Raw genomic sequence first — 62,500 nt, forward strand, 5'->3', positions numbered from 1 at the left:
TCCACCAGCTCTCTCCTTCAGACCAGACGGCATCCTCTGAGGCACCTGTGTGTGGTGTGTTGTGTGTGTGTGTGTGTGTGTGTGTATTGTGTGTGTGTGGTGTGTGGTGTGTGTGTGTGTGGTGTGTGTGTGTGTGTGTGTGTGTGTGTGTGTGTGTGTGTGAATGCAGCCCAGATGGCCATCTTCGAGGGGTTTTCTGGAACATTCAGACACTTGTTGCTTCTCGTCATGTCTCTTTCCTTCACTCTATCTCTCTCTCTCTTTCCCTTACTAACACACACACACACCACACACACAACACACACACCACACACAACACACACACACACACACACACCCACACACACACACACAACACACACACACACACACACAGACAGTGCTTCTTTTGAAGTGTGAAACAGCTTGCGGTCAGCTCTGCTCCTCTTCCATGGTTCCATCAAAAAGCAGCCTTTAGAGCCTTCAGATACATGATGAAACAAAAACAACCATGGCATGTTTAGCAGAGAAGAGAAAAGAGCAGATATCTGGTGGGATATGGCACGGGGGCTTGCTCTTTATGCAGCGATGTGGAGGAGGGGAAACTGTACGCTGACTTTTGCGTAGACCCAAAAGTGTGAGGTCAACTATGGACTTTTGACCTGTTGGATCTTTTCTCACATGCTTCAAAGCCTGTTTTAGAGCCGCTGGTTTTTTAGTGAAGTAATTCAGTGAAGACATACTGCTGGACTTGGTTGGCAACAGCAGTTGAATCCTGTGTGTGTGCTGACATGAGGTCAAGTTGATGTCGGATCAGAACATGGAGTCTTAGACATTTGCCTTATTCATTTGCTTTTAGTCCAGGTGTTGGGAAGTGCAGATGTTGCTCCTGTTTCGCCTTGTTATATAGAGCAGTGCAGTCAGGGAAGATAGTTAGAGTGATTTATTGACTGAGAAGAGGGCATTTGGGCTGTGCTCTCTGGGTTCACCACAGCAGATCATGTGAACATATTTGATTGTGAAGTTTTACACCTGTGTTTCCTGGTCAGGTATTATAAACCAGTAAGCTCTGGGTTATAAAATCGCCCACTTTCCCTCATGGTTTGGAATGAAGTCTAACAATGTTCTGTCTTGTGGCTGCTTTCAGGTTTCTCATCGCGATGCATTTCAACAAAAGGAACGTTTTTGCCAGTGTAAGACTTGAAAGAACCCGATCCTTTAGTTTCACGGTAAGTAATTCTCATACACCTCCCTTACACATCAGGCGCAGGCTTCAATCAATCTGCATAGAAACCCAGCTATGCGTGTAATAGCAGACAAGCTTGTCGATTTCTAGAGAGTTCCTAAATCAACAGGCAGTGAGTCACACTCAGGATTTATGGCCGCTGTGCATTGTGCAGATAAAAATCCATCATCACACTTCGCATGAATGCTGTAGGTGGAGATGTTCAGACAGCTCTAAATTTGGCATAAGAAATACAAAACAAAACAAAAAGAAAAGTCATTAATAAACCATTTCTGGGTGACTCTGCAACTTTATTGCTGAAGGTTTTGGTAAAGACGTGATAGAATTGTAAGAGTTTGCAAGAGTGTTTAAAGAAAAGTAAAGTGTGTGGGTGGGACTGACACTGGCCTATTTGGACGAGTAATTGTGTAAAAGGAAACATTTGTTTGTGCTTTGATGCTTTCCATGCTTGACACAGAAACAAACAACAGCCTTCTCTTCCAAAGTCGAGCTGCAAAATGGGTCTTAATTTATGCCACTTTGTCCACTGTGTAACATGTTGGTGTGCTAAATGATGCCAGCTTCTACGTGAACGGAGCATTACCTCTAATTACTCATCAGCCCTGTCAACTGCACACTAATGCACTTAGTCACCTCAAATGCTACAATTTGAATATATTATCATGGTGATTTGGGTGTCTCTGGCATCGCTCACTTGTTGTAACTAACCTCTGTTTAATCCTCTGATACTTTATTTGCCCTTCAACAGTTTATTTTTTCTTTTTCTTTTTTTGTCTGCTGTTAATATTGCTGCTGGATAAATTTGTCAAGTAGGACTGAGGGGAAAAAAAATCCAACTTCGTTAAGAAATTAAGCACAGAAAATCTGGTTGCATTAAGCAAATTGAAGACATAAATAGAGGATTTCTGATTTGGGATTATACATAAGGGTAGTTGCCTGTTCCGTATGTTAAACTCTGTGCGACGTTCTTCACTTGTCTGTGAGAGAGCTGAAAGCAGGATAGAGTAGTTTATGTCTCCCCCGTGTGGCTGCGCAGCTGTACTACACAGCCTGTCAGAAACTTGTTTTGAAGTTTGTTGACAGTCTGCTATGGGCAGTGATGCGGTGGTTGTAATGGTGGGAAGGTCTCCAGTATGAGTTCTGTGTAATGTCCCTATTTTCTCCCACAGTGTGAAAACGTGCTTGAGGCTTGCTGGTTTCTCTGAATTACCCATAGGTGTGTCATTTCAGTATCTGTTTGCTCTGTCCAGGGTATTTTCACCCAGTCAGGGAAGATCAGCTCTTAAAACAAGCACAGGGGTGCAGTCTTTGTGTTGGTGATCTCACGTGACTGTGGTGTAATAACATTTATCAAATATGAAGTTTTCCTACTTCAGCGATCAGGTGTGAACTTCACGCATCTTACAATTCTGCTTATTGATTAAGAGTCGAGCGCCACAGTCATCTTCTCCCCTTGGTGAAGAGTGAAAAACTGAGTTATATACACCTTCAAGAATTAAAATGTGTGGTTCAGTAAATGACAAGTACAACACAGTAAAATCTAACCACTCTCCAGCTTTCTCACTTCGTACCTTCTCTTTCCAGAGAAAAGTCAGATAATTCAGAGAAATATTTCTACATAAAACACAATACAAATGTCAAACAGGGTGATGCAAAGGGTATGTAAAATACTAAAGACAACTTTAGTTAAACATTTGTATGTTCTTTAATGTCAGAATTGTTATTGTACATGGACATCCCAATGGGTTCGCACTTTTTACAATATGTACCACATATAACAGCACCTACATGTTATTTACACACGTTACACAAGATTGTATCACAAAGCAGTGTGTGAAATTCGCATATAGCTAGTGGCCACCACAGCTGAAAGTTCACGGGTTGGCTCAACAAAACAAAATCTATGAGTTTTTTTTAATTTTATTTTTGTAGGTTTAAAGCTAAAATCTCAAGCATTAAAGTGTCTTTAAATCAAACAGAACAATGGCAATGCAACAGTCTTTTAAAGTTCTTGTTTCTGTGTCAGGCGTAAACATGAAGTAGTTAAAATGCAAGCTGTGAGACACTGGAACTGTACTGCAGAATCCAGTGTGTTTGGATACCGATATGGAAAATGTGCGTATTTGTACTTCTTGTAAACTCGACAACACGTAACAGTGTGGCTATAAAATTACAAATCAGAGTACAGGACAAGGGTACGTGTTCAAATAAAGTGTCTCTCCCCGTTTAGCCCTGTTGCTCGACTTCACTGTGTGAACTGGACTCTCCTGCTTTGTGATAAAACCCTGGTTTTGGCTCTAGAGAGCAACTAAAGAAAATCAAATAGGATGAATTAAGTAAAAGAAATTAATTCTGTCAAGTGAATGCTAGATTTGCCAGAATCCTGCATCCACGAGCTCTCACACACACACGCACGCACGCACACACACAAACACTCACCGTACTCACTGTTGCACAACAACCAGAGATACTGTAGCAGCTTTCTCAAAGGCGAAGACAAGTACAACACAGTAAGTGCCAGATCTGCTGTCAGGTACGCAAACACACGGAGCAGCAGCAGAATGAGATACACGCTGGCGAGAGCTTTCGAGAGGAGCCACGCAGCGGGGGAGGCAGCTGAGCCCCCCCAACAAGCCCAAACTCAAACTCATGAGTTCAGTCTGGTCTGGCCAGCGCTCCACGGAGGAGGAAGTACGCTTGAGGGTGAGAAGGGAAGAGAACTGCAGACAGGAGGCGAAGTCTGCTTCGTCTGATTATCGAACGTGAAGCACGAAGGAGCCCGGCCAAACAAACAATATGTGACATCCTGCAAATAAGGTTTCCTTCAGTTTCATTTTAACCGACGGAAAACCAACAGAAGTGAATAAGCAGAAAAAAAAAGAAAGAAAAAAACTACTTTAGAGAGGACATCTGAGACAAAACTTCCTGTAGGGAAAAACGAGGATGTGGGAGAATAAAATGGCTCTAAATATTGAGGCGATAATATTTACGTTTATTTATTTTGTAGCATTGCAACTTAGAAGGAAGATTTCAAAAGGTTGGCCAAGGCATCAGTCCCCGTCAGCTGTCCGGTCAGCCACCGAGGAGAGGACAGAGGAGGGATCAGTGGTGTCGGAAAAGTTCAGAGCATCCTGTTACGTTTATGAGTGGGTGAGTCTGTGATGACATCACTACAGGGGGCGGGGCCTCGCTTACGATTGGCGGTGGAATCTAAATGGAGCGCCATCTCCTCAGCAATGAAGGTGTTGAGGTCTACATCATGAAGACCATTCCTACGACGACTGAGGGGCTGGGTGGGGTGAGTCGGGGAACCGGGAGGTCCAGAACGCACTGAAATGCTCGCCATGGCACCACTTAGGCCTGGAAGGGAAAGAGAGCATAAAGCTAGTTCAATATGGATTAAATGAACATTGCGACCTCATAACCCAAGTGTCCCACTGATGGTAGTGTCTTGGCTAACCGTGAAGTGCTATGGCCTCTCTGAAGGGCTGCAGGTCGGTCTCCACAGAACTGCCTGTTTCAGGGGGTGTCGGTCGGCTTGCAGACACCATGGACACTCTAGGCGGGGCGCGAGCTGTCCGTGGAGGTGGAACTTTGCCACACAGGAAGCTGATGAGGTCCTCTCGCCTGATGGTTCTTCTACGTTTCTTCACCCATGCAATCACCTCCTTATTCCTGCGCTGGTAGCCTAAGTGGATGCCCAGATCATAGCTCCTCTGGCGGGCCTCAACACTCTCTGATGGCACACAAAGATAGTCGATTTTTTTTTTTTTTTTTATTAAACTTGGAGTCAAAGACATTATATGAATGCCTCAAAACGGCAATGAATCACAGTGTGCTGGAGTTGAAGTGGATCATTACTTGCCTTTATACAGGTTAGTGACGGCTGTGGCTGCGTTCTGGAAGGGAGCCCAGAGAGAGAGGCCCTGCTGCTGCTGACATACTCGATCTGTAGATTACATTCAACAAAACAGTCAGACTGTGAGAACACCTCAAAAGGTACTTTGTTAGTTTCCATGTACTTTTTTGCAAAGCTCATGATGGCTTTTGAACAACTGAACCAAAAATGCTTGTATCTGACCCAGAGGAGAGTTAACAGAACAAATACTGATAGTCTTCACTCAGATAGAACAAAGATTAATAATGTAACAGTTTCATGGGATATATAACAATTTAATGATCAGCAGTCATGCTGAGGCATAAAGACACTAAAAACTGACGAATGAGAGAAAATGCAGGCTGAAATGTGGACAGGTAAAAGACGTTGAGGTTCTATTGACATGTGTATTACAGTTTCTTCAACCACTTCAGTTTTGACTGGAATGACTCTAGTTCAATATGTCGGCAATAATACACACATTTATTAAAAAGTTGGATGTGAGAGCAACATTTGGTAACACTATCACAATGAAGGAAAGGTTGAGGAACACCATGGCCAAATAAGATAACAGTGAGTATGTTTGAGGGGGAGCACAATGCAATCCAAAACATCAGGTCACTCAATAAGTACAGGCGTGTATTGGTAACTGAGCACAATGCTCCCTATTAGTTTATTTACAAGGTAAATGAATCATACAACGTTCAAAACACGAGGTTTTGATGAGAAACAATTTACAGTAATCCTTTCGCCATTTTGTTCTACTTATACATACATGTAATATCATCAGGGGCTAACTGATCTTAGCCTTTGTGTGAAATTTATTTGCGTTGCTGACTTATAAACATCCACCTCGAGAGTGGAGACACTGCAGTAGCTACATTTGAGCTTGAACAACAGTGTTTTCAGTCTACAATCTCCTCCCTATGTATCGCCATTTTGACTGGCTGCAAAGCTGTTAAGGATAGACAAAAACATTTTTACTGTGAGCCATGTTGTGACCAGACTGGGGGAACAAACCAGCTCAAAGCTATGACGATACAGTGATCAGTGAGCCCCGTATTTATGGGGGACACTTTGCTCGACCGGCCGCCCTCATGCTCGGTCCGAAGAGCTCTGTGACAGCTCAGGCCGCTGCGAGCCGGAGTCAGCCGGGTGTCCGACACCCTGACACGGTGACCGGCTGCTAGCACGGCGGCTAGCATTAGCTATCGCTGGTAGCATCCGAGTAGGGCGAGGACAACGACAAAGCAAGTATGAACGTAAAGTTGTGTTGGTAAAATCAGCTCAATGTACGATGCTGTAAAGAAGCACCCGTGAGCGGCTAGCGGTTTAGCAGCGGCGGTGCCCTTTGTGTCTCTCTGCCCGGAGATACAGCTAGCCAGGCGGCTAGCTTCACTCTGTGCCCCCGTGCCTACCTTTGTACAGCTGGGCTACGGCCGTGGCCGAGTTCTGGAAGAGGTGCCACAGCTTCTGCTGGCTCTGCTCCGTCTCCTCTTCGTTCGGATCGCTCTGTTCAGCCTCTGCTAAGCACTGTCGCTCCCACTTGGAGAACCAGTGCTCCGGGCCGTGCTCCTGGATCTCCGCTTCCCCCTCCTCTTTCCTCTCCTCCATAGCTAACGAGGCGTTAGCTAGTAGCCGACAAGCTAACCTTCGTCTTAAACGTGAGAGCCGCGGTTTCCTGGTGTACCTGACCAGCTACTCACAGTCACTACACCGGAGTAACACGGTATGCGACCCCGAAAGCCAACAGAAAAGAGGAAAAATTGTTATAAGAGCCGCATTATGGTCGCTTTCTACTCTAAACGCACGCCCAATGTAAAACACCCAGGAACGCGATGACAACACCTTAGAATTTCTGGGTCTAGCCCCTCCCACTTTATCACTGCGATGAAAGATGATTGGCCACAGTAGTTCTTCTGGGCGGGTCTTCATGTTGAACACGACGCCTGATTGGACAATGGTAAAAAAGAGAAAAGGTCAGAGAAAAACAATGTTGATCCCTCCCAACAGAATTCCCTCAGCCTGCTATGTAGCATTCTATACAGCAGGGGGCAGCCTGCGCATGGAAATTTCAGCCCAAAATACGGTTTTTATATTTCCCCCCTAACTTCTGGCTGGCTGGTGATGATGAGGACTGATCCCAGCTGAATATCTGAATATGGACAAATGCAGTGTCCATCACTGGGTACGCACAGAGGGACAGTCTCACAAACTTACATTTACATCTGTGTTCCATGTTGAGTTACAATTTAACCTTTATTATAAGTTTGTCTTGGACACATAAGAAAATCTATGCGTGCACAGGAAGAACATGTAAATTTAACAAAGAAACACAACCCTTCGGGCCTAAACATCAACTTGCTAATTACTACATCAATGTGTGGCCTTTGCAAAGCCATCTTTCTTTCTAGACTTTGTTAACCTTCTGGATGATCGTTTGCAACAGTTTGTTAAGAATTTCAAACAAGGGTAATGACAAGCACATGATTCTGACTGCTCTTTATTTAGTAGTATTCAGGGGTGTGAGCCAGTCATCTTCAGTTATTGTGGTGACACACAATTTAACTGCATACAATTGGACAAAATGTGCTTTTGATCAGCGCAGGAGTCTCTGTTTTTTTGTTCCACTTGTGTTGTAACAGCAGTACCAAGCAAGGCAGTTTCAGTAGTTTTAGATTTTAAAGTGAGGATTCATGTATTTATGTAAGGTCACATTCTGGATCTGGTTTAGACTTTATTCAAGTTTGTCTGAAGGGTTGAGTTGGGGATATATCAAACTGCAGCAGCAGTTGTAAAATTGCATGTGTGTCTGTGCATGCACATGCAAGCACAGACACACATGCAACAAAAAAGTGTGAAATAATTCAAAGCATGTTTTATATTTTAGTTTCTTCAAAGTCACCAGCCTTTGCATTGTTGACCCTTGACCTTCTCTTAATCAACTTCAGGAGGTCGTCACTTGACATTTTTTTACTACATAATTCCATTAGTGTTCATTCATAGTTTCCATCCATTCACCGAGAGTCTGTAATGTAAATAGTCCAGAAAATAAAGGGGAAAAAAAACAAGTTGCGTCTAGAATAGAATTCCAGTCTGGGCTGGAAAAGCAAGGACTCTTATCCAGTGTTCAGAATATTTCAGTAACATGAATGAGGGTCTGTATTAATAAAAAATAAAAATAAAAAATGTGCACAGCTACAATTACACCCCCATTTGCTTCACTCGATTTTCACATATCAGCCATCATAATTAAAGTAATGGAGCCAGAACTCGTAATTTGCTCTTTATCTTATCTTAATTTTTGGCTTGTGAAATAAAAAGTAGAGTTTGCAAGGGGTGTTGTTGACATTTTCAAAATGAAATGAACTATTTTTGTTTTATTTGTTGTTGTTTGTTTGTTGTTGTTGTTTTTAATCTTAAATGAAGCGGGATGGGGACACTAATACAATAAAATCCCTGTATTCATGTAGTGAATGACTGCATCATTTTATAGTTTCCACTATTAATGTGTTGGTCAGCACTTTTGTTGCTGTCACTGTCTTGACTCATCTTGAATTTGACAGGACAGACCATACAAGTATGAGCATGAAGTTGTATAACATTTTTATGTGCAGATGAGCAGCAGATTGCGGGGACTGCGTTTACACTGTTAGCTGCTATCAGTAGCTTTGGGAGTTTTCTCAGTGCAGTTCCCAGTGAAGGTTCAAGGTCACATTATCTTTTAACGCTGCAGGTGTCTGCACCTAGCCTGCGAGATGTTCAAAGGTCACATGAGATAATATCAGTGTACTGATGACGCTCCAGCTCACCTTCATCAGTCAGCCTGTACAGGTCCAGTGTGTCTGACTCCACCGCTGCTCTTTTTTTTGGTTCTTTCGGCGCACTGCAAGAATCTGTCTTATTCGGTCTATGACTGTAACTGCCGCTTCTGAAGATGTCTAAAGCGGACGAGGTCTATTACAATATTGAGAACTTCCATGAACGCGGGCCGACCCTCACGTTCAGCAATGTCATTTACACTGTTGATGAAAGAAAGTTGTGCCGCAAGATCTCCGAAAAACAAATCCTGAGAAATGTAAGGTAAGAGGAAAAACTCGCCAGTGATGATGTAAATGTGCACAGTCATAGTTCTGTCTTTGTATGCAGTTGACATCGGGTGTGTATTGATAACATGAATGAGTTACCTGTTCTATGCAGCAGTTTTATTTCAATCCTGTAATGCTTGATATTTCTTAATTCAACACAGTAAAATACAGTCATGTAAACACAATATGTAGAACATCTTCATGGTTCCCACAGGACCTGTCTTGGTCACCAACCTTTTCGAAGGCGTTTTCAAGAAAACAGATTGATATGAAGGGATAAATGTTACAACATTCTTGAAAAATTTGTGCAGTACCACTATCCATTAATGACAAAATGTTCAGTTGTGTGAAAAAAAGCTCAAGTTATTAAAGTTGATTTACCTTGCTAGGAAATAGATGTAGCCAAATTTATTTCTGTCTACCTTAATATGTTTCAACTTTTGAAATAAATCACATATATATGTAGATTTTTGCACTAAATATCATTTAGTAATACTTTTTAGTTAGGTAATTTTGTGAGGAACTGAGAGGGTATATATCATATTGACTATCATTTTCTTTAAGCCCACACAGGAGTTAAAGCTATACCAACGTTGTTTTTTGTTTCAAATATGAAAGTGCTTGAAAGTTTCATTTCTGTGATATTGCATTTAATTAAACTGAATTGAGTTTTGAACCCACAGCACAAAGCCACACATCCAAAACTTCAAGGCTTTGATACATTGTTTCAGGGCAAAATCTTCATATCTGTTGTCTTATATAATCTGATTTAACTCTTTTGAATTCTAGTAACTGGAGCTAAAAATATTGGTTGTGTTGTTTGCATTTTGTTTTTGTTTTGTTTTTCGGATTTGTTTTTACTTTTGTTCCATGTATTGTCCTATATCAGTGATAACTAGATCATCCCCAAAATAATCTTAAATTGCTACTAATATACAATAACATGAATATTGTTGATCAAACTGTTGACAAATCAGGTCACTGTCGAGTTCTAACTTCCATTTTTGTAATCTAAGTTTAAGCATTCTTGGCTTTGGTAATAGACACACTTGCTTCAACTGTTAAAGAGTGAAAACATGTGATAGTAAGACTTTTTTAAGCAGTCCTTATTTACGCCTCATATAACAGCACTAAAATAATAACAAGGAGAAATGTTGTTGCTGGATGCTCAGACAGTATCTGGTACATAAAGTGTGAAGCTCACTATGTCGAAATTCTTTATTGTTGTTTGCTGTTTGTTTTCTTATCACTGAAGAATGGTTGGATGACATAAATTAGCAGACAAGTTCATTCATCTTTCTGATTTCTTTCATTCAAGCATCAGAATATTTTGTTCTGTATTGTTGAACTGATTTTTTTTTATGAATTAAATAAATTAAATGAAAGTAAATCCAACTCAGTTAGAGAGGAAAACTGTCTAAAATGTGCTTATTTAATGTAAATGATCTCTATTCGAATAATGACATTCAAAGGGCATCTTATGGAAAATGCTTTCATGTTGAATTGCTACTTGCCGATGCTGTTTCACAGCGCGCTGCTGTGGCTGTGCATGGCCATTCCACAGGCTTCTGAGGCTCCTGTTATATTAAATGAAAACATTTTTGAAGTGAAAATATGACTTGTTTCTACTTGAATAATCCAAACTAATAAAAAGGCAGAGAAGATCCAACAATTTTTCCTGGTTTCGAAACACACACTGAATTTTGCTACCGACCCATCAAATGCATCTTCATAAGAAGTTAGAAGCATTTTACAGAAAAAAATAACCTACCAAACTAAAATGTATCTATTTATTGAAATATAGAACTTATAACAATGAAAACATAACCGCTGATGTGTTTTGTTTCTCCAGTGGCATCATGAGACCAGGGATGAACGCCATCATGGGGGCCACAGGAAGTGGCAAAACATCGTGAGAAACATATTCATTTACATGCCGCTTTCATTACATGGCTCGTCTTATGCACGTAAACCAGCCAAGCGGGCATGTAAAGCTGATCTGCTCGCTCTCTTAACAGACTCCTGGATGTAATCGCAGGCAGGAAAAACCCCGCTGGGCTCCGCGGTGGTCTTGTCTTGGTGGATGGGAAGGTTGTCACATCTGAACTGAGAATGAGTTCTGCCTATGTGGTTCAGGTACCCAAATAGTCACATGCACACCCTGTGGGGCTCTGCACATTTGTGAGTAGTTTATCTCACTAAAGCGTCCACCTGTCTCCAGGATGACATCTTGATGGGCACCCTGTCTGTGAGAGAGAACCTGCTGTTCAGTGCCAACCTGCGGCTCAGTCCCAAATATCACTCCAACAGCGACAAGAACGACAAAGTCAATACCATCATCCAGGAGCTGGGCCTCGTTGACTGCGCTGACACGAAGGTACACAGCAGAGCTACAAGTCAAACTCTCTATTTGTGTCAAACAAACCATTTTATACTTGTTTGCTTCTAATCATTAATATTTTCTTTTTTTTAATTCAATACATTTTATGGTTCCAGGGACATGGTGAGGTTTAATTGAGAAAGCAAGATTCAGAATCGCGCAAAGTCTTGCTTATTCATACTTTATGAAGCTGCTGTTTGCTGGAAACTGCACTGCTGTCTTCTGTACAATCCTGAAGGGATTTTATTGCACAATAATGGGATATTTAATCTATATCCTTCAGCCAAAGCTGGAAAAATGTCCATCCACATGAAGCAGTGACTTTTGGATCATAAAACCTTTTCCCTAATAAACCTTGGCTTGGAAGCAGGTTGTGAATAGTGGGTGAGATTTTTTTGATGTGTCAAAAAAATGTAAGTTAATATGAGAATCTGACAGCTGCACTAACAGTAAGTTTATAAACATTTTCAGACATCATTGTATGGTGATTGAAAGGAAACATTTAGGTGTTGTAGGCCTTGCATTAAGAACCAATAACACAAGCTGTTTACAGTCAATTTACTAAGGAAGTATGACATTTACCAACAACTTCTAAAGAATTCAGTGAGACAGTTGACATGTCATATGTGATCTTAGAGGTAATTGTTTCACTTTCACTTATATGATCTATTTGTGTGTGCTGGAGAAGCAGCTTTACTCATTCCCACCAATTTTATTGCTTCTGCAGTTGTAATAATTGTGCAGGAGAGAGGATGCATCGACTCATCACTTCATCTAAGGAGCTTAGTTCAGGATTGCAGCCAGTGATTTCTGTGTGTTTTATGGTTTGGTGTTCAGATTGGCACAGAGTTCCTGCGTGGAGTGTCAGGAGGAGAGAGGAAGAGGTGCTGCATTGGGATGGAGCTCATCACGTCTCCCTCGCTGCTCTTTCTGGATGAGCCCACCACCGGGCTGGATTCAAACACTGCGAACTGCATCATCGATCTACTGCACAAGTAATTACTAATTTACTTCACATCTGACATCCTACACACAAACACAAGATAGCGACTGATGGTTGGATGTTGGTTTGGATAAAACAGTGCTCAGTTCAATCTTCATTGTGGTCATCCTGTATCGGTGCAAGGCAATTCATTTGTCTGCTTACCTTGTAACTGTTTTTTAAAATGTGTTCAGGCTGTCCAGAAGAGGCAAGACTGTGATCTTCTCCATTCACCAGCCGCGCTACTCCATCTTCAAACAGTTTGACCACCTGACCCTGATGCACAAAGGCGAGGTGGTGTATGCAGGAGCAGCAAACCGTGCAATAGAGTACTTCACAGACCTCGGTAAATCATGCGATTGTGTGGGAGAACCATGACAAATGTTCAGTATATATGCAAAACAGCAACACAGAAAGTACTGAAGCAACATTAAGCACTGAAGCGTGGATTATTGTGACATTCCTGAGCTTCAGCACTTCTTCTCAGTTCTCTGTTGAGCCCAGATGATGTTTGCTGTCACACAAACAGTCATCGCAAAGATTCATAAATCTGTTTCTGTCTGTGTGTTTTGGTCAGGTTACCGAATCGAGCCTTTTGACAACCCTGCTGACTTTTTCATGGACATTTCCAATGGAGACATAAAGTCAGTGAAAGATACACAACTCGCAGGTAAACATTGGCAAACCTAAATAGTATTTACCCACAGCAAGTAAAGCTCACTGTTTTTGATCCAGTTATATATCTCTCCTCACTGAAACAAGCAGACTTTTATAGCATCTGCTCTTATCTGTCATTAACTATTTTCTGACTGTTCTCTTCTCCTTTTTTTTAAGAGGAGGGTAACAACGCTTTGGCAATAAAATATCGAAAGTCCCGGCTGTACCAGGATGTGGCCGAGGAGCTGGACCGCATAAGTATCACCGAAGGCGGCAAAAGTGATGAAATGGTTCCGAGCTACGCCACATCTTTCTTTTATCAGGTCAGTGAAGTTGCAGCTGAGTAACACGTTGCAAAACGCTGCGCAAACGAGTTGTTCAGACGGTTTTCTGGTTGATGGAGACAGCAGCATGCTTACCTAATTAGCGTAATGATTAACAGGTGGAGGAGTGAGTTTATGACGTTACATCACACAGTGTAACTGTAACAACCAGATGTTAAACACGTTTCCTTGACTGCTCTCTGATTGACCCCAGTTTATGATTTGTATGAAGAACATAGATAACTTTTTTCTTTTGTGTGTGTGTTTGTGTGTGTGTGTGTGTGTGTGTGTGTGTGTGTGTGTGTGTGTGTGTGTGTGTGTGTGTGTGTGTGTGTGTGTGTGTTTGTGAGGCAGATGCGAGTGGTGTGTGGCAGGACAGTGAAAAACATTCTGAGGAACCCTCAGACGTCTTACGCCCAGCTGGCTCTCAACATCTTTTTCGCCCTTTTGGTGGGGCTCATTTATTACCAGATACCCCTCACACTGCCCGAGGCTTACCAGAACAGGTACGCGGCACCTGCAGCACAGCATCCAAGACCTTTTCCCCTCAATGTGTCTGCTCTACTATCACACACCAACTCTATAAAAAGACACCATCAAGTCAAATGTTTCACATAACCGTCATCTGAACACTTGAAAAGTGAGAATTTCCATCTTAGCGTGTGAATAAAAGATATTTTAAGACTTAAAACGTTAATAGTTTAAATAAATGTGCCATTTATATCAAATAAAATCAGTCAAAACATTGCACTGATCATAAGTCACCATTTCTAATCCAGACGTTGGGTGTGATTCTCACTAGATTTCCGTTAAGTACCACTGTTATGTAACTTGTGTTTTGTGTGCTCAAGATGTATCCATAAGCTGGTGTACCAAAGGCAAAGGGGCAGAGCCTCACAGCAGCGCCTGTGTCAATGTTTAGTGTAGCTGTTTAATCATGTTGTCTTTGATTGTCATCAGTTTTCAATCATTAATGTGGAACTAAGAAAAGTCCAGCAAGAGTTAGCTAACGTGGTCACATGTTCGATAACGGGTTAATGTGAGCACATTAAAATTGTGGTGCAACAGCTAATTTGAATATCGTTAAGAAGCTGGCTGGATCAAAGTCTCTCAAACACAACAACAGATATTACTGAAATGGATTAAAGTTTGCAGTCGTTACTCTATAAATCAGGCATCGTCAAAAGGAAACAGTAAAATCAAGATGAAAAGACAAATTGTATGATGTTGTAATCTACCTAAGTTTATGTGTCAACCTGACCTTCCTCTCTTCCTCTCTCTCTCTCTCTCTCTCTCTCTCTCTCTCTCTCTCTCTCTCTCTCTCTCCCTCCCTCCCTCTCAGGACTGGAGCGTTCTTCTTTCTGATCATCAACATGGTGTTTGGTAATCTTTCTGCTGTTGAGCTCTTCATCCATGAAAGAGCGATCTTCATGTGAGTGAAACCTTCAGGTTCTGTTGTGTTTTTTTTTTGAAAGACAAACTGTACATATGCAGGACGTTTCCCCAAATGTGAGCCACCAGCAGCTGCAAAAAACGTTGGTGTTGGGATGACGCTCTTTGTTTCCAGCAGGATTTCTATTCCCTTTATGAGAAGAATTTGTAGAACTGTATTTAGTTTGAATGTAGAGAGGAATTTAAAATGATTTTTTTAAAAAAACACACTTTCCATGCAGAACTGTGAGAATAGAAGTTATAACAGTCACAGACTGTATAGGAAAAAAACTTGTCAGCTACATTTTAATACTTTAAATTGAAATCTTATTTCTTGATATATCTTAAGCAAATACAGTTATGTCTGTGGATCCAAACTGCCATAAAGAAGAAAACTGTTTATTACTAAACATACTTGAATAAATGAATGAATAAATACATTTAGGAATAAATAACTGCGGCTTTGGAAAAATGCACACATTCCAACCACATTGCTGTGCTGACTATGATGATATGAAGAAAAACGAGAGGAAGAAGCTTTACTGCCATTGTATATATGGGAATACAACGAAATTTCGTTTGGCAGCTGTGGAAAAATGATCACAGTCACAGAATAAATACTGCAGCGGAGTTCCAGGAAATCATGATTCCTGCAGCAATCTTCCATCGGAGACGACGTGTGGGATAGATCCCCTCTTGGCGTGGGAGTGGGGGGCCGGTGACCCGTCTCGATAACCCACAGCATTTGTTTTTTTCTGGGACGCAGTGCAACTCGCATACCAAACCGTATATCCATAAGTCAGGACATTCTCTATTCTGCAGGTGTACAGTAGTCTGTGCTGTTATACCTTCCAGTGTAAATTTACATGCAGTATACAACTGTGATTATACAACAGTCATCAGTGACTGCAGTCGTGTCTGTGTATGAAGTGAGGAAACCAAAGAGAATCATTCAGTCAGAAGGTTGTTAACATCCTCCTCCATTTTTAGAGAAAAATTCCCAGGAGCTAACTACGAGAGCTGATGTCAATATCTGATACACTGAAATATAAATATTTTGGTATCTTTAATATACAGTGGCCAAAGTGGTATGAAATCATTTCTTCCCCGTATTCACTGTTTGTACAGGTTGAGGCGTGTCTTTGAGTGAGGATGGCTTGAGCTTGAATCCCGGCAGCAGCAGCAGTGGCTTACAGCAAATGTACTGATTGTTTTTGTTTTTCTTTGTTGTAGTCATGAGAACTCCAGTGGCTACTACCGAACTTCTGTCTACTTCTTGTCCAAGATCTTCGCTGACCTTGTCCCGAACCGCATCATTCCCATCCTGGTCTTTGCAGCCATCTCCTACTGGATGATGGGTAATAACCCTGCATGTATACACGTATTCTCATGATTTACTGTGTGTTTTTAAAGATATTGAAATTCTCATGTTATGTCACATGTACAGAGAGGAGCTGCTTTGTCCATAGTTGCTATTTTGGACTAATGTTGAGATTTCTCAATCCATAAAGCGCTTTTCTAATGTATTCATCTGACTGTGAAAGCAGTAAATTATTTAGTGAAGAAGGAATCAACCCATTTGCTTCCGTGCTGATGTCTCTTCTTCTCAAGTCTGTTCTAGTTTTGATGAATGAAATGCTAATAGAAGAGAGTTATAAGATTCCAACTCTCTTCATTCAAGTCATTCAAATTCATGAAACCACTTCTCATCACTTTTTTTCTAAACCCACTGCTGTGAAGGTTCTTGGTTTGTCTGTCGCATTTTATAGTCAGCCTCCTTGTTTATGTGCGTTTGTTTTCTTTCAGGGTTGAAACCCACCGCTGCAGCCTTCTTCTTATTTGCTCTGGCTCTGTCTCTGGTCAGTCTGGCGGGAGTAAGTTTAGCCTTCCTCGCCTCAGCGAGTGCATCCTCATTTGCGATGGCGAATATCCTCGTCGCTCTGCCCTTTGTCGTCATGATGGTGAGACTCTCGGGCCAAACACACAGGAGATAGATCGAAATGTGCCCTTATCAGCATATTCATTTATTTTTTTTCCCCTCTTCTCCGCTACAGGTCTTTGGTGGTTTTCTTGTCAAACTCAACTCCATGCTGAGCTGGCTGTCCTGGCTGGAGTGGTTCAGTATATTCAAATATGGATTGAATGTAAGATATGAAAAACACACAGAGCCAGATAAGGAGAGAGTGTGTTTGTGTCAGATTCAGATACAAAGGATTGAAAGTAATCTGCCCTCTTGTGAAGTGAAAAAGTAGTTCAGGATGATGCTTTTTTTTTCCCCTCCAGGCTGCATACATCAATGAGTTTCAAGGACAGACGTTCTACCTCAACTTTACAGCGTGAGTATGACAGCAGGCATTTTTTTTTTCATTTAACCTTTATTTAACCAGGAGAATCCCGTTGAGATTAAGAACCTCTTTTTCAAGGGAGTCCTGGCCAAGAGGCAGCAAAGTTACAACTGTTACAATAAAAATATACAAACAATATCCATATCAAATTACATAAAACAATTACAATTTGGACGCCTCCCTGGGGAGGTTTTCCGGGCATGTCCCACCGGGAGGAGACCCCGGGGAAGACCCAGGACACGCTGGAGAGACTATGTCTCTCGGCTGGCCTGGGAACGCCTTGGGATCCTCCTGGAAGAGCTGGAGGAAGTGTCTGGGGACAGGGAAGTCTGGGCATCCCTGCTGAGACTGCTGCCCCCGCGACCTGGCCCCGGATAAGCGGCTAAAGATGGATGGATGGATGGAATTACAATTTAAAGAGACACAAATCACATTCACAAATCTTAGCATTTCTTGTTTTGTCCAGGTGTAGAACTTTTGTGTGCCTCAGATGTTTATTCTAACCTTAACCATCGCCTACCTGAGCCAAATCCTGACCCTACCCTACGGTGGTTACAACCTCAGCATTGAGAGCTCTGATTCCTGTCTTATTGCTGCTCACAGGATGCATGCATTTTTCTCATAACCATGAGTCCAACACTGTTCATGAAATTTAAGAAACTCAACAACCACCATAAAGCAGGGAAATAGACCATTGTGCATATTTACTAGTCATTTGGGCCACAGCACATTCTCGGTATGTTTTATCCAATCACAGAAAACATTCACTGATGTGTCACACACTGGATATTGAAAGGCTGACATATGTTAAATGTTATGTGCCAGAAATGTGAGAAGACCTCAATCGTAGCATATTTTGGGGAAACTCAAAAGCCGAAAAAAATATAAATAAATCCAACCATCTTTGTCATGTGTTAACCTTCATCTTCTAATCTAATAACATTCTAATTGGGTGTAAGGTATAAGATGTTATGGACTCTTCTCTGGATGCAGTTCAGGACACTTTACGTTAGCGTCCATTCATTTCAGGCAGACTCACTCTAAACTCCTCCTATTTACTACTTGCCTAACCTGAACCGAATCCTAGCCTTTGTGTGTCTAAGCAAATACAAGCACCTACAGTGTAGGCATAAAACACACACACAGTGAAATAGAAATACTTCATTAATCCCTGGGGGGAATTCTTGAAACCAATGAACATGGCTGTCACGTATCAGATGCTTAATCCATCCTCTGGGAGTAGTTTGTCTATCAGTGATTTGCTCACTTCGACATATGGACACTTCCTATCAAAGTGCGACCAATCTATAGTCACTGCAATGTGTTTTCATCCCTTTCAGGGACATAGCATCAAGTTACATTCCCTGTAGACTTCCTTTAAAGCCAAATAAAGCTGCCATAGCCTAACTCTAAAAAGCTGAAAAAAAATGTTTTCCCAAAAAGGACGGCAGTTCTCCAAACTGTGAGTAACGTCCCACGGCCTTCATAAATGCATGTGTCCACTGTCTCTGCTGCAGTGTGCCTGGGGAGGCGTTCCTGGAAGACCTGGACTCCTCGACGTGGGGCTTCTGGCAGAACCACGTGGCTCTGCTGGGAATCATCCTGATCTGCATGACGCTGGCCTACGTGCAGCTGCGTCGAATCAACCGCTGGAAGTGATCTCCCTCTGCCCGACTGTTTATTCAGCCCGTCAGCAACTGTGTCCTTATTTATTTAACAAAGAGGGAAAAAAAAATTCAAAAATATCTATTTTTTTATTTTGTTGACTGAAAATCCTAATTTTTCTTATGTAATTTAAAAAAAATGAGTCAGTAGTATTTAAGGTTTTCTTTTCTAAACATCACATGGAATCTGTCCTGCAGATGCTCACATGTATAAACAAATGCACGTGTCGTCACAGTTGACTTCCAGGTGGATAAGCTGCTGCTAAGCACACTCGGTGTGCGCACGAGGGAGCATTGAACACCCGAGCCAACGTCTAAGTCCACACAAAGCTGATTAGTGTGAGTGACACAGTATTAGCTACAATGGGGGGGAAAACATGTACATTTTACAAATACTGTATATATGTTTTTTTTTTTTTTTGTTTTTTTGCATTTAAAAAACAACACCTAGTAATGAAGCTGCTTTTAAAACCTCCATCAGGACAAACTGAAGGAACTATCATTAAATTTCAAGGCATTTTTTTGTGTTATAAGTTTGTAAATCTTCTATAAAATAAACTCATGAACATAAAGTATGACGTAAACTAGAGCAGTAAACCACAAATGACCAGTTCTTCATTTTTTTTTTACTTCAAATTGCTTTAATATTGGATAATTAGCACATTTTACCATAACATTGATGCATATCAACCTTAATTTCAGTCAGCTCTTCAGGAGCATTTCAGAAAATTTCTTTTAGAATTTGTTTCTATGAATTACATCAGACTCCCACGGTTGAAGATTGTGTAGTTTCACTCTTTATTTTTTCAGCTTTTGAGCCATGAAGTTAAAAAATACAGTATCTCAAAACTATAGACTATTTCATCAGATCAAACAGACATTCACAAGCAATTCTTAAAAAAAAAAAAAAAACCTTCATACTTTACTTTTAGACTATATGTGTCATAATTATACCTTCTAATTTATATTCTCATTTTTTGAGATGCACTTGCATGGGTTTTGGTATCAAATACATATACTGCTGTTCAGCTGAACACATCTGCATAACTGTAAGAAATCCCAATACTTTGCATGTGTTATATATTATTTCATCATCTCCGAGTCACAACCTGCACTTTGACCTCTTTACTTACTGCACCAGCAGTATGCTTAACTGCTTTGCAACATGTTGAAAAGAGTGAACTATTTTTTTGTTTTATTCAAGAAATCATATGTAAGACATTTTGGTTTTTGTGTGCGCATTGAAGCTGTGGAGTGAAATACTCCAGGTGTAATTTAAAATAGCTCAATAGGCTGTGGATGTGTTTACATGTAACAGGAGAAGAAGACACACCTCGTCAAACCAGAAAGTCTCCTTATCCTCAATGCTTTTACTAAGAAATCAGGTTTCAAGTAACATGAGAACATTTAACAGGAACAAGCAAAAAAAAAAACTGGATAGTTTTCAGATTTGCTGAATAAAATTCACCACTAGAAAGACTTCACGCTGCCTGCACTCTTATTGAGGCTGTTTCCCACGGTCACTGGTGTGTTTTCTAAGCCACGGAGCCACTCGGTACATTTCAGCACCACGCGCTCATCCACACCGTAGTCTTCCTCTTCGTACTCCACGTCGTCGTACCTGTGCTGCTCATTTAACAGCGATATCTTCATGATTGAGTGAATGTCTGCCACTTCAGTCTCGCCTGTGTTTTTAGCAGCGATCCTGCTGTTCAGAGTGCTGTTCCTCTGTGCTGCCGGCTGATGTCTTTTGGTGATGTTTTCCCTCCGACGCCTGGAGTCTGTGGCACTTCCTGGACCACTGCCTCCACTCACCCCATTTCTGTTGGCTGATCGCTGATGCCTCTCGCTGTTCCTCCTTTGCAGCAGCACAACAGCCTCGGGGGTCAGGGTCAATGTGAAGCGGGCCTCGTCCTGATCCCCGATCCTCGTTTTCAGCTCCGTTTCACTCTTTATAGAGCTGTGGTTCACAGCTTTGTGCTGCTGCGTCTTGGATACTGCCGTCCTCCCCGAGCTGGAGGCAGGCGAGCTGTCCGTGTGTGAGGAGGTCAGCGGGCGGTCCTTTTTATTTGTGTGCAGCTCTGGTCCGGATACTCCTTTAGCTGTGGGTAGATGACTCCTGGGTGGGCTCCTCTTCCCCAGCTGCTTGAGGTTTAAAGTCAGTCGCTCCTTCACTGAGCTGCTCTTGTCTTCTCTTGGAGGTGTAGCTTTGGCCTCGGCGGTAGAAAAAGTACTGCTAATAGGCCTCTCCTTCCCGGTCAATCCTGAGAACCCCGACCGAGCAATCGACACCGGAGGTATGAAGGGCATTTTGGCAACACACAGGATCAAGTAGGAGAAAAGCTCAGTTTTGCTGAAGCTGTGGAACAAAGACGAGGGGGCTAAGGAGGAAAACGATTTGAGGGTGGCGAGATCCTCCGATGCATCCTCAGCCATGCAGTGGTCAGCAGAACGCCTCCGATTTTCTGCCCGTTTCCATCAGCGCTCACCTAGTTTGAAGCAGCTCACGTCCCGTTTTAACTGCCCAGCAGTCTGGCGGGATGGGAGGGTGCACTCGCATTGCACCTTTAACCACGTATGACCTCTGAGTGGGTATAAAGAGTCTGGCAGTCTCTCAAATACTCATTACTCCAAGGCTCAAAGATCTAAAATAGACCAAGACTTGTAATCCAAGGGTCTGATCAGGGAGGACACGTTTACTACACACAGCACACGCAGGTCTAATCCACACCGGCTGTGAGTGACCAGAAGTGTCTGCACTTAACAGAGTGATGGACGTTAAAACAAGGCCAATGATGCATATAATGTCTTTATAGCATTTTCTACCCGCCCGTAGCGAGATCATGTTTTAAAAGAACTAAAAACACGTTGGCATGGCAAACATTTATTTAATCCGATTTTTTTTCACACATCAATAAAATGTGGTTAAAACGTGTAACTTCTGGAAAACAACGCACATCAAAACACATCTGACTTCATAACATGTTGGTGTTTAAGTAGAAGTATATTTAACTGCAGCAGCTCCTCTTCTGCACGTGGAGGACCCGGTGACAGCGTGGACAGGTGTGATAGGCGTCCTTAAAGTGATTGACGAAGAACGGAATCAGGCAGCAGCCGAGCACCAACCTTTCAGACAGAGATGACTCATTAGTTCCCATCTTTGAGCTAGCGTGAGTCAGTGCGATTGATGCCCGAGCGATTAGATAACAGGATTTAGGCCTTCGAAGGCATCTCGTCTCACCCGCACAACACAAACACAAGGCACATGAGCCATGCGTAAGCCCCGACCCGGAAGGTGACCTCCGTGGTAACCCCGGTCTCACAGTAGGGGCATGCTGCCTGCTCGGGGGTGCGATACAGCGGGACCTCGAAGTTCACAAACTTTACCCTGGGAACGTATGAGGGAGTAGCCAACACTGCAGAGAAGACAGCACAACATTAATGAATGCTTCGTATTGATTAGTCTGATTAAATTATCATTTTAAGTTGGTGAAGGTTTATATAACTTGTTTTAGTTTGCTCATAAAATTGTTAACATTTTTTTCCAATAAGTAGCCATATCCGGTAGCTCCCTTTTTTCTGTAAAGTGCAAGTCAGAATAGAAAACACTTTAAATATCCCGGATGAAATTTTTTAAAAAGGGTTTTCAAGCCAGCCGAGTTGATGGCACCTTTTTGCTTTTTTTCTTTAAATGTGTCAAACACATGCCTGGTAAGTTATATTTCAGATGTTTTGTAGTTCAATACTCTGTACATAGCCACATTCATCCCATTTAATGGTTTTCTTCGAAGCAATATGGCACTTTTGCAGCTCCCTATAGATTTTTAAATATGACTTAAAAAAAAGGCATTCAGTGGTTGAAATGCCTGTATATATTCAATGAGTGGATTAAAGCTCTGACAAAGGTAAAGTCATTAAAATGAAGCAATGAACTTTCAGTATCAGCCAAGCTTTTGATGATAATTTAAGCTACAATTAGACTTTCAACACTATAAACTTGCACTTTATATCTGTAAACTCTATTAACTTGCAAATCACTTTAAATGTCGCTTTTACACCTTCAATGCAAAAAGAGATATTTAAACCTCCATCTTGCGTCACATACCTGGCTGAGGTGTGTGCATTTGGGTTGAGCATTCAGGTCCTGGAGAAAAGGTGAGGGAAGGCAGCGGTAAAGCACTGGAAGGTGTGTGAGTTTGGTAAGCCTCCACATCAAGCACAGTTTTACTTCCATCTGAGGAAAAAAGAAAAGATTAACAAAAGCTCAAACAGTATCACCTTAAAAGTCACAGATCCAGCAAACCAAATGCTCACCTCTAATGCCAGTTTCACCTGATAAAACATGTGGTGGAGGTGTAGGAAATGACTGGTCTGCTTTTGATGCCATCTGACCGTGTTGAAACACCACAGACATAGCAGGTAATAGTCTGAGTGTTTTCAGCTTGCAGTGCTTCAGCTTCACTTACCACCTGCATTTAATTGAAGTCTCCTCTGATTGGATGGAAAACTGCCTCTTTCTTTGAAGCTTTTTAAAATGCTGGTTTCTAAATTTCACCAGAAAATCTTTTGAGTGAGTTTTACTCCAGAAAATGTTTTGACTGAATGTGATGGAAGTTCTTCGCCATTCATATTGTTGATGCTGTGATTTTAATATTTGTTGTAGAAAAAGAAAGAAAAGATGTAACAAAAAAAAAACCCATACACACATTCATACACACATTACAGAGAGGAGACTGTGAAGTAGACACACTTAGATTCTTGTGATAAATAAAAATAGCTGCTGAAAGTAACACAATGTATATATGAATGTTACAAATAGAGACAATTTGTTGTTGCTTAGTTTAGTTACATGTAGCCAGATAAATTATGAATTTTCCAGTACAAATTAAGATAAATACCATAAATGAGAAAATTGTGGGTCTTGCATGGTGGTCTTGTGGTGGTTACTATTTGTCTTTCATAATGATGGATCTGGCTCAAATCTCCACTGGGAGGCCTTTATGTGTGGAGTTTGCACATTTTCCTTTGTGCATGCATGGATTTTCTCCAGTATCCTCAGCAAAAAACATGCAAATAAGATTAATTAGTGAAAATATGAAAATATATTTATTGCAAGAATTAATGTAAAACGTTGAATTTGATGGAGAATGGACACCAAGAACACTAGGGATCCTTAAATAAATAAATATGTGCAGTAACCAGTTAGATTAAGCTGTGTGAAAGATGAATGAATGAATGAATACTTCATGAATATTACATAATTTCCTTAGGCGTCTTAAAAAGCCTAATTTCCATACAGCCAACTTTGTGTCCCAATGTGTGTCGCTGCTATGGCTGTTCCTCCACGAGCCACAGGGGGCGCTCTTCCTCCTGATCGCAGTTTGTGAGCCAGCCCCTCTTCGCTCGGATCGTCTCACAGCCAGCGTGATGATGCTAAGCTAGCTGTCAGCCAGGCATCATCCACGGGTTTTGCTGCCGAGTTAGTAGCCGGATGCCCCCGGTCGTATCCTGCTGGCCGTCTTGACATTCCCTCCACATTCCTGGACGAATTCGTGTCGACTGACCAGAGTCCGCGAATTCAGGTCCACTCCTGATCTAACCTCTCCCCGTTCGCGTCGTTTAGCTCGCCGGCTAGCTCGGGCTCCTACTCGAAGAACCGGACTGACGGGGTGAGTTAGCATCGGGCTAGCGGAATGCACGGCCGGTCGGTGCGGCTGTAAGTCGGGAGGAGAAGCGTCTCCATCGGGGGAAAAAAACCGTGGTCGGACTGAAGAGGGAGGCCTGCTCGTAGACCTGTGGATAGCAGCTCGTCAGTAAATCAGAAATGTGGCAACATTAGCTGTCAGGCCTGTGGAACACCGGTGAAATTCCAGCTAACGCCGAGTAGTAATGTTTCACCGACTTAACCAACTACCTTAGCGACGGTAATGCTGCTACAGCTAGCTGATAACTCGGGGATAAAGTGTATGTATTTTGCTTTTCGTGAAATGTATGTTTTGGCTCGAGTTAGCGGGTTGTCGTTACCGTGACAGTATCATTTTGAGAGAAGTGAGGGTCAAGCTAATCCATGCTAACTAGTCCGAGTTGAATTAAAGTTGTCGAGGTTATTTGCCATGGTGGAAGTGGTCACGGCGGTTACCGGTGTTTGTTCACACTCAGTGATCTGAAGGGGTTTCGGCCGACACGGGCGGAGCTGTGGCCGGCTGCTGCCTGCCGGGTTTGTTTGTGGCTACTTGCTAAACTAAGTTTTTTTTCCTGCCGTGTGGCTTCGCAGAGCTCCCGTGAAGGACCACACCCAGACAAGATGTCCCTCCATCAGTTTCTGCTGGAACCCATCACCTGCCACGCGTGGAACTGCGACAGGACACGTAAGATCACGAGACTCACACCTGTGTCTGCCTCTGCTAACACACAGATTCATACACAAGCCCGCCATCGACACCACTGATAAGATCTGGATATTGTCCATATTTAAGCACATATTGCTTTTAGTCACACTGACCTGCTGTTTTTTTATGGTCAGGTCAATATAAGGAGTCCAAAGTGTGCGAACATTTCCTGGAGCATTGTTAGAACTGGTTTAGCTTGTCTGTTATCTGTATGACCATCTTGTGGCCCTGCTTATTTCACTGTCTCCTTATTCAGAAATTGCAATCAGTCCCAATAACCATGAAGTTCATATCTACAAGAAGAGTGGGAACCAGTGGGTGAAAACTCATGAGCTGAAGGAGCACAATGGACACATAACAGGTACTGAATCCAGCCTTTGTGGGACGTTGATGGTGACTAATAGTCATCCAGTGTAATCACTAGTAACGTTTGTGAAACTGTCATTAGAGCAAGTCTGCATGTACATGACTCATGTATTATCCATAAGTATTCATCTTTACTCAGACTCATTCGAAACACATCAGTTGTTGGATTTGTCTGCCTGTTGTCAGTGTCTTCTTATGCATTTCCCCTTTGTTCTTTTATATTTGTAGGTATTGACTGGGCTCCTAAAAGCGACCGCATCGTGACATGCGGAGCAGACCGAAATGCCTACGTGTGGTCCCAAAAGGAGGGTGTATGGAAGCCCACGCTGGTCATCCTCAGGATCAACCGGGCGGCCACCTTCGTCAAGTGGTCTCCATTGGAGAACAAGTTCGCGGTCGGCAGCGGAGCTAGACTCATCTCTGTCTGCTACTTCGAGTCTGAGAATGACTGGTGAGAATTCACATGGTGACACTTCGGAAATGCATCTGATTGTGTTTGTTTGTAGGATCGGAGTATTAACCATTTATCAGAAAAGTGATCATATTTGATAACTCACACATTTGATCACATTTATGTCAGTGACAGTCACACATGACATAAAACTAGTTAGTGACAGCTCCTTGAGGTTTAATTGTACCCACAAGATGTTATGGTTTTGTTTTTTAATTAAAAATTGGAAGACAGTTGCTGTCAGAACTTTATAGAATGCAAAAGATTATCAGATCTTTTACAAAACTCTCACTGGATTCATCTTCAGTGGAGAAATGCGCCTGAATTCATGATACAATTTTTTAGTTTAAGAAGTGTTTTTTTTTTATGTAGGATGTTTTTTTTTAACTAACTTGCAAATGTTAGAGGAAAAAAAATCTAAAACCTTATCTATGGTTGAATAATTTTTACCGTGTATGTTTTTTAAGGCTATTTTTCATTTGATTCGGCTCCTTTTTGCACTGGTTAAGATTTTTTTTGGTAGCATTCATGTTGCGTCTAGTTGTGATTCGTTGTGCACACCCCTTCATAAACGGTCATTGTATGGAGCCTGTACCTGTTTGTCTTCTTCTGGCTTAAAGACCAAAGTGCTGCATTCCTTCTGGCTGAGCAGGATCCACTCCCAGACACAAAACAACCTTTCTTTTTTTTCCCCAACCTGTTTTGTATCAATGTCGTCTGCCTTACAAACAGTGTACCAGTTATACGCCGCTGTTTTATCAGTCTGCTGTATGTGGTCTGGTTTTATTATGTTCTTCAAGAAAAAAAAAATAAAGAAGACTGTTGCATTCTGTGTTTAAGGTGGGTGAGCAAGCACATCAAAAAGCCAATCCGCTCCACCATCCTCAGTCTGGACTGGCATCCCAACAACATCCTGCTGGCTGCCGGCTCCTGTGACTTCAAGTGCAGGTGAAACTTGTTGGTGTTTGGATTAGAAACAACACAACGGGAGGGGGGAACGAGTGAAACGCGGTCAGCCTCTTTGCCTCGCTCGCTGTCCGCATTTCCTTCCCTTCAACTGCGCTCGCCCCTCCCTCTCTGTCCTCCAGGGTGTTCTCAGCCTACATTAAAGAGGTGGAGGAGAAACCAGGCCCCACACCCTGGGGCAGCAAGATGCCATTTGGGGCAGTGCTAGCAGAGTTTGGAGGAGCTGGTCTGTATTATTTCTCTTTAAGTTACTTTCAGGCCACTTCTGTCTCTTTAGTGAACTGAACAAGCTGCGTTTCGTTTGCGCTCTCAGGTGGAGGGGGTTGGGTTCACTCAGTCTCTTTCTCCGCCTCTGGTAACCGTCTGGCCTGGGTCAGCCATGACAGCACTGTCACTGTGGTGGACAGCTCCAAGACTGCCAGGTACGCTCCTCTCTCACTGCAACAGATGCTGCTTACAGCTGCTCCCGAGCTTCAAAACAAACTGTACAGAGGGAAAACTGTCCAATAAATATAAAAGATGTTGAAAGTAAAATCAATTGATATTTTAAAGATTTGCAACATTACTGCTATTTAAAAAATGGAACTCATTACTTGGTTTCGTGTAACAGAAGTTTTTGTCCGTCCTTTTTTTAACAGTCATAATACATCTAGTGAAAACAAGCGAACACATTAAAAAAGGTGTGTCTTCATTCAGCACTGAATAGAAACAAACAAGTTCTTTATTGCTACAATACATTGTATTGTCTTTGTTGAGCTTAAAAGGAAAAAAATGTATAATATGTAGGGAGAGAGCGCTGCAGAATTCTTTAAAAAAAGAAAAATGTTTTTGTTGTGGTTTCATTATTTGAATAATAATGTCCTCATCATCAAGGTAAAAAAAAAGCTTCAAATGGAGTTACAGTATTGAAATGATACTTTTTCAGATATCATGGTCTGGCCATGATTAAATGCTGGATGATGATTTTGGAAATTAGTTGCATTTCAACAATGTCAGTCTGCAAAAATCTTCAGATTTGTTTGAATTTAGATTTAAAAACTGATTGAAGCTGCAGCTTTGTTACAAGCTTTTTAAATCATGACTTCAGCTCTGGCTCTCTGTTCGAGAACAAGGCTGCACGTGTGCAGGAGTTTTCTCTTTTGTTTGTGTTTTTTGAAAATGTGCACCAACTGCACAAAGCAGCACTTTCCGTGTCAGTATTCTGCTCACCGTATCACTTCTGTTCAGTTTACTGTGCTCAACAGCAGTGAAAGTCCCACAGCTCCTCAGTAGCAGTCCACTGACGGCAGCTCATGTTGATTTTTAGACACGGTGTGTAAGGAGATTTCTGTGAAGTTACAGAGGGAAAAAAAAAACATCTTTGACTGAACCAGATATTCCACATTGGTCCGATTAAAAGACAGGATTTTTTTTTTTTTCCTTTCTTGCTTGTTTCCTCTTCTTTTTTTTTATTCCTAGAAATAGGTCTGTAGAAGTAAAGCTGTCCTATATTCAGCTCCCGGTGTTATGCCGAGTTCTCCATTTAAAAACGGAAACATGTGATCTTCATTTGGCTGCACAGCCTTCTACACATGTATTGTTGTGGCAGCATCAGCATGTGCAGTTTACACACAAGACAGGCTCAGCTGCAAAATACTGTATTTCCATGCTCTGCAAAATCAAAATGCAAATATTTTAAATATGAAACAAAAGTGCAATAAGTGGTTGTTAATTCACAATAATGATCTGATTATTGATTGACAGCACTTATTGAGTCATCTCTGGTGGCCACATGGCAGATGTCAAAAGCACAGAACTCAAATGTCAAGATAATTACATGTTTATCGATTGCAAACCCTATAGTTATTGCAGTGCTTCACATGTCTGCCTTATATGCACTAATACTTGGACATGCAAGTGCTTTAGATACACACAGCCAGTGATGACTTAGTGATCATAATGAGGAGAATCTGCACATTATAGGTGCAGAAAACTTGACACCAGCTGCCTTATCCTATGTGCCTTTATAATCTTTATTTTAGAAAATAAAGTATAGGTCCACAAATAGGAGGGGTTTATAATCAGTTGGTTTATTTTTTCATATTCAGGCTAATTCAATGTTTTTGTTTGTAAACCAACCTGATTGATGGGACGGAAATAACTGTTGCCGAGCAACAGATAATGGGATAGATGCTTCCCAAGCAGTCTGATTAAATTGAAACAAGAGAAAAAAAATCATAAACCCTCTCAATGAATTAAAATGATTAACTCCAGCTCATACATAACGTGGAAGAATCAGCTCATCACATTTAAAAATACATTTATGGAATGAATATAACATTGTTTTCAGGTTGTGAGAATAATTTTAATTTCCAGTAATCACGTTGTTGGTCACAGTGAGTAATCCTGATTTATAAGCACCTGCTGGGGTGGAGAAGGCAAACGGAACGTATTAATATATTATCAGCTATTGTTGAATACAAGATGTTAGAGACAGCGAGACATCAGGAAGAAAAATTACACATTTGAATGAACGCAGATCGGTGTGCTTTGAGTGTTTTGACATCTCTTGTGGCATAAAAACCGCCGACTGTCGCAATTGAACTTAATTTGTGTGTTTGTGTGTGTTCAGTCCCTCACAGCTGAAGACGGAGTTTCTTCCTCTGCTCAGTGTCATTTTTATTTCAGAGAACAGTCTAGTAGCTGCGGTAAGAAAAACACAGAAACCTCTCTCTCTTCACACGTGACAGCGGCTGAGGCGTGTCCGCTCACCTCTGCCGTCGGTCTCTGCTTTCAGGGTCATGACTGCTGCCCCATGCTGTTCCGTTGCGATGACGGTGGATCGCTGACATTCGTGTCGAAGCTCGACCTCCCCAAGCAGAGCATCCAGAGGAACATCTCTGCCATGGAGCGTTTCAGGAACATGGACAAGAGAGCCACCACTGAGGACCGCAACACTGCCCTGGACACGCTGCACCAGAACAGCATCACGTGAGTCACACACAGCACTTTAAATTTTCACATTTTCATCTGCGAGTGACGGAGCGTTTCAACTACGAGCTCTTCCCCCCATGCTGCCAACTGAGCGTCCACCACAGGCCAAAGCAGATTCACATCCTCCCACCTGCAACAAACAAGCTGGAGAGCTGCAAGAGCACTAATGACGTCTGCAGATCCCTGTGAATTGATCTCACAGAAACAGCTCATCATTAATCAGGGACTATTTTTGATTTGAGGCGACAGACTCGTTAAAATGATGTGGACCGAGCGTTACATGTCACCATATCGCTTTGATGAACATTAAAGACAAATCAAAGCCGTCAGTTTAACCAACATGCAGGGTTTTGGTGTTTTGGATGCAAAACTGAGCAGTAAAACATAAGCAAGGTCTTTAAGTCACCCTCTTGTTGTGGTGCATGTTCATGTCTTTTGATGTTACTTCTGTTTGCTTCCTGCTCTTCAGCCAAGTGTCTATCTACGAGGGAGACAAAAGGGATTGTCGCAAGTTCTGCACCACAGGCATCGATGGAGCGATGACCATTTGGGACTTTAAGGTAAAATCATCTTCTTCTTTTTTTTCTTTTTTTTTTTACACTTGAGTTCTCCTTCATCCACCATCATTGACTCTTTCTTTCTTTCTTTCTTTCTTTCCTTTGATTCCCCCCCACCTCAGAGTCTAGAAGCTTCTATCCAGGGTCTCCGCATCATGTGAAGAAGTCTTGTGAATGAACGAAGAGACGCTGCGGCCTCACTTCTCCCCTCCCGCCTCGCCTCCTCCCCTCTCCCCTCGCCCGCAACGCAGCCAGTAACATACATAACTGACCACCTAATCGAGTGTCTGCTGAAGCACTGATCAGATCATAACACACTCTTGTGGGTGCTCACTTTCTCTCTCTCTCTCTCACACACGCACACACACACATACACACTAATACACACACTACACACACTGAGCTGACGTGTGAAATCACTGTTGATTTATTTTTCGTTTGTTTTTAAATGAAGGTTAACCAGGTGTCAAAGTGGGAAGGTCCTCTGACACGTATTAAACGTGACGTGAAATGTGTGTTTTTATGTTCTCTAACCTCCTGTACCAAAAGTCGAACACTAAAAGGTGTGTTTTATCCAAAAATCAGACTGTATTTCACCTCAGATGAACCTCAACATGACCTTTGAATACCAGTGTCCAGCAGTGGGGAGGATGGCTCGTTTCACCCCCTGGATGATGGTAGATGTTCTCCGGTTGGGGGGGAAGTCTTTGTTCAGGTTATAACCCGAGGTCTTGGGTATTCTGAGAACATGCTGGGAGTTTGCAGCTGAGAGCTGTACAGGTCTGATGGTGGAAGAGAGAAAGCAGCTGTCTAAACTGTGCGCGGAGTCGCAGCTAGCCAGCACTAGGCTCTGTAGCTACTTCACTAAAACCACACGAGACGGAGGATTTCTATGTAACTGATCATGAGGTAGACATGAAATAAAGATGAAAATACATTTACAGTACACAACTCACTCGACTGCTCTCTTCCTTTATGTGTTTGCTGTCTGACAACGCTTGCTGGTTTTTACGATCTGCGTATCCGCTTGAATGCCTCTGAGGGATTTGTGTGTGTGTGCGCGTGTGCACAGGAAGTACCTTTGCCATCTCCAGATCAATGAAGTCCCAGAAACTATGCCAGCTTGTTTCCTGAAACATGAGGTACAATTAACAATACCCTGAGGAGCTAGCTGGGGAACGTGGGGCTTTCAACGCAGCGCCACTGAAGTAAATCTGCAGCTTGTGATGAATATTTGAAACTGTTGATGCGGTTTATCACCTGCCTTGTCTTTGTTGGGAGCATTGCAGCAGCCATCAAAGGACTATCAATTTGATAAGAAACAACACAGACAAAATTAGATTTGCATAAATAAGCCTTTAGTCCAAATATACAGACCCGGCTTATTGGAAAATGCATTCATTTTGGAAGGGATGAGGTTCATTCCTGAAACACTCAAATGTGAAATGAACATATTCCATTATTTAGGCCCTGAAATGTAAATTTTAAAGCCCAGGAATAGATGGGTAGTCTTCATTGAGCAGCGTGTTGATTTGGTGAATTGTTAATAACCATCGCTGATCACTCTGTTTTGGTGTTTCTATTATTCCTGCTACTTCACTTTTCAATTTAACTCCAGATTACTCTCGTCAGTTCACTGACGTCGATGGAGTTTCACGGGAACAAATGCCTCCTCTGAGAAAATCTCTGTCCTCAGACAGATCATGCAAACTACACAGAAAGACCCCTGACTGTAGGAACTGATCAGTGAAAACGTCACAATGACAAAAGAGCTGAGTGGCTTCTTCTGTGCTAAAAACACTTAAATAACAGATCAGCGCAGCGTCATTGGAACTTGTTTATTAATGTCTTCACAAGCAAAGTTGAAAACATCACACAGCTGATTACCCCGTCAGATTTTAAATCACACTTAGGACATTAACTTATTTTGAAAAGAAATGTCTCTCATGAAACCAACACTGTGCCCTGCCCTCTGCTGGATGTATTGATTAAGCACGACAATGTGAGGGTCACATTACGCTTGAAACACACCTGTCCAGGCACATTTGGGATTTGACAGTGCACTGATCCGAGACATCAGTGATGCATTGAAACCTTTGTCGTTTTAGCATCAAAGTGATGCTGTGGATTTTTTAAAAACATGCATGCAGAGCGCCACAATAAGATATTTCACTGTATTTTGCAATGGCGTAAAAATGGATTTGCAATAACATTGTACTTAGTTCTCTTTAAAATGTTTAAAAACTTGTTCAGGTTTCCTAAAATATTCCATCCATCCATTTTCTAAGCCGCTTCAGCAGGGTCGTGGGGTGCTGGAGCCAATCCCAGCTACTTGGGGCGAGGGCAGGGTACACCCTGGACAGTTGGCCAGTCTGTCGCAGAGCTCCTAAAATATTCCACTTTTTGAAATTGTATTTACAAGTCATTAAACTGCTTAAAACTTGCAGATTTTTATGTGGCTCCTGAAATAAAATGAGTTTTTACTGCTGTGAATGGAGTTCACTTTGAGCGCATTCACACTGCTCTAATGCCACACATGATACCGTTTACACACCACCGCCATCAGAAGCAGCTTGGGGGTTTGAGGGCCTTGCTCAAGGACAGTGTGACACATGGATGAGGCGAGAAGGGAAAAGAATCATCCACCTTGAGGGCAGCCAAGCAAGCCACAGTGAGTAGAAAGTTGCAAATACAACCGTCTCTGCTGCGCGGCAAATAATGCACTTTGTTTTAAAGTAAACTCAAAGAGGATGGCGTTTTAAAACTTGTCACTTTTTTTCCCTGTTTTATTTACGACAGAATATTTCACAAGTGGAATTTTAATGAAGCTGATGCTTCAAATCTTTTAGTTTTTAAGGGGTCACAGAACCTTTTCAGTGATAATCTTTCATTATTAGGTGTAGTGAAAACAACCATTTACAACTTTTACAGAGATGTGCAGTATGAACGGCTCCTCTCAGTCTTATTTACTGATGCTAATGCAGACAACATGCTCATTTTAACCCCAATGGTCTAAAATAGAGTCCAACAGAAAGTAAAGTGCTAATAGTTCACATTTCAAAAGAAAACTAGACAGGTTGGAATTCAGGAAGGAAAAGCCGGAACAAATGTAAAATAGCCGCTTTTTGTTTCCCCTGACGCCACTCTTTCTTCTTTCTTCCCCTTTTTCTTTCCCTCCTCTTTAACTCTGTTCCCTCCCCCTGCTATTTCATGTCATTCAGGCTTTTTTTTTTTTTTTTTTTGCCTCCCCCTCTTCAGCCTCCTTTCTGAATAAGACTGTATTGTACTCATGCTCCTCCCTCTCTTCCTACTTCTACCAGCGGGGAGTTCCTTTTTTTCTCTCTTCTTGTTGTCAAATATAGAACTTTGACTGCATTTTCTCCCCGTTTTACTCTCAAGTTTCCGTGCTTTCCACCCGAGAGCAAACCTGCACAGACTTCCTGTACGCTTCACTGTGCCCTCCTCCACTTCCCCCTCTGACCTCTCCTCCCTCTCGTGAGCTCGGCTGCTCCCTTCCCGAGCTCACTCTGTCGTTGGCGTTCGCGTTGACTGGCCAGAGTCCGCGAGCTGAGCGCCCTCTTCCTTCATTTCATCTGCCTCTCTCTTCCCTTCACCCCCCCTTCCTCTCCCATTTCTGCAGCTCTCTGCAGCCATTCACCCATTCATCTCTGCCCTGCCCCCGGGGGTAAGTAGCCTAGAAAATATTTAACAGTTGACTGAGCTTGTTTGGGCATCCCATTCACACACACACACACACACACACACACACTTGGGAAGTATGATGTGTTTTTTCAGGAGACGAATAGAGAGAGTGCAACAGGCAGCCCAGCTGCCCACATTCACTCTCTCACTCATGTTATGTAACGTTTACTGGAGTGTGGTTGAGCTGTTTGAATTTTACTTAAAGTCTGATTCTGGGGATGTGCGCTGCCCTCGACCTGCTCGCTTCCACTCGTAGCGCAGAACAGTCTGGTTTCCATTATCACAGCCGGGTTCAGAGTGTTTCAGCGGAAATCAGCTGCTGATGTGTCTGACTGTCCAAAACACCTCAAAGAGCCTGAAAAATATCAAGAATTGTGTCTGCAGGTTTATAAAGCATTATTTTCTTTGTTAACTTTGTTGAACAGCTTCTATCCACCCTTTGCCGCTTCCCTTTTGAACATTGTAACTTTTGTCTTTTTTTCTTTTTCTTTTTTTTAGATTTGACTGCTGCCCACTGGCCCCTGGTTCCTCTCCTCACTTCCTGATCCGTCTCTGACATCTGATTGGCTATGGCGTACCACAGCTTCTTGCTGGAACCAATTAGCTGCCACGCCTGGAACAAAGATTGGACCCGTAAGTTGTTCCGCTTTTTATTTTCGTTCCATCATTTAGAACTGCACCGTTTCATACCGTTCACCGAAAAGCCAGTGGTGTAATGAGCGGAGGTCTGTGATTGGCTCCCAGGTGGCGGAAGGTATTTCCTGTTTTCTGCGAACAGCTAGACACCGGAGGCCTCACTCTGTCGACTGGAGGAACTCAAGGCCATATTTGGCTTTTTTTTTTTATCAGCACTTTGGTTTCTGGGTGAAGCGGATGTAACAGATCGAGTCACATGCAGCTTGTTGAGCTGAACACTCAAAGTTTCATCCTCCTGCAAACAGAAATGCAGAGTGAAGCGCCCACACTGCTGCTCTCAGACCAATGCTGCCTCTGACTCATCAGCTGACTACAACATGAAGGCTTCGCTTCACTGTTATGGAAGGAGAATTTGCTGTCCTCGTCTATTTAAAGACACCGTGTGTCTGTGTGCTGCCTGTGGGCAGATGCACGCTGTGTTTCTTCACTTTTTCCTCTGTTCTCCTGCACACAGTCAGCTGTTCTTTTCCACTTCGCTGATCAGCCCGTCAAACTCTCGTCGCTCACTCAGCACGTCGTCAAAAACACAGATGCACTGGTCCCCGTGTCCGTCACAGTGAAATATGTTTCTGTGCTCCAGAGATCGCCCTGTGCCCCAACAACCACGAGGTCCACATCTACAAGAAAGACGGGACCAAGTGGACCAAGATCCATGAGCTGAAGGAGCACAACGGGCAGGTGACAGGTGAGACACAGGAACATGAGCTTTCAGTTTAAACTGCAAGGCCAACATATTCATCCATATTTCATCATATTCAGGTCCTCAGTATGACTGTCCAGTCATTGACAAGAGTTTTCTGTATATCACACATTTATAACATGCACAGCTTAAGAGTTCAAGTTTAACAAAAAAGGGCAGAAGCTCTAATTTGCTCTGATTGTTTTGACAATTCCACAACCGTACATTGTAAGTAACTCTTGGAGGTATGAATGTAACCATGATTTTAATTCTATGTCATAATGGCCAGTCACATAATAATTTAGGCCGTTTTGAATTAAATGAAGTCAATAATGTAATAAAATAGTAAAAGCTTTTTTACAACCATAGAGAGAGAGCGACACTGCTGCAGAGGATGAATCATCACTGAATGAATATGAGAACGATCCAATCCGCTGTACTTATCTGTGATGATCAAAACACAAAGCCTGCAAGAAAAGTTTTTAGTTACACGGAATGCAGCTGTATTTATGTGTCATTACACTATTGGTAAGTAATTACATTATGCACTTTATTATATTAGGGACAAAATATCCAAAATGATTGCATTATTGTCTATTATTAATTCATTCGTTGTTACACTCCACATGAGAAAAGTAACTGAGACTAATAAATATCCAGTAAGCAGTGTGCTTCTCATCCCTTTTTTGTCATATTCTTCATGAAATCAATTACTGTAAGTGTGTAATGTACATAAGATCAACACTTTCTCCTTTAATCATACGTCATGTAAAGAGTAACCAGCCATAATCTGGTTGTAGTGGGAAGTGCAATACAGTAGATCTCCCATAACTCACATGTTGTATCAGTTTCAGGAATACTGGAAAAGGACAAATTATATTTCACCCTCAAAACTCTCACACATACTTTTGGACTTCCTTTTTTTTTTTAACTTTAAATGATATTATATTGGGAGGTTGTTAGGAGCTGTGGACAATAAAAAGCAGAACGTTTTGTGCTAATAAGATGTTTTGAGTTTGAGTCGTTATATATATATACATACACACACACACACACACACACACACACACACACACACACACGCACACACACACACACACACACATATATATATATATATATATATATATATATATATATATATATATATATATATATATATATATATACATATATATATATATATATATCCTACAAGCGGTTTGTTACACTTGCAGCTTTGCACCAAAACGTTTTCTTTTTCTGTAATTTGTCTCTACTCAGTTTTTTAAATGTGTTTTAGTAAAATCTTTTAGTAAAATAATCAATAGTCCTACTCTTCTGATTTCTTCTCAGTAAATAACAGAAAAGTCGAGATTTTTCCTCAGGTGTGTGAAAGATGAGGAAATTGGATTTTCATAGATGTTATATTTTCCCTCACATAAATAGACACGTTATCCTAAATGCAGCGCCATGCTTTCCCCTCAGGCATCGACTGGGCTCCAGACAGTAACCGTATCGTTACCTGTGGAGCCGATCGTAATGCCTACGTGTGGACCCTGAAAGAAGGAGCGTGGAAACCCACCCTGGTCATCCTCAGGATCAACCGCGCCGCCCGCTGCGTGAAATGGTCCCCCAAAGAGAACAAGTTCGCCGTGGGCAGCGGCTCGCGTCTCATCTCCATCTGCTACTTTGAGCAGGAGAACGACTGGTGAGAACGCGAAAAGAAAGAAACGTGTCGCTCATACACATGTAAAGCTGTACTTGATGAGGAGTCACTACAGTTCAGGAAGCTGACTCGCGCTGCTGCTACCTGCAGGTGGGTGTGTAAACACATCAAGAAGCCCATTCGCTCCACCATCCTGAGTCTGGACTGGCATCCCAACAACGTGCTGCTGGCTGCCGGCTCCTGTGACTTCAAATGCAGGTATTTCTCTCTTATTGTTCTTCTGAAATCATACGCAAACAAAGCTGCAGACGGGAAATACACTTCAGGCGTCTGCCCCATCCCACAGGGTGTTTTCAGCCTACATAAAGGAGGTGGAGGAGAAGCCCGGCCCGACTCCCTGGGGCAGCAAGATGCCATTTGGAGAGGTGCTGTTCGAGTCCGGAGGCTCTGGATCCTCGCCTCAGACTTCCGGAGGAGGCGGCGGTTGGGTGCACAGTGTGTGTTTCTCACACTCTGGTAACCGCCTGGCCTGGACCTCCCACGACTCCACCGTGTCTGTGGCGGAGGGCGGAAAGACCAGCACGTAAGAGCTCACCTGAGAGCGTGTGTGTGTGTGTGGGTGTGTGTGTTTCTCTCTGACCTTTTGTTTCCTTCTGCAGAGTGAACAGTCTGAGCTCGGAGACTCTTCCTCTGCTGTGTGTCACCTTCATCACTGAGAACAGCTTAGTAGCAGCCGTGAGTTTTCAGCCACTGTTCATCCTTTATTTATTTTTTTCCTTTTTGTAATTGTGGCAATCACAACCTACTTTATTAAGAAAAGACAGTTTTCATTAACATCGGTGGATGTTGCTGTTGCAACCTTTTCACCTGTGATAACCTTCACAACGGCAACACAAAGTAAATTACTGCCTACAGCTGCCTCCACAGTCATCACTTTACACCGGCTTCAAACACTTCTACAAGTCATTACCCGCTATTTTACTTTTGGTTTAAGAATTAGTAGAGAGCAGAAAATACTGCTGACTTTATGTATTTTTTTTTAAATAATTTTCTAATTATTCAAATTTGGCGAGAACATTATCATCATAATCTTCTTTGTGACAAAAGGAGAACAGATACATTTATACACATTTTATTAGATAAAAAGGTCTACACACTAAGATTTTTCACTTTTATAGAGGATATGGTTTCACAAAAAACTTTTAGTGCATTATTTTATTAATTTAATTTAATTTAATTTAATTTAATTTAATTTAATTTAATTTAATTTAATTTAATTTAATTTAATTTAATTTAATTTGTGGACTTTGAAATTTTGCACAGTGTTCAGTCAAAACCTTTGAATTTAAACCCATTCCCTCTCATGTCTCTCTCCACCCAGGGCCACGACTGTTACCCGGTGTTGTTTGTCTACGACGGGACCAAAGGCAGCTTGGTTTTCGGAGGCAAGCTGGACGTTCCCAAGCAGGCGTCGCAGAAGGGCATCAGTGCCAGGGAGCGCTTTCAGAACCTGGACCGCCGCGCCTCGGAGACGCAGAGCAACGACAAGGACCTGAACACCCTGCACAAGAACAGCATCAGGTCAGGAGAGAACACGTGCTTCAGTCTGGGTGGTGGATAAAGAGCATCACTGATCTGTTGCAATGATAGGAGTAAGGATAACTTCTCACCTTTACTCCCTTCATTTAACAGAAGTTTAAAATTTTAAAAACTGTATTTTTTTTTAAACTTGTTGATCATCTGTGGATTTACGGTTTGTGATGGGATAAAACAAGTATTGATTTAAAATGGGAATCTAAAGGAGGTTTATGCAATTAAAGAGCTGGTTATAAAAATCTTGTTATTAAACTGGTGTTTATTGCCTTACCTGGTTTTAAACTGGGAACTCAGAGGAGAAAGAACTTTTTCTGTAGCTGCCCCGAAGTTATGGAACGATCTGCACATCAGACCAGCCTCGGCTTCAGAGTCTGCTCCTCGTTTTATTGTTGTCATTTTATTGTTTTTATTGTATGTTTGCTTTTTTTAAATCGTTTTATTGTTCACACTTCTTCTTTATATTCACAAGGTAGAATACATGCTGGAAAATGTGAAGTTCAAGTATCTTTCAGATTCTGTATTTTCTTAAGTAAAGGAGCTCAATCAGCATTACGAGTTTTACCTGTATCCTTTTTAATTTTCTTTTCCTTTTTGTACTTGCACTTGATAAAAAAAGCTCAGTACTTTTTCCACTTATGACTTTTATTTTATTTTTTTTATTTAGGATGATACATTCCTATTATCAAATATCACCTTCAATCTGTTTGTCCTTCCTGATTTCTGCAGAGTTCACTAAACCTACAAGTATTTATCTGTGGTATTTATTTAAAAAAAAAAAGTGTTTGTGTAAAACTGAGCCTAAACTGACTTATATGAATTTTTTCAGCCAAATCTCAGTGCTGAATGGAGGAAGAAACCAGTGCGCTAGGTTCTGCACCACTGGTATGGATGGAGGAATGGGCATCTGGGATGTCAAGGTAACACACACACACACACACACACACACACACACACACACACACACACACACACACACACACACACGCTCTCTCTGTGATCTCACGTTCCCTTCTGTGTCTTCTCAGACTCTGGAATCTGCCATGAAGAACTTGAAGATTGTCTGAACTGAAGTTTACATATCTCGGACCAAAGTGCCGTAGCTTCTGGAAATATGAAGAAAAACTGCCGCCTTATTACACAAAGCTTCTCTTATGTTAATCAGATGCTGTTTTTATATACCAGTTAACCAGTGGGACCTCAGGTCTTACAGTTTGTGTAATCCCTCCAAAGCTCTGTGCAGAGCTTGTTAAACTGCAGGCAGCATGCAGAGCCACTGACCTCAGGTCTGCTAATGGTACTTAGTGAGTTAGATTAGTACAGTCACCAAGAGCTCAGACTGAGCTGAACGCTTAAAGCGGGCATCTTATGATAATCTGAATGAAAGTCTACAGTATTGTTAAGGGCTTATGCTGGTCATAATACGCATTTAATAAATAATTGCTGTTACTGTACTCAACACTTATGTGTCAACATGTCTCGTCATTCACATGTAATGCATTAGCTATTTAAATAAGGGAAATGTGCTCAATAATTTACCTGTCACACAGAAATGATCTCATCGAGCTATCTAGGGATTTGCAAATGTGCAATGAGATATAAAATGTATTGAAAGTTTCACTGTTTCAACTGAACTGTAGTAACCGTTCCTTTAAAGATAACTTTATTGAACATTTCAAGTAACATTATGCTTAGATGTCATAGTTCTCTTCTTACATTATGAGTGTCTCTCTTCTCACACCAAGTCTGAGAGCCTTGACCCTAAATTTTAAATGCTTCTACATTTAAATGCTGTTGTTAGCTGCCTTTATAACTCAAAAGAAATCTGAGCTCAGTCCCTCTGTGACTGAATTTGGATTAGAAAAAAGACAAGCTGTTGTTACAGTGAATATTGTCAATATTGAAACACCAGCATGCCACAGTGTGGGAAATCCCCAGCTCCAAGATCTCAGAACGAAAAAAAAAACAACTTAATGATTTCAAATACGTGCAGGCTAGTGAAAAAAAATGCACATGAAATTCAAGAAATGCTTAAAGACTGGCTAGCTAAAATCATCAACTTTTATAGGCTACATAAATATGCATAAGCCTGCTGTTGTCAACTGAATTTCCAACAGTAAGCAAGTCTTAGTGATAGAATGTGACAGAATTGACCTCAAGGGAAAAAAAAAAAGTTAGTATTACTCGCAATATTCAAACGCAGGCATGTAACGGTGTTAATAAATTATCACATCAGAGCTAAAAGTGGGAAATTCCCACCTCAGAGGTCTGTCATTTCTCATTTGCAATCCGATTAAAACGTATAAATAAAATAAACAACTGCATTTAATAATCCTGACTTTAAACGAGTCACAGTTCACCTCAGAGGCAGCGGGTCTCAGTACAGAGGGGGCGGAGCATTCTCTACAGGCTCTTATGATGGTAACTTTAATCATTCAAACAATCCCTCATCCTACCATCAGACAACACACTAATGCTCACTTTTACTGAGCCAAGCAAACCTATATGCCTCAGAAAGCAGAATAAAGTCACAAACCAGTTCACAAACTTGTTCTGAAGAACAAATACACATACGCACGCACGCACACACGCACGCACACACACACACACACACGCACACACGTTCTCGTATTTCTATCCTTGTCGGGGCCAAATGTCCCCACAAGGATAGCAAAACGTGGAACGACGTGCCTTGTGGGGACCTTTTTCCGGTCCTAAGTAGGAGAAACAGTGTTTTCTTGACCATGTTGTTGTTACTGAAAAAAGTAAAAGTGCAAAAACATTTCTTTAGGGTTAGGCTTTGTTGTGGTGTGGGTTAGGGTTAGGGTAAGGGTCAGGGTTAGGGGCTAGACATGAATGGGAGTCAATGGACGGTCCCCACAAGGATAGAAATACAAGACTGAGCGCACGCACACACACACACACACACACACACACACACACATACCTACAAATGCTGCCTGACAGCTATCAGTCTCAGAGCGTCCGCTGTCCATGGTGCTGAAAGCTCACGGGCTACATCTGTACCATCTTTGATACAGCTTAAATGTAAAATGAACACAGCTGATCTAAAATTACACAATCTATTCAGATAGAGAACAATATTAAAGACTGTTCATATGCGTGCCTGCAGCTCCACCTAGAGGCGGACAGTGGAACTGCAGGCGCACCAATTTCCCCAGCTATGAATCAGCCGCTCACAAACTGATGTGGCAGCCTTCAGTGATGAAAAACAGCCCTCCTCTCCGAGTCGTGATGAGAGAGCGAGAGAGAGAGAGAGAGAGAGAGAGAGAGAGAGAGAGAGAGAGAGAGAGAGAGAGAGCTCCTCAACTAGACGCACCGACCGTACAAACCGAGCGCGTCCTCAGAGACTCGTTCCCTCTCTCTCCCTCCATCTCCACCTCCTCCTCCTCCTCCTCCTCCTCCTCCCCCTCCTCCGACGCCCACACTTCCGGACTGGACCCTCTGGAGGCAGCTGGGTCGGGATGCATCTGTCTCCCGGTGCCGCTTGAAATGAGGATAAAGACGACGACGGTGAAACGGCGACGATCGTCACGTTGCAGCCTGAAGTGACCGGAGGAGCGATCCGTCCGCTGCCCCCGCAGTCAGAGGAGATCCGGGCTCCGGCCGCACTGTGTCTGCTGTCAACTGTTGCTGATTTCCACTGTAAATGAATCTTGTAAGGTGGGTGAAATGGCGCGTGTCATGGCATTGGAGTCGTGCATCATGAGGAAGGATCATGTTATCATCATGCAGCCTGGTACTGATGAGGATGAGGATGGTGATGAGGAGGAGGAGGAGGAAGAGGATGGTGGTGATAATGAGGAAGATGCTGACGATGCTGGGAGTATTTTCACTGATGACAACACATTTGGCTTTCTTACACACCTCATGTTTTGATTCACCCCTGTAGATCAGAGGTTTATTTTCCCTTATTAAGAAGACACACACACACACACACACACACACACACACACACACACACACACACACACACACACACACACACACACACACACACACACACACACCTGTCAGCTGCTTCATCCTGCTCCTTGTCCACCTCTTCCTCTTCTTGCCTTCCTAACCTTACTCTGTGGTGCTCTGGCTCAGTGGAAAGCCGGGCAGGTGCTGTTTCAGACGGTCACGAGTTCACACAGAGCAAATCCACACAACAAATAAGAATTGTTTCTGTTGTCAGCTAATCTATTTGTTGATTAACTGTTTGATCAATAAACAGTCTCCTGAGAGGGTCCAGGGATGGCTCAGAGACATTACTGTTCAGGAGGAGCAGCGGCTTGTCTTATTTCAGGGCTTTTCCCTTTCGTTTAAAAGCGGCTCTGGCTCTTTCAGTCTTTTGTGTGAGCCATTGTTATTCCAGCTGCAGGTTTCTGGTTTCTGCTCAGAGCCTCCTCAGCTCTCACACATGAAGTCAGATATGGAAAAGCTTTTCATGTGCAACCACAAGCAGATTGCCATGTTGCAGTTTTCCTGAATGAGATATTCGTGGTGCTGCACGGCTGCACAGCAGCTGTATTTTTAGCTGCTTGGCACGACATGATAGTTTGTGGAGGTGGGTGCTGGGTTTGTTTTGTTACATAACATTTCTTACTTAATTTTTTTTTGTGTGCGTGTGTGTGTGGGGAGGGCCCTCTGACTTGTGCTTTTTTGATGTTTTTTTCTTGCCATTACACCAAGAGCGTCACTGGTCTGTAAACTGACAAACTTGTGCTTCAACCATGTCTGTTGTTGAGTGGTAGATTGAGAAGTCTTTTCAGGACGAAGCCACGATGGATGTTCTCAAGTCTCGCTGCGTGACGAGTTTCATTTTTTCTCTGAATTTTCACACTTTCATTATTTTTCTTTAAGCAAGAGTGATTTTCTACATCGCACACAAATACTTTATTAAACCTTTTCAGCCACAGAAATTAAAGTCTGAGAAAATTCTGCACATTATAAATGCTGCCCATATTTAAAAAAAAAAAAAAACTGAAATATCTGTCCTCTGTCCAAATTCACAAAAAATATTGAAACTTTTATTTTGTGTGTTTGTGAGTAAGGAATCAGCAGACAAAACAACATTTTTCCTTATAAACTGAAAAAAACAAGTATGTATGTATGTCAGTATGTATGTGTGTGAGTTATTCAGAGAAATATTTCAAATCATAATCATCATAATCCTAAGTAATTTAGGAAGGAGGATTTTGAGCCTTAACTAATCCAATTTACCTAATTGAGCCTAATATTGAACTTAGACTAAGTTTAATATTGTCTTTGTATATATAGCACGATACAATGTTTCACACTGTATCGTATCAGCAACACATGCGCAAAATTGAGATATTGAAAAATACAGTAGACAACAGGAAGCAATTTATCAAGCACAATGATGACCATAAGAAACAATTAATCATAGTATTGCTTTCATGGCTTTTGATAGCATTTCTTGCAATATATCAATGTGTGTCTTCTTTTTTATTTCAATAACGTGTATCTGCAGTCATGCAACAGTGTTTTTAAATGTTTTTGTCACTTCTCTCAGGAAATGTTGTGCTTCTTCTGTTGCTACAAGGTGTGAAGTAATGATGAAATAATGAAATGAGTACTTTGCATGTTGTCATTCATTCATTCACGGTATACACCATGATGGTGATAAGTTTTTGTGACATACTGTGCAGTTTTCACCTTGACCGCCGCAGACAGGATAGCGTTTAAGATGCTCTGAACCAGTTGTCAAAACATCACAGTCTGTCCCTTGTCTGACTCCATCAAATCCTGATATTCGCTCATGTTTTGCTTGTAACACATCGGCTGTGCGGACACAATGTTCTCTTACTTTTTTAATACATCCCACCCACAGCAGGTGCCATGGTGAAGAAATAACCACTGTCAATCAAATCACCAACGTATAATTTTATGATCGGTGTTATTAGCAGCATGATTTCTTAAAGATGCTCATAACACACACACACTCCGCACAAAACCTTAAAAGCTGTAAATATCAACTGGTGTTCACTGTGAGTCGGACCGAGGTCTCTGTGGTTCAGTGAGGCAGCCAGAGCGAGGAGTCCTCCTTCTGTCTGTCCTGCTGTTGTATGAGAGGAGTGACCGTGATGCTCCTGCAGCTCGGCTCCACTCTATCCAGTCACTGTGGCTTTCCGCCTGGCCTCTGGCCTCCTAATTATCAGCCAGCTTGATAAAGTCATTAATGACCCAGCCAAGCCTGCTGGGCCTGGCGGTAACACACACACACACACACACAGACACACACAAAAACTTGTGTATGCACACTCACACACATAGTCGTGCAGACAGTGTGAGGCCAGTGTTGGACACAAGCTGAGGAAGCCTTTCATTTGGGACAGGACGGTGTATTTCTGTGCTGCCTTGGTTCTTATTAATAGCTTGAAATGAGTGTCACTCTAAAAACAGCATCTGTGATGAAAGAGAAAAGGATGACCCGCCTTGTTTTACATAACTGCTCTGATGTGAGGAGGACTTTGTCTTTCCCTCAATTTTTTCCATGAATCTGTATTCTCTCCTGGATCAAAAGGGTTTCAGAAAATCAGCATTTTATTTCATATTAAAAAAATAATAATACTGTTTGAAACAGCTTGTGCAGGAAGCGAGGATGCTCCTCATCGCAGCAGCATCACAGGGATACCCCAGGCCCTTTCAAGGGTGATAATGCGCTGCTCCAGCTGAGATATTGTTTTTGAGAAAAATCTGTCGACGGTGTGAAGATTCATGTGCAGCCCTGGAAAGTTCTCGCCCTCTAATGAGACAGCAGCGGCACCTTACAGATGTGGATATATGATGCTGTTGACGGTTTGTTCTCTGTTGTTCCTCCCCTTTGGCTGAAACATCTCAAAGTGCATAAAAATGAGTTAATTCTCTGAAGCACAGAGTGGTTTTTCTCTTTCATGGCAGCCTGTTTTTCATCTCGAATCCCACCAGTCTTAGAACAATGTGTGTGTGTGAGTGTGTATCTGTGTGTGTGTCTGCGCGCCTGTGCGTGGGTGAGTGTGGGTAAGTGTGTGTATGTATATGTGAGGGAACAGAGACATCGCTAAATCTGGGCCTCTTATGAAATCGAGCTCTGCAAGATGCAGCATAAAAACCGGGAGGGGTTGTACCCGGTGTGTGTGTGTGTGTGTGTGTGTGTTGGTGCATGTGTGTGTTTGTGCGTGTGTGTGCATGCACGTGTTTGTGTCTTGTGCATCTTCGTAGATGTCTTTGTCCATTTGCTTTCCTGCATGCTAATTTAATCATCGGCGCACAGGGAGCAGACGTGGCCGTGCAGCAGCCGAGGGAGATAGATTGTGAGGAAAGAAGGATGAAAGAAACGAGGAGTTTTCTGGTGTAGAGAAAAAAAAAAAACCCACAATCCCTGCTCTGTGGTTTCCATGACAACAGTGACATCACTGATGGAGCTACCTCTTGATGGAGCTGTTTGTTTATTTGCTTGAGTTTCTGCAAAGATCCCGGTGAGAGGAGGCTGACTGAGCTCATGTGCATGTTTTTGTGGTTGTATGTGTGTATGTGTGTAAGTTTGTCTGTGCGTGCGTGCGTGCGTCGTGGTGCGCGTGAACGGTTTTCAGAGGAGATCATCGGGATGAACCTCTGGTTCAGCCGGTTCGTGGTTACCCACTGTTGCCAGGCAACAGCAGTCATGGCAACAAGTTGAAGCACGATTGTACGCTGCTAAGTGAGCGGAGAGGACGGGATGAAGTTTTAATAGCATCACGGAGATATACTGTAACTGGGTACAAATATCCACTTTCAAGGAGTATTAAAATCTTTATCCTTAGCTTTAATTCATAAGCATTTGTCAGTGCTCAAACTGAAATAAATAAGGATATAAATGCATTTGATGCACAGGCAGAAATCACCAGGAAGACAGAAGGGTTCATTGGCCCTTCCTTGGAAAAACCGATAATTGTCCCCACCCAGTGTATCATTTCAGAAAACAAAATAATAAATGGTTATAAGCACAAAATGATGCATATATGAATCTATCCGGATCAAATCTTCAGTCGTGATCGTTTGACTCAACCTTTGAGATTTCTCCAGTCCTGTAAAATTTCACAGATGAAATGTGAGCCTCATGTATCTCACTGTGAACTCACAACACATACTTTTTTTCCCAGATTTAAGCTTAATGCTTCCTGTCTTTCATAATGAATGATAATTTTACTATTATTGACAATTCTGAAAAAGCTGAAAACAATGGTCATTATATTTCAACTATTCCTTAACACACTCGGGTTCTATATAAACTGATTCATTGAAAATAGCTATTACCTCTACCCTGTAGTTTAAAATCATTAACTGTGACTCAAAAAACAAAAAGAGACGTACATTAAAAAAAAAACCTGTCTTTTTAGTTTCTCCATTTTTGTACAGAAGTGTTGCAGAAAAGCTTGAGGTCAAAGTTGGCATCTTGGGTTTGGAGTGCTTATTTATTGTCCTCCCTCTTTCACAAGATGGTATTTCTATTATTGGATGTAGATAATAAAAAAAAGCAATATTAGCTGTTCTTTTGTAATTATTGTTTTAAGCAAACTCAACATTCACGTACTGGAGACAATAGATTAGATGCAGAAAATTTAACTGAATAAAACTGTATCTAAAAAAATGTACAAATTTTAAAAACCGTTTTTTCCTCTTAAACATTTCGTTTTATTTGATAGACATTAATTCTGACTTGTGTTTGTCATCATTTTCAGGTTTATGAACAACCGTGTTCCTCCTAACAAGAGATACCAGCCGACAGAATATGAGCATGCTGCCAACTGTGCCACGCATGCGGTGAATATGCACACACACACACACACACACACACACACACACACACACACACACACACACACACACACACACACACAGATGAAGTGACATGCAGTAGAACAAGAAAACAGACAGTTATATAAGACAGGCTGATGTAAAACTGCACCTCCATAAATCATGAAGACGATGATAATTCGTCCTGAATGCTTGTGTTTGTCTCTCTGAGCCTCATGTTTCATTTATGCTTTGACTTTATTTAGTTATGGATAATCCCCAGCCTGCTGGGCAGCTCTCTGTTGCACTTCCAGTCGGAGGACCAATGGGAGCAGCTGTCAGCCTGGGTGTACGGGGCGGGGCTCAGCTCACTCTTCATCATCTCCACCCTGTTCCACACTGTGGCCTGGAAGAAAAGCCACCTACGGTATGAAGAAGCGTCTCAGTATATATCAGATGATGAGAAAACGTCATGCTTGATTGTACCTGATCTTTAGAGTCGTTGTGCTCCTGACACTAAGCCAGCTCTTACCTCTAAACCAAGCCTTAAAGGTGAACAATCTAAAATTGAGGGGGTTTAAAGGTGTGTACCTCCACATCATGTAGACAAAGGAGAATAATTTAAGCAGAAAACTATTTTCTTTTTGACATTCAACATTTTGATGATGATCACTGCATATACGCAAATCTAACAATTGTTGACGATATTGTAGTTTCAATGCCAGGCCACTAATTGGTGAGAGACGGTAAAATGTAAACATTCAAGAGATTTCCAGCTGTCATTGTAAATCTACTCAGTATTTGTAACAAATGTGTCTCCACTCACCCAGGTGATGGTGTAAATTCTAAAGAGTTCAAAAAGTAGCACAAGCAGGAGTCTGGAATCCGGCATTGTTGTTGAAGGTCTGCTCGAGTATGTGCAGAAATTTGCAACACATCGCCTTCAAGCAGAGGCGGAGCGTGGGTCTCAGTACAGAGGGGGCGGAGCATTCTCGACGGGCCCTTATGATAGTAATTTTATCATTCAAACAATACCTCATGATACCATCAAACAACACACTAATGCTTACTTTTATTGAGCCAAGCAAACCTATATGCCTCAGAAAGCAGAATAAAGTCACAAACCAGTTCACAAACTTGTTCTGAAGAACAAATACACACACACACACACACGCCCACACGCACACACACACACACACACACACACACACACACACACACACACAAATGCAGCCTGACAGGTGTCAATCTCAGAGTGTCCGCTGTCCATGGTGCTGAAAGCTCAGATAAAAACTCACTGGCTAAATCTGTACTGTCTTTGATACAGCTTAAATATAAAATGAACACAGATGGTCTAAAATTACACAATCTATTCAGATAGATATAGACACAGCTATCTATATCTTTTGGAATTCACGTATATTAGAAGAAAAATAGACTCGGCGGTCTCTTATAGTTGAGAGCAACACAAGGCACATTCAAATAGGCAGGTGTTTAAGACCACAGCATTCTGATAAAGATAATATTTTTGAAGGTTTCACTGACTCACTAATGGCTCCGATGTTAGGTTTTGGGTAGTACCGCTAGCGGCTAGCATAGTGTTTAGCATACTGTTTAACTTCCCTCCAAAGAGTTCAGATCAAGTGCAAAAAAAAAAAAAAAAAAAGTTCATGCCGCACAGCTTACAGCTCTGATGCATTCATGGACAGTCGTAATGTAAGAATTGGCAAATTGGAACCCACACTCATATGCGTATACCTTCTCGCACACATTGCACATTTTATTATAATAATTTATTTACAAGTAAATGTGAACACATCACATGAAACGGGGCCCTATGACCTTGTGGGCCCTGAGGCGACCGCCCCCTTGCTCCCACTCTGGCTCTGCTACAGGCTTCAAGTACTTTATTTTTTTAAGAAAGTTGTTTTTTCTCAGTTTCAATAAAGACAAAAAGCATTTTGAAAAGGTTGAAGCTGTTATTAGAAACATAAATGTGTTTTCAGCTCTTTTATTGTACTCCAGATTATTTGAGTTTTATTGGGTTTATTCAAATTATTTTCCACAACTAAACAATATACATTTTCTTCTAAAGAACTTCCTAAATATTTACATGAGCTTCTCAGAAAAAAAAACCCCAAAAAAATACCAAACCAAGCCTGTCTTGACTGCTGCGGGTGCAGCCTTGCTTTACTTTCACCCTGACTGTGAAATATTTATTTGGTTCTGGTACAAAATTTCAAGATAGGTACAGTATCGCAGAGGCATAAAAATGATAAGACGTGAAAAGAAAAGATATACATTTGACTTGCATTTCTATTTTGCAGAATTATTTTGCATTTTATATATTAATACAGAAATTTAGAAACACTTCTGTTATTTTTAAAATTAATTTTACATTGACTAGAACCTTATCTGAAACACTGCTGCTCGTTGAATGACCAGGATCACCATCTGTTCTCTTTTCAGGTCAGTGGAGCACTGTTTCCACATGTGTGACAGGATGGTGATCTATTTCTTCATTGCTGCCTCCTATGCTCCATGGTAAACACACTCCATGGTGAAGCGTGTGTCAGTGTGTGTTACCCATAATGTGTGTGTGTGTGGCGGGTTTGTAAGTATTTTTGTACCTGTGTCTGCTTGTGGAAACATCCACAGGCTGAACCTGCGGGAGCTGGGTCCCTGGGCGTGTCACATGCGCTGGTTGGTGTGGGTGATGGCGTCTTTTGGAACCACCTACGTCTTCTTTTTCCACGAGAGGTACGCCATTAGCTTTCAATTGGTTTGTAGAGGCATCATATCAACATATTGGCGATGTATAAACAGGTTTTTCCTCTAAATACTGATTCCAAAACGTAATGTTGTCATTTTAGTCTTGTTAAGTGTCCATTCTTTATGTGGTGTGTCTGATGAGCGGATAGACTGTTGTCCCCCTGCTGATAAGAGCTATCTGCAGAAACTGATGCATCTTTTTGTGGGTGTTTTCATCTCACATACTGTGAACATGAATCTTTTTCTGTTAAAGTTAAATGAGAACACTGTTTTTGCCTTCACTTGTACTTAAACCTTCCAATTAAGTAGATGCAGAGATGCTTATATAAACAAATATTGAAAGCAAAGGAACAGCTTCAACATCTCCACTACTGTCGGTGAATTACACTTCTTTGAAAGACATTTTTTGCAGCTTTGCCTTGGCGTCTCATCGTGACCTTCACTGCAAAGTGTAAAACGGTTGACAAATGAGATATTATGTAAGAATTATCTGTGGAAGTAACTGCTGGTGCTCCTTGGATCCTTGTTGATTACACCATTTAAGCAAGAGCTGCAGATATAATGCAGCTTGTGGATTAGAGATCAATGAACCATACCAAAAGGTGTACTCTCTGAAGGCTGCAGAAGTCACGCGCTGAGAAATTCTGCAGCAAATATGTTTCTTGTTACTTGTTTTCTTTCAGCAGATTTAGAGAGACCAAAGTGCAAAAAATATAGAGTGATGTCAAATTTGAATTGATTTTTCTTTGGAATGATCAGGTCATGCAGGTTTTGTGAAAAGACTGTTTTGTAAAGGTTGACTTTTTAAAAATAGATTTGTCCTTTGCTCAGAAAATGGGAACAATTTTTAATTAAGAGTCTTTGTGCTTTACTGGTCTGGCACATCTCATGGTATTTTTTTTCAATCTGTGAGTGATATATCAAAAAATCAACAATTTCTCTCAACTACAACCCAAAAAAATAACATCCCCAAAAATGACCCAGCTCCAAATGTATAAACACTAAAAATGAAATATTTCCAAACATTCCATATAGCAGAGGTATGAGGTTATGTAGCTAAATTTTTTTTATCACTTGTGCCTGGACTGTTCTTAAGGTTAAAGGTGAACCCTTATGCCTAAACGATCCTCTTTCGGTCAGGTATAAACTCATGGAGTTGATCTGCTACACGGTGATGGGAGTGTTTCCTGCCCTGGTCATCCTCTCCATGGTGAGCGCCGGCATTTATTCCTCCTGCATTTCAGTCGTCCTCTGATCTGCAGTAACGTTTGTGAAAACCTTTTCCCAGCCGGAGCAGTCAGGCCTGTACGAGCTGCTGATGGGCGGAGCCTGCTACTGTCTCGGGATGGTTTTCTTCAAGAGCGACGGCATCGTCCCTTTCGCTCACGCCATTTGGCACATGTTCGTTGCGATGGGGGCGGCCATACATTACTACGCCATCTGGAAGTACCTCTACGCCCAGCCAGCCAATCAGGTCCAGACCTCCAGATGACATCAACGCTGACCTCGTGGGATACGGCTCCTGCTTGAGCGGCTTTGAGGAGATGAGATGATGCAAGTTGTGTCCTAGTTCAAAGGTCGTCTTTTCTGGAAGCTGCTGGGGCCAAGCTGGCATTTTTCCCCAGAAAGGCCAAAAACTAATGGTGCATTCAAGGGATCCTCCTCATCTCGTAAAAGCAAGCATTTTCATATTTAGCACCAAGAAGTTGCCTTCACACAGCAGGCAAAGCAGTGATAAAACCAGGGGGTGAGAAGTGGACCATATTAAATTATAGAAATTATAGTCAAAATTATTTTGGAGAACGTTTTTCTGTATTTTTAATAAACCACTCCAAAAAGGTACATTTTTGCCGTACATCAATGTTAAACTTGAAATCCCCCCCCCCTACTTTCTTTCAGTAACAAAGTTACACAAATGAAGCCTACTCAAGATTTTATAGGATATATTAGCGAAAAAAATCTGCTTTAAAGAAATTATATATTTGCCAAAAAATACAGATCAATGTTTTTCAGTCACATGTAATGTGACTAAATGAACTGAAATGTCTTGAATTCAAGACAAGAATAAATATGAGTGTGAATGATTGTTAAAGCAAGCCTCAAGTTGTCTGGAGAAATTCTAAATATGTGTATTTGCATAAAAACTGCCTTTTTTTAACACTTGGAACAGCCAGCAGATCTGTCCCAGATTATTACCGATGAAGACTTTTTTAAACTAGCAGCGGTACAAAGAAAAAAAAGTGTTCGTTGGAATGATTTGATCTATTTCGTACTCATTCTACAGGAGGATTTCCACTATTTTTCTAGTCCATTTGGTGCCTGCATCCATCCCTGTATGTCGACATACAGCTCAGAAACCCTCCAGTGGTTAGAAGATTGATGCAGTATAGACTGACAGGCAAAGCCCAGGGCAACAACAGCCTGACTACAGTTGTGCACAGCTCAGAACAGCATGTAAAACAGTGCAGGTAAGCGTATTACATTTTATTGATCCAGTGCCTCTCATTTCTCGATGCTGGCAGACAGTGAGCGGACACTATTTAAAGGGATTTTAACAAGATCATCATCCGACGTTACACTTTTCATTATTTGCTTCTTAGTTTTTGATGGATGGCCTCTTCAAATACCTCATGCGTACGATGTGATACCCTCTGACTTTACCAGCTGACGAGGATATTTGAATGCACCGCCTCAATTCATGTCTGATGTATGTACTGTATGGGACAGAGCTCCTACAGCGACACTGCCAGTGAACTGGGACACAGCTTCCTGTACTTTTTCTTTTCTTCCCCCACTTCAGTTCTTTTCACTTATTACAGTTTTGGCTTCACTTCAATGGTCAGGGGTTAATCATTGTATCACTATTCTTAGAGATTTCTCTCTCTGTGTATGTGGCGCACATCCAGATTCAGTGTTCAGAAGCTGAATTGATGGCATTGTCTGATAATCCAGAGAAAGACAATGTTTACAATTTGCTAACTTGACTATCATAATTAGTTTAGGTAAGTTTCCATTATCAGATTACATTCGAGGAGGTTGTAACATCAGTAATTTACTATTCCAATTCAGAGCTCTAGATAGTGTTTTCGTTTCTCTTGTTATTAGTTGTGCTATCGACACTATAGTACACTGTATGATTTCAGCAAGGGTTGCTTCAGTCAGTGACTTACTGTGATCTTCAAATCAAGCATGACTGTAGAATGATATTTCCTCTGTTCAACATGCAGACCTCTGTGGTTTCAGTATTGGAGATTTTACCTGTGTGCTTGCACATTTACTAGGCTCTGCACAGTACATTATCGAGTATATTTACTGAATTCTAATAGTTTAGTTGATTAGGTTTAGTATGTGAAGTCATCAATACAATCCATACAGTATTTATCAAAGACATGCAGTATTTGCCGAACTCGTCTACGTTTTATTTTTATGTTTTTCCATAGTGTTATTTGATTATCGTCATGATTTTCATCCTAAATGAATGGAAACTAGTGAATAGTTCATCGTGGTTGAACCTCGTAGCGGGAAACCACTGTCTGATTCAGCACTGCCAGAAGACTGACTTACTGCCGTAACTGATAGCACACTACTACCATAAATGTCTCACACTTGAAAGGAAACTGAAGCTATAGTATTGTTGAACAATCCGGCCCACTCTTAAGGCATCTCAGGTGTGTGTGTGTACATGCATGTGGGTGTGCTTGGGTGCGTGGGTGTATGTACCCTACTATCGGACCCCCATGAATCCAAAGCCTTCTATTGGCTGAGTCTATGTTTACACGTGAATGCATGTATGTTGAACATATAAAAAAAATATATATATATCTATATATTTGAAACGTGTGTATTATTAGTGGTGAACTGTATGTGGTGGCACATGGTATATTGGACAAGCTTGTACAGTGAGATGAATGTGGCTAGAGGACCAAAAGGTCAAAACCGTTTGGTATTTAAAACTATTTAAGACAACATTTCTAATCTCCTGTTCATCATATTTTCACTGCTGTGTGTCTCTCAGGATTTGGATCGTTAAGGTTTAAAAGTCTGTGAAGCCACTTTTTTAAGGACCACTAAAGCTGCTCCAGCTGTTTGGGTGCTGTCTGCAGCAACAATCACATGGCTGTGAAGCTGCTTTTTTTTTTTTTTTTTTTTTTTACTGCCAGCACTTCTCCACACAGCTGTGTTCACTTTCTCAAGTGGGGCAGCTGTTCCAGAAGTTTCGTCAAAGCTTTACATAATATGAGTGATATTTCACACATAACCAAACTGGAGAAAGCTTAAGCAAAGGAAAAAGAAAAAGTGAGAAATCTGTATAAAATCCCAACAAATATTAAAACACCAACTGTGCTTGTAGATTACATTTAAAAAACTAGAAAACTCTTCAAAAACCATCTGAATTTTTTGCAGAATCCACAGATTTTAATTATGATTTGTCTTGAAAAAAATAAACAGGAATACGAGAGACCCCGCCCCCCATTCATGCCAGTGCAGACGTTGTAGAGAAAGATGTGGAATGCCTTATCGAGCAATGGTTTAGTGTTAAAATATGACTATATTCACCAGATTCAGATCCACACCATCGATGACTGACTTTCAATTAGAAGCTTAACACCTTTGGAGAGGACCAATGGTTATCCTCAGTACTTTTTGATATGTGCATTATTGCCCATTCATATTGAATATGGCTAAAATATCAGCTGAGGAGGTTAACCCATTATTTCAGTATCTTTTTATGGCGATAATTCAGACTTTGAAATACTGTGGAACAGGAGATGATGTAATGCAAAACCAATAGAGGAAAAGTTATTCCAGGTAAAAACTGTATTTATTCCAGACTTTTCCAGTTAAAATGTAATCTCATCTAATTAACATGAGGAGAATAATGTTTTTTATTGTAGCACTGCAGTTGGCCAAGAGATACTAGTACTACTGCAGGGTGGTTCAAGCTTGAGGGTCTGTCGTCTCCTCCCACATTATGAAGACCCCTAGCTTAATCCTAGTCAGAGTCACTTGCACCATTGAAATTAGTGAGGATGTTGTCAAGATGGGAATGGACATTTCCGTGAAGGCAGTCTCCGGGAATCTGGAGCTGGATTTTGGAGATGTTATAGCCTGCCCCCCCCCCCCCCCCCCCCCTTTGTGCCTCTGACTGGTTTGTACTTGTTGCCTTTGGTTCGTTGAGGTTTAATGATATTGTGTCTTAGCCAAAAGACTGGGTCACAGTTAGAGGCATGGGAGTGTTTCATGATGATATAGTTCAGTTTGTATTTTTACAAATTACAGCTGGTTGAAGATAAATTACAAAGCTGTTAAGCCAGTGGATAGTAACTGATGAGTTTGTTTTGGTCAGGGATGATGAAACGCTACACGAGCGAAGCCAGGAAATACTGGAAAAATTCAAGTCTCCTTTAAAGTTAATCAGCAAATTTACTGAAAAAAACAAAAACAAACATAGAGCAAAATAGCAACTCTTTGTACAGAAAGTTGTACCCTTTGCTGCCTCAACACACCTAAAAGTCATTCCAAAACAGCCACAATGATAATGTAGAACTCATGCACCAGCGTGTGAATGCAGCATCCTGCTGCAGGGTCCAATAATAAATTCTTTTCATGGCACCGTTCAAAAAAAAAAAAAAAACACCAGACCTCAATCAAATATGTTCATGAATACTGAGATATTTGATCTAACTACACCAGGGTGGTAACACAAATCCTCATCTTCATCAATGTGTTTCGCGTTATCTTCGGTGCATTTATCTTCTTCTTCTTATCAGTGAAATGCCTTTGTCACACTGTGGTTATCTGCTTGAAACGAGAGATTTCAGATGGTATATCCTCATACGCAGTTTTCCGTATTCAGACTCTCTCTGTTTACCTGATCCTTTGCGAATGCACCAAACATTCAGGAGTTTACTGTCGTATTACAGCCAGTATTATGACAAGATCCACAGGCAGGTTTGGCTGTGCAGGGATGAAGCTGAGGATTCGACGTGCGTCTGTCTTGTCTCGGTCTCAGTATCTGTTTCATTCAGACACACAGTGCCCACCTGCCTTTGTATAGATCTGTGGTTTTATAAACTCTCCGTGGAGCCTTCGTGGACCCTCTGTATATTATTTAGAGATGCTCTGTGATTGTGGAGCTGCTGACTCTGTTCTCAGTCCTGCTGGTGTTTTTTTTTTTTCTTTCTGGTCTGACAAGACTGATTATATTATTATCCTACATTCTCGTGTCTTTCTCTAGGTTTCATATTGGTTATTGTGTCCGTGGTGCTTTTTGTGCTGTGATAAGCCGATATGATGCCAACAATGCTTTTATCTTTTCTATTTCTCTTGTAATAAAAAAGCTTTTTCATGCAGTATACTTCATGAGTCAACGTTTTGTGATGTTTCACTTATTTTGGTCTGCAGAGGTTTTTAAGCATTAATGCTTCAGCAGTTTATTGCTAATTTCTTGTACTTTAAGCTATGAACCATATCAGCCATAGCATGAGTACGGCAATTTGCATGATAATGACTATTTTTTTGGACTCTTGAGGCCACATAATACAATATTTAAACTAGATAAATGTTGTAATAACTGCATCTCCTTTGTTACTACTTTTTATACGCAAAACAATGGACAATGTTTATCAAAATAATATTGCATCATATAGTATGCCATAGATTAATGCAAATATATGAATTCTTGACCTGACATAGGACAAAAATATTTGTCTTCATGATGACTGATGACAGTGTTTTTAATTAATTCCGTGCAGACTTACTAATTACTCTAACCTTAACCTTCAAAAAGGAAATTCCAAGTCCCTGTTAGGAAGAGTGGAGGTTGGGGGTGGGGGTCTGGATTACATTTGAGACTTTCTTGACCACACTTGAAATTCCTCCAAAGCTTTGAGACTTCAAACAAATAAAATTAAATAAATAAAAATACATTCCAAACACAAAACCATGATCATTTGAAAATATTTTGGAATAATATTAAAATACTTAAAACGTTTACAAAAGAGCAGGATTAAATATTGTGGTGATTATTTCTTTTTTGTTATTTCACAATGTCACCATCAAATGGTATGTTGGGTATTTTATTTGTTATTTTCCAGGCAGGCAATAATGACTCACGTGTATTTACAGTGCTATGTTTGTTGACTAATACTTTATTTTCAATGAAACGTTTACTCAAATGGTATACCAATGTAAATCACGTCATGTGATCCACTTACCTAATTTAAAAGCACAAGTGAAAACTATGATCTACCACAAAACAAACAAAATTTATATTCAGATGGATTGCACACGGACATTGTCGATATTATTAATATAAAGATTGCTTGAATTTTAATTAATATTCACACACTTTTAACAGCATCTTTGAGTTTATCGTTTTAAAAGAAATATGTTCTGCTTTACGTCTTTATTTGGTCACAAACCCAAATACTATGGTGTGATACTTATATACGCTATCATTTGTCTGAGAAAGGTGATATGGACACAGACTGTAAAGGAGCCAGAGTGGGGGCAAGGGGGCGGTGGCCCCAGGGCCCACAAGGTCATAGGGCCCTGTTTCATGTGATGTGTTCATGTTTACTCGTAAATAAATTATTATAATAAAATGTGCAGTGTGTGCCAGAAGGTATACGCATATGATTATGGGCTCCAATTTGCCAGTTCTTACATTACGACTGTCCATGAATGCATCAGAGCTGTAAGCCAGCGCTGATTGGCTGTGCAGCATGAACGAGGTTTTTCTTTGCACTTGATCTGAACTCTTTGGAGGGAAGTTAAACAGTATGCTAAACACTATGCTAGCCGCTAGCGGTACTACCCAAAACCTAACATAGGAGCCATTGGTGAGTCAGTGAAACCTTCAAAAATATTATCTTTATCAGAATGCTGTGGTCTTAAACACCTGGCTATGTGAATGTGCCTTGTGTTGCTCTCAACTACAAAAAACCGCTGAGTCTATTTTTTTCTTCTAATATACGTGAATTCCAAAAGCTATAGATAGCTGTGTCTATATCTATCTGAATAGATTGTGTAATTTTAGACCATCTGTGTTCATTTTATATTTAAGCTGTATCAAAGATGGTACAGATTTAGCCCGTGACTTTTTAATCTTAGTTTTCAGCACCATGGACAGCGGACGCTCTGTCAGGCTGCGTTTGTGTAATTGATTAATTCCATCCTGTCCCCACGCTGCCTCCGTGTGGCTGTCATGCCGCTGCTGTTCGCCAGGGGGAGTCGTCTGCGCACACTCGTCTGCCAAAGCAGGTGCACCGAGGTGAAGCGGCGCCTCGAGCTCGGCTCTTTCCGTCGCCGTTCGTCAGTGAACCGCTGTGGATGTAGGAATGCGGCTGCCGGAGGCTGTGTGGGCATTGCTGGACACTCAGCCGAGATGAACGCACGGATGCCGGAGCCGAAAGCGGCTGGCCGGTGCCCAAGTTAAAGGGGGCTGTTTTGGGGAGGGGATGCTGGTGGGAGCCCCGAACCGCTGGGTGTTGTCGCTCAGAACAGGGCAGACAGGGTGCTGTTTTTCTTTTTTCTTTTTTTCCCCCTCTTCATTTTTTTGCTGGGGATTTTCTACCTTGTAGGAGGGGGCACGGAATGAAAGAGGAGCCAGGAAGGATTCCCCAGCACCATGGAGCCACGCATTGCAGACAGCGTGAGTACAAACGCAACAGAGCCCAGGAGAGCCCCCCGGGGGAGTGGGCTTGTCACTGCTGGAAATCACTCATCAACTTTTGCGCGACCTATTTTATTCCCGGAGAAACGCGCCGCGGCTCTCGGCGCCCTCACACTCAGGAAGAAGCGTTTTATTCCCATTGTTGCTCAGGCGTGCATACAATAGTCAGACTTGAGGGGGTAATTAATGGGAGGTGGTGGGACTCGGCGGACACACCTGCTGGCTGTCAGAGGCCGGGCTGCCCGTGTTTCAGTGCCGCGCCTGTCGACTCATCAGCGGATTAATTTCTGAGGATTTTCTCCTGCCTTTTGTTGGTACGGCGGTTGCTACTGACGACCAGTCAGTCGGAAGTGGTAAACAGACTGACTGACGCTAAAAAAAAGGACAGACTCACAAGTTCTGCACCGTAATCTCATCTATCATGTTAAATGTCTCCACTTTTCTCCTGAACGCAGTGTTAGTGACCTTCTGCAAGTAAAGACAAGGGCAGTGTGTGTGTGTGTGTGTGTGTGTGTGTGTGTGTGTGTGTGTGTGTGTGTGTGTGTGTGTGTGTGTGTGTGTGTATGTGTGTGGCATGATTACAAAACGTAACACCCCTCTGTGGGTCACCAAACGCAACCGAATTTAACAATGCAAAATTTAGGCCTCCCCCTGTGTGCGTGCGTGCGTGCGTATATGTTTGTGTGTGTGTGTGCGAGCGCGCGTTGATGCAGGAGGGGTTTGTTGGTCCCAGGATTGAGTTAACTGCGGCCAAGTAGCCAGATTACAGTGGATTAGCAGGCATTTAAAATAGTCACGTTATCCCAGCAGCCCTTGCAGAGTCAGCTACAACAACACCTTTTAGGCTGCCTGCCAGATATTTGCTGGACGCACAGAGAGAGAGAGGAGAAAAAATACGTAAAGTGGACATAAGTTGCTTTGGGGGCAGCTCGCGCCTTGCGAAGCGCTGCTTTTATCCGCCGCCGTGCGCGTGCGGCTGCACAGTGCGCAGAGTTGCTGATGCAGCGAGCGTTAAAGGTCTTGATCGGGCAAAAGAGTTCACGCCAAGCCAAGAATGAAGCGTGACTCACCTTCTGTAGGGACAGAGACATCAAACAGACGTGTCTGCTGAGGTGAAGATGCACGACCTGGACGCAGCACGCTGGAGGAGTTTGACTTTATTGTATTGAATTCAAGATGGCCTTGAAAAACATTGCAGTTCTGATGAACACTTGTCAGATGTGGAGAATTTGTTTTTGATCAGTCTAAATTAAATGGCTGTACAGTGGTGTAGTGGTTAATCGTCTGGTATCACAGTCTGATGCTGGTATGGACTTTGCATATCCTAACAGGGTGACTGTGAATTAATTACCTGTGGGTGTGATGGACTGAAGATCTCTCCAGTGTTCACCATTTTTCTTTACCATTGCATGCTTGGATGCAGTAGTAAAGAAAAATGCTTCCACAAGTGCAAACTGGGCAGAGGGTATAGACTATTTTTGGGATAGACTTCATTATTAACATGTTGATATTAACTTATATTTCAAAATGAAATATCAGTATTTGTCTAATAACACAATGTTGCTGCAAATAATCCAAGGGTCATGGACTCTGGTTTGAGTCGCAGTGGCATCTATTATAAACTAGTAAAGTCCACCGTATGAGTTGTAATGACTTCTTGTCGTGAACCCGGATAATCAGATTAGATGTCATTGGGGCCCGGCTCACATTGGTAGTGTATGATTTCTTTTTTTTTTTTTTCTGTCAGCAGGGCCTCCTCAGTTGGCCATAACAGAGGAGCCATGATGAAATGCTAAGATCGTCGCATGGCGGAATAAATACTGATGTCAAAATCTGCATCAGCATAGTGTGAAACTTTGGCATTTCAGTAAATGTGAGAAGAAGAAAAAAACAGCCTGCAGGCTTAAAGTGCCATTTTTACCTGCAGTTACGGTTAATGTGAAGGACAACAAAATCAAATCAGTGCTGCAAAGTACCTCTGTGTTTGCCCTGCTCAGGACATTGTTTAATGTGATCCACCTTCATCACTGAAGAAGTTTAAAGCGACTGTAGAAGTGGCTGGAATAATGCTTCTGCCCTCATTCTTGTGAATGAATATGAGACACTAATGCAATTTATTCAAGGAATGTGTGATTTGTGTAGTTTTGTAATTGGATGGTAACTAATTGATTTGTATAAAAGTACAGTTCCTGTGTAAAACTGAACAGGTTTTTACATTTCTGTGTTGATCTTTGGTGCTCAGTTTTTAAACCTTAAATTAATAAGACTAGTTTAACATGCTTGAAGTCATTTTTTTGTTTAATGTGGTGGTGTGATGTGTTTTATAATCTGAAAGACACTGAGTCATTAAAAACTCCCGAACATTTGCTCCAGACTGTTATTCATATAACCTCTGTCTGTTTCATGTCTGCAGTGTGACAGGTGACAGTGAAATGAAGTGCAAAGTATCTGCGCCTCGGCTCTAAACCTTCTGCTGCTGCTGCACATTGAGGTGATATTACCAACATCAAGACACCCCCCTGTTTCCTGCACCTGCGTATTTATGTGTTTATACAAGAATATGATATTTGGTGCCTCTTTATGGATGTATTGAGGATAATTGCGATTCATGTTTAAAGGTGTGTGTTTTTTTGCTAGTAGTGGAGTCTGCAAAGTCAACGGCAGCATCATGTTTTACGGTTCTTCCTCGGGGGCAAGCATGTCCCTCCCATCCAAGAGCCGCCTGAAACGCCAGAGCAGGACCTTCACACAGGTGAGCGCAAACACACACAACAACCCCCAGGAAAAGGGTGTGTTTTTTAATCTCAGCAGACTATCTTTGTTCTTGTTCTTCTTCTTCTTCTTCTTTTATTGACAAGAAATCATGAAAAAAACTGAATGTGATGTAAAATTATAATCAAGACTAATTAAAGTGGTAAGAAGCTCACTTTTTGTCGGAGACACAGTGGGCACAGCTAACATGGGCAATGGAACAAGACTTTGAGGTCTGCCTAGGATGTGCAGGAGAGATTACGTCCTTCTTTTGGATCACGGGCCATTTAGAGACCAAAACGATACGTTAAACCAGGGTTTCTTAACCCTGAAGTAGTCCTTTAACGCATGGTTAAGAAACCCTGCGTTAAAGGACTACTTCGTGTTCAACAGAGACTTCTGAGCTTCCATTGTCCAATCTGGACTGAGCGGTTAAGAAGACTGATAGGTGTTTTTTAGTTTCTACTGAGTTTCTCCTGCTGTTACAATTCAAAATGTTCACATTCGGAAAAAAAAAAAAAAAA

The 62,500-nt window shown here is 41.7% G+C and overlaps 8 protein-coding genes across 15 annotated transcripts in view; 5 read left to right on the forward strand and 3 right to left on the reverse strand.

Annotated features, from left to right (window-relative positions):
- Positions 1 to 3,154: 3,154 nt before the first annotated feature.
- Positions 3,155 to 6,944, reverse strand: hapstr1b (HUWE1 associated protein modifying stress responses b). The gene is made up of 4 exons (XM_030094165.1): positions 6,521 to 6,944; positions 5,091 to 5,174; positions 4,686 to 4,961; positions 3,155 to 4,585 (listed from the first exon to the last, which is right to left on the reverse strand). Exons 1-4 carry the CDS (start codon positions 6,714 to 6,716, stop codon positions 4,347 to 4,349), a joined length of 795 nt encoding a protein of 264 aa, XP_029950025.1. The 5' UTR covers positions 6,717 to 6,944; the 3' UTR covers positions 3,155 to 4,346.
- A 2,095-nt stretch (positions 6,945 to 9,039) lies between these two features.
- On the forward strand, positions 9,040 to 18,967 carry abcg2b (ATP-binding cassette, sub-family G (WHITE), member 2b). Its single transcript, XM_030094164.1, has 15 exons — positions 9,040 to 9,185; positions 11,043 to 11,102; positions 11,209 to 11,326; positions 11,412 to 11,567; positions 12,408 to 12,565; positions 12,747 to 12,898; positions 13,130 to 13,222; positions 13,387 to 13,532; positions 13,887 to 14,038; positions 14,875 to 14,964; positions 16,197 to 16,321; positions 16,770 to 16,924; positions 17,018 to 17,107; positions 17,247 to 17,299; positions 18,826 to 18,967. The coding sequence occupies exons 1-15, from the start codon at positions 9,040 to 9,042 to the stop codon at positions 18,965 to 18,967; spliced, it is 1,836 nt and encodes a 611-aa protein (XP_029950024.1).
- A 1,475-nt stretch (positions 18,968 to 20,442) lies between these two features.
- On the reverse strand, positions 20,443 to 21,408 carry LOC115389783 (proline-rich protein 18-like). The gene has a single exon (XM_030093360.1). The coding sequence runs from the start codon at positions 21,406 to 21,408 to the stop codon at positions 20,443 to 20,445; it is 966 nt and encodes a 321-aa protein (XP_029949220.1).
- A 563-nt stretch (positions 21,409 to 21,971) lies between these two features.
- LOC115390977 (LITAF domain-containing protein-like) lies at positions 21,972 to 23,306 on the reverse strand. Its single transcript, XM_030095043.1, has 3 exons — positions 23,078 to 23,306; positions 22,214 to 22,388; positions 21,972 to 22,098 (listed from the first exon to the last, which is right to left on the reverse strand). Exons 1-3 carry the CDS (start codon positions 23,094 to 23,096, stop codon positions 21,981 to 21,983), a joined length of 312 nt encoding a protein of 103 aa, XP_029950903.1. The 5' UTR covers positions 23,097 to 23,306; the 3' UTR covers positions 21,972 to 21,980.
- A 1,051-nt stretch (positions 23,307 to 24,357) lies between these two features.
- Positions 24,358 to 31,625, forward strand: arpc1a (actin related protein 2/3 complex, subunit 1A). 4 transcript variants are annotated; one of them, XM_030094246.1, is made up of 11 exons: positions 24,358 to 24,641; positions 25,247 to 25,340; positions 25,618 to 25,722; positions 25,956 to 26,178; positions 27,019 to 27,126; positions 27,267 to 27,370; positions 27,458 to 27,566; positions 29,756 to 29,831; positions 29,921 to 30,114; positions 30,587 to 30,677; positions 30,797 to 31,625. In XM_030094246.1, the coding sequence occupies exons 2-11, from the start codon at positions 25,277 to 25,279 to the stop codon at positions 30,833 to 30,835; spliced, it is 1,113 nt and encodes a 370-aa protein (XP_029950106.1). In that variant the 5' UTR covers positions 24,358 to 24,641; positions 25,247 to 25,276; the 3' UTR covers positions 30,836 to 31,625. The 4 variants fall into 4 exon arrangements, with proteins under 4 accessions (XP_029950106.1, XP_029950107.1, XP_029950108.1 ...); XM_030094247.1 differs by lacking the exon at positions 24,358 to 24,641 and adding an exon at positions 24,646 to 24,781; XM_030094248.1 differs by lacking the exon at positions 24,358 to 24,641 and adding an exon at positions 24,785 to 24,896.
- A 2,491-nt stretch (positions 31,626 to 34,116) lies between these two features.
- arpc1b (actin related protein 2/3 complex, subunit 1B) lies at positions 34,117 to 40,453 on the forward strand. The gene is made up of 10 exons (XM_030094537.1): positions 34,117 to 34,359; positions 34,875 to 35,009; positions 35,653 to 35,757; positions 37,219 to 37,441; positions 37,550 to 37,657; positions 37,746 to 37,982; positions 38,059 to 38,134; positions 38,781 to 38,980; positions 39,822 to 39,912; positions 40,021 to 40,453. Exons 2-10 carry the CDS (start codon positions 34,946 to 34,948, stop codon positions 40,057 to 40,059), a joined length of 1,143 nt encoding a protein of 380 aa, XP_029950397.1. The 5' UTR covers positions 34,117 to 34,359; positions 34,875 to 34,945; the 3' UTR covers positions 40,060 to 40,453.
- Positions 40,454 to 42,374: 1,921 nt separating this feature from the next.
- Positions 42,375 to 52,274, forward strand: LOC115390592 (monocyte to macrophage differentiation factor 2-like). Its single transcript, XM_030094504.1, has 7 exons — positions 42,375 to 42,676; positions 47,722 to 47,803; positions 48,043 to 48,203; positions 50,246 to 50,320; positions 50,435 to 50,536; positions 51,689 to 51,758; positions 51,837 to 52,274. The coding sequence occupies exons 1-7, from the start codon at positions 42,663 to 42,665 to the stop codon at positions 52,038 to 52,040; spliced, it is 708 nt and encodes a 235-aa protein (XP_029950364.1). The 5' UTR covers positions 42,375 to 42,662; the 3' UTR covers positions 52,041 to 52,274.
- Positions 52,275 to 61,866: 9,592 nt separating this feature from the next.
- radil (Ras association and DIL domains) overlaps positions 61,867 to 62,500 on the forward strand; it is a 19,713-nt gene continuing 19,079 nt past the window's right edge. For all 5 annotated transcript variants that reach the window (XM_030094408.1, XM_030094410.1, XM_030094409.1 and 2 more), the window contains exon 1: positions 61,867 to 61,977. In XM_030094408.1, coding sequence (XP_029950268.1) covers positions 61,894 to 61,977 — 84 coding nt within the window. In that variant the 5' untranslated portion in view covers positions 61,867 to 61,893. The remainder of the gene's footprint in view (positions 61,978 to 62,500) is intronic.

Source organism: Salarias fasciatus, chromosome 6 (assembly GCF_902148845.1).
Source record: "Salarias fasciatus chromosome 6, fSalaFa1.1, whole genome shotgun sequence".
Taxonomy (NCBI): Eukaryota; Metazoa; Chordata; class Actinopteri; order Blenniiformes; family Blenniidae; genus Salarias; species Salarias fasciatus.

Bases quoted from the DNA above. Each gene is read 5' to 3' on its own strand.
- arpc1a (XM_030094246.1), top strand. From the start codon at position 25,277: ATGTCCCTCCATCAGTTTCTGCTGGAACCCATCACCTGCCACGCGTGG. The intron at 25,723-25,955 runs GTACTGAATCCA...TTATATTTGTAG, and splicing joins GCACAATGGACACATAACAG to GTATTGACTGGGCTCCTAAA. The intron at 30,678-30,796 runs GTAAAATCATCT...CCCCCACCTCAG, and splicing joins TGACCATTTGGGACTTTAAG to AGTCTAGAAGCTTCTATCCA.
- LOC115390592 (XM_030094504.1), top strand. The intron at 48,204-50,245 runs GTATGAAGAAGC...TTCTCTTTTCAG, and splicing joins TGGAAGAAAAGCCACCTACG to GTCAGTGGAGCACTGTTTCC. The intron at 50,321-50,434 runs GTAAACACACTC...AAACATCCACAG, and splicing joins GCTGCCTCCTATGCTCCATG to GCTGAACCTGCGGGAGCTGG.
- abcg2b (XM_030094164.1), top strand. From the start codon at position 9,040: ATGTCTAAAGCGGACGAGGTCTATTACAATATTGAGAACTTCCATGAA. The intron at 13,533-13,886 runs GTCAGTGAAGTT...TTTGTGAGGCAG, and splicing joins CCACATCTTTCTTTTATCAG to ATGCGAGTGGTGTGTGGCAG. The intron at 17,300-18,825 runs GTGAGTATGACA...TCTCTGCTGCAG, and splicing joins TTCTACCTCAACTTTACAGC to TGTGCCTGGGGAGGCGTTCC.
- hapstr1b (XM_030094165.1), bottom strand. From the start codon at position 6,716: ATGGAGGAGAGGAAAGAGGAGGGGGAAGCGGAGATCCAGGAGCACGGC. The intron at 5,175-6,520 runs GTAGGCACGGGG...TGTAATCTACAG, and splicing joins CGTAGCCCAGCTGTACAAAG to ATCGAGTATGTCAGCAGCAG. The intron at 4,962-5,090 runs GCAAGTAATGAT...GTGTGCCATCAG, and splicing joins CGTCACTAACCTGTATAAAG to AGAGTGTTGAGGCCCGCCAG.
- LOC115390977 (XM_030095043.1), bottom strand. The intron at 22,099-22,213 runs GTGAGACGAGAT...TCTGTCTGAAAG, and splicing joins CTTGTGTTTGTGTTGTGCGG to GTTGGTGCTCGGCTGCTGCC.
- arpc1b (XM_030094537.1), top strand. From the start codon at position 34,946: ATGGCGTACCACAGCTTCTTGCTGGAACCAATTAGCTGCCACGCCTGG. The intron at 35,010-35,652 runs GTAAGTTGTTCC...TCTGTGCTCCAG, and splicing joins CTGGAACAAAGATTGGACCC to AGATCGCCCTGTGCCCCAAC. The intron at 38,135-38,780 runs GTGAGTTTTCAG...CTCTCCACCCAG, and splicing joins AGAACAGCTTAGTAGCAGCC to GGCCACGACTGTTACCCGGT.
- LOC115389783 (XM_030093360.1), bottom strand. From the start codon at position 21,408: ATGGCTGAGGATGCATCGGAGGATCTCGCCACCCTCAAATCGTTTTCC.